Raw genomic sequence first — 72089 nt, forward strand, 5'->3', positions numbered from 1 at the left:
CTGGTCTCCCATAGGGTGCAGGGCCCAAGCACTTGGGCCATCCTCCCCTGCACTCTCGGGCCATAGCAGAGAGCTGGCCTGGAAGAGGGGCAACCGGGACAGAATCCGGTGCCCCGACCAGGACGAAAACGTGGTGTACCGGCACCACAAGGTGGAGGATTAGCCTATTGAGCCGTGGTGCTGGCCTTTATTCTGTTAATTTTTATAATGATCTACTTTCAGTTTACTTTATACTCATAAGGTTGACTCTACACTAAGTAAAGACTTCAACAAATACTAAGAAGAAAAATAAACTGTTACTCAACAGTAGAGACAAGGGCTATAAACAATCACAAGTTCTCAAAATGTTCATTTCACGCATATACCGTACATTTTGGTATTCTGTTAGTTACCACAGACCAATGAAAGCATATGGTATTTGTCTTTGAGACTGGCTTATTTCACCAAGTAGAATGGTATCAAGTTGCATCCATTTTGTTGCAAAACACAGGATGTCACTTTTATTTGAGGCTGAGTAGTATTCCACACAATTTCTTTATCCAGTCATCAGTTAATGAATATCTGGGCTGATTTCATATCTTAGATGTTGTGAATTGAGCTGCTATAAACATGGAAGTGCAGATAACTGTTTCATATGCTGATTTCATTTCGTTAAGGTAAATTCCCAGGAGTGGGATTGCTGGGCCTTTGGTAGATCTAGATTTTTGAGGTATCTCCATACAGTCTTCAAAAATGGCTGTAGCGGTTTATATTCCCACCAACAGTGGATTAGGTTACATTTCCCTCACATCCTCGACAACATTTATTGTTGATTCCTGTATGAGAGATATTCTAACTGGAGTGAGGTGAAACACCATTGTGGTTATTTGCATTTCCCTGATAGCTAGTGATCCTGAGCATCTCATGTGTCTGTTGGCCATTTAAATTGCCTCTCTTGAAAATTGCCTTTCAAGTCCTTTGCCAATTTGTTAACTGTATTGCTTGTTTTATTTCTTCTTTTTATTTTTGACAGGCAGAGTGGACAGTGAGAGAGAGAGAGACAGAGAGAAAGGTTTTCCTTTTGCCGTTGGTTCACCCTCCAATGGCTGCTGTGGCCGGTGCACTGCAGCCGGTGCATCGCACTGATCTGAAGCCAGGAGCCAGGTGATTCTCCTGGTCCCCCATGGGGTACAGGGCCCAAGCACTTGAGCCATCCTCCACTGCACTCCCAGCCACAGCAGAGAGCTGGCCTGGAAGAGGGGCAACCAGGACAGAATCTGCACCCCAACCAGGACTAGAACCCCATGTGCCAGCACCGCAAGGCAGAGGATTAGCCTATTGAGCCACAGCACCGGCGCTTGCTTTATTTCTGTTGAGTTTCTTGAGCTCTTTATATATTCTGGATCTTAATCCTTTATCAGTTGCATAGTTTGCAGTTATTTTCTCCCATTCTGTCAGTTGCCTTTTCAGTTTGCTGAGTATTCCCTTTGTAGCACAGAAGCTACTCAGTTTGAAGTAATCCCATTTGTCAATTTTAGCTTTGGTTGCCTGTGCTTCTGGGGTCTTTTCCAAAAATTCTTTGCTTATGCCAGTGTTTTGCCAAGTTTCTCCCAATGTTCTCTGGTAATTTTATGATATTACATTGTTGTTGTGGGTCCTTGATCCATTTTGAGCAGATTTTTTTCTGAGATGTAAGGTCTAGTTTCACATTTCTACATGAGAATATTCAATTGTACAGCACCATTTGTTGAAGAGACTACTCTTTCTCCTGGGATGGATTTTATCTCCTTTGTGAAAGAACAGTTGGTTGTAGATGTGTGTATTGATTTCTGGAATTTCTATTTTGTTCCATTGGTGTACATGTCTACTGTTGTGGTGGCATCAGGCAGTTAGACAGTGAGAGAGAGAGAGAGAGAGAGAGAGAGAGAGAGTGAGAGAGAGACAGGGAGAATGGTCTTCCTTCCATTGGTTCACCTGCCAAATGGACGCCACGGCCAGTGCTGTGCCGATCCGAAGCCAGGAGCCAGGTGCTTCCTCCTGGTCCCCCATGCAGGTGCAGGGCCCAAGCACTTGGGCCATCCTCCACTGCCTTCCCAAGCCACAGGAGAGAGCTGGACTGGAAGAGGAGCAACCGGGACTAGAACTAGGTGCCCATATGCAATGCTGGCACCACAGGTGGAGGGTGAACCAAGTGAGCCATGGTGCCAGCCCCTTGTAGTATATTTTATGACCTGGTATTGTGACACCTCCAGCTTTGTTTTTGTTGTTTAAGATTACTTTAGCTATTCAGGTTCTCTTGTTTTCATATGAATTTTAGCACTGTTGTTCTGCTAGATCTCAGAAGAATGTCATTGGTATTTTGATTGATAATTCATTTAATTGGTAAATTACTTTTGATAGTATGGACATAATGATATTAATTCTTTCAATCCATGAATGTCATAGATTTTTCCATTTTTTTGGCTTCTATTTCTTTTTTAATGTTTTGTAGTTTTAATCCCAGAGATGTTTCACCTCTTTTGTTAAATTTATTCCAAGCAACTTAATTTTTTGTAGTTCTTGTGAATGGGTTTGATCTTAGTTCTTTCTAGCCATGGCATTATCTGTTGTACAAAGGCTATTGATTTTGCTGCATTAATTTTATATCCTACAAATGACCAGACTCTTTTCTGAGTTCCAATAGCCTCTTAGTGTATTCTTTCAATTTCACTATATATAGAATCATGTCATCTGTAAACAAGGATACTTTGACTTCCTCCTTGCCAATTTGTATCCCTTTAATTTATTTTTCTTGCCTAATGTCTCTGACTAAATCTTCCAGGACTGTACTGAATAGCACTGGTGAAAGTGGGTATCTTTTTCTGATTCTGGATCTTAGTAGAAACGCTTCCAACTTTTCCCCATTCAATAAGATGCTTGTTGTGTTGTTTGTCATAAATTGCCTTTATTGTGTTGAGGAATGTTTTTTTTTTTAAGATTTTTTCATTTATTTGAAAGTCAGAGTTACAGAGTGAGGTAGAGACAGAGAGAGAGCTCTTCCATCTGCTGGTTCACCCCCCAGATGGCCACAATGGCTGAAACTGCACTGATCAGAAGCCAGGAGCCAGGTGCTTCCTCCTGGTCTCCCATGTGGGTGCAGGACCCAAGCACTTGGGCCACTCTCCACTGCCTTCCTGGGCCACAGCAGAGAACTGGACTGGAAGAGGAGCAACCAGGACAGAAACTGGTGCCCCAACTGGGACTAGAACCTGAAGTGCCAGTGCCGCAGGCAGAGGATTGGGCTAGTGAGCCACGGCGCCGGCCTGAGATGAAATTTCTTGATGCAGGCACCAATTTCTATAAACTGCAATTTTAACACTTTCACTGTATCCTGTAAGTTTTAATATTTTGTATTGTCATCTTCATTTGTTTAGGAATATTTTTATTTCCAATTTGATTTCTTCTGCAATCCACTGTTCATTCAGAAGCATGTTGCTTAGTCTGCATGTGTTTGTGTATTTTCTAAATGTTCTTGAGTTGTTTCTCCATTTTCTCCAGCCCCTAGTGTTTCTGGTGAGAAATCAGCTGTGAATGTAATTGAAGGTCCTCTGAAAGTAATCTGGCATGTCTCTTGTATGCATTTTAGAAACTTCTCTTTATATTTTACTGTTAAAAGTTTGACTACAATGTATTGTGATAAGGCGTTTTTCTGGTCATGTCTATTAGGAGCTCTATGTGCCTTGTGTACTTGGATATCTCTTACTTTCTCCAAATTAGTAAAAATTTCTGTAATTGCTTTACTGAATAGGCCTTTTAACCATTCTCTTTCCACACCTTCAGAAACTCTTATGACCCATAATTTGATAGTATCCCATAAATATCTAATATAGCTTTTAATTTTTCTAATTTCATCTTTTTTTGATCTAAGATATTTCCAAAGATTTGCCTTCTAGCTCAGATATTCTTTCTTCTGCATCAACAAATCTGTTGATAAGGCTTTCCACTATATTTTTCATTTGACATATCAAATTCTTCATTTCTAATATCTGCTTCTCAATTGAAATCTCAATCTCATGGGAAATTCTTTCCTCCATATCATATATAGAATCCTATAACTCATGAATTTGCTTCTCATTGCTTCTGAGTAATCCTACGATCATTCTTTTGAATTCCCTTTCAGGCATTTTCATCAATCATTTTCACATTCTTTTTTTTTTTACTTTTATTTAATGAATATAAATTTCCAAAGTACGATTTATGGATTAGAATGGCTTCCCCCACATACCGTCCCTCCCACCCACTACCCTCCCCTTTCCCACTCCCTCTCCCCTTCCATTCACATCAAGATTCATTTTCGATTATCTTAATATACAGAAGATCAGCTTAGTATACCTTAAGTAAGGATTTCAACAGTTTGCTCCCACACAGAAACATAAAGTGAAAAATAATAGATGATTTTTTTTAAATGATGATGAAATCAGATCAGACCTATTGTCATGTTTAATGCCAGTGAGAGTCAAGTTGGGAGTTGATAATTTTTTTTTTTTTTACAGAGGATCAGTTTAGGGGAGTCATGTTGTCTTCTTGTTTCTTGAATTTCTGCATTTATTTTTAAGTATTTGTGGATATATTTGTTACTTTTATATTTTGATGGATTTTATTTCTAAATCATATCCCCTTTGGCTTAGTGGAATGACTGTTCTTTCAGTTGATACAGAGACATGTTCTAGGAGTGTCCAGGAAGCTCTGGACAGTGCTCTAGAGTAGGGCAAATATCCAGAGTAACACCCGACTTTGGCGTGGTAGATCTCATCTATTGTCAGCAGGGGGAAGTGTGTGGTCACCTCTGTTGGTATCTTCACATTGTTACCATCTCTCTTCCAAAGTGATCAAACCCAAGGCTTAGACCACCGTGGGTACAACACTCACTTGTACTACCACATGAACCACACAGCAGATCTGTAAAGTCCTTAATGTGAGCATGGATCCCACTGCTGGGGCCCACTGCAGGTAATTGCAGAGCTCTGAGCTTCTGGTCCCAGACATAGTTATTGCCCAGAGACCCAGCTATACATTGTGCCCTATCTTAGAGTCAGAGAATTCTGAGCCACAGCATGCCATGCTCCCACATGGAGAGTGGGAGTGCAGAGGATCAATTCCACCCCACTACGCTGTTCTGTTGACAGAGAGAGCAAAGACGTTTCCAGAGCCAGCTGCCTGTGGGTGCTCCACTTAGAGTTTGAGCCCTGCAGCCTATATGTTGAGATGATGGGTCACCTCACAGTTCTACATGGGTGCCTAGGCCCTGCCAAACCTCCCAGCCAGAATCAAAGTCAATGAGGAATACACAGTTTTCTCTTTCATAAAATCCCTTGATCATACCCGTGCAGCTGCTACTGGGGTCAAATGGCACCTTCTCCCCACCAGTTGCCAGGTGCCCTTGTGGGGGCACGGGGAGAAAGAATTGCTCTTTTCTTTTGCTGGGTTAGACAGGTACCCTGCCCCCTGTTAGTGCTCCAGGCCAGAATGAAAGACAATGTGATCCTCAAGGTTCTCCCTCTGGCAGTATCACCAGTGGCACAGGCTGCCTCAGTCTCCTGTCACCCCACTCTCCAATGCAGACAAATCCCCCAGCTCTCAACTGCAGGAGTTGTGTGTGGAGTGTGCACTGGTCATTGTGTGTTGGCATCTTCCATGCTGATACATGGTCTCCCTCTTCCTTCTGCAGGATTTCCAGAGCAAATTTCTGACTATCCTCTGCAAATGCACTTCCTCTGCTTTTTATTGTTGCTGCTGCTGTTTTCCTCTCTTCTAAAGCAGTATGTCTTTTCCCTATTCAGTCACTTAAAATCTTCTTTAGTGTATCTATCTTAAACATTTTTTTAAAAGTATGTACTTGCCATGCTGAGAGAGAGAGACAGAGTGCTCTACTCCCCTTATAAATGCCTCAATGTCTGCCGAGGCTGGGGTAGATGACGGTTGAAGCCATGAGCTGGAGACTCAATCCAGGGTGATAGAAACCTAATTACTTGAGTCATCACCTGCTGTGTCCCAGAGTCTACATTGAAAGGAAGGTGGAACTGGGAGCCAGAGCTGAGACTCAAACCCAGTCACACCTATGTGAGACATTGGTCAAATAACTGGTGTCTTAACTTCTAGACTAGATACCTTCCATCTCTATATTTAATGAGTACAATGCACTAAATATACATGTATATATAAAATATACATATACAAATACACATAAATATTGTGAAATGAGGACTGCAATGAAGCTAATTAACCTAACATCTTCCATACTGAAAGATCTACTCCTTCATTTAGCAAATTCTAACACTATGATATTAGTAACTGTAATCAAAATCTAGGTTAAATCTCAGGAACTCATTCATTCTATTTAAATGAAACTTTGCATACTTTGGCCAACATCTCCCAATATCCTTAAACCCAAGCCTCTGGAAGCACCATTCTACTCTAGTTTCTACATGCTTGATATTTGTCATGTCTGATGTGATACATACTTGTTTTTCTGCATCTAGCTTACTTCACTTACTATAATGGGACATCTTTACGGAGTAGAGCATAAGAATTCATTATATGTAGACAATTTGTGATGATCAAATCAGGCTGGTTTACATTTCCAGTTCCCTAAATATATTTTATATTCTTTTGATTGATATTAAATACTTTCACAGGTTTGGAGTATAGTGCGATGTGTCAAATATGTATAGTGTACATATGGTCCAAATGAGGACCATTAACATTCCCCCTTCCTTATTATGATAAGTTTGGAGCCTTTGAGCTACTCCCTTCTATTTATTCTGTTTATTCCTCCTGGATATAATGGGTTATTGTAAACTCCTGGTCTTTCTTTTCCATGTGATGTATGCATATCCCTTGAGTCACTGGCTCCCCAGGTTCATGCTACCCAATGCCAATGGTAGGATCATTGATCAAGAGAGTCAGCGTGTGGTAGGCAATGATGTCTTACTATGATGCATAACGGATTTGTGACAGGGTGACAAGTACTTTTGTGTACAGGGTGTGTGCTGCTGCATTTAAACATACATTTTTAAGGCTCATGTTGATGATCGATTAAATCTAATAAAGGTCTGGTGCTGTGGCTCAACAGGCACCACCTGCAGCACCAGCACCTGGATTCTAGTCCCGGTTGGAGTGCCGGATTCTGTCCTGGTCACTCCTCTTCCTGTCCAGCTCTCTGCTGTGGCCTGGGAGTGCAGTGGAGGATGGCCCAAGTGCTTGGGCCCTGCACCCACATGGGAGACCAGGAGAGGCACCTGGCTCCTGGCTTTGGATCAGTGCAGTGCACCAGCCACAGCAGCCATTGAGGGGTGAGCCAACAGAAAAGGAAGACCTTTCTCTCGTCTCTCTCACTGTCCACTTTGCCTGTCAAAAAAAAAAAAAAAAACCTAATAGTGTCTCCCTTTGTCTTACCTATTTGGGCCAGGTACTGAAAAAGACTGGACTTAACAGAGGTTGATCTTTGCTTTCTGACATGGTGCCACACACCTCTCAGAATTTGTGAGTTGATGAGGATTACTGTTTGTGTGTTACAATGCTCATGATGCTGCCAAAGCCTGCAATTTGGTGTACCTATTGCTACTTGGATTGTGTGATAACAGAGATCAGCTTATAATTATGTACAGCATTTAGGATCTCTGTGGATCTAATAATTCTTGGCACGTAAGTGCTGGGACTCCCTTGCATGGTGGTGCTAGTTATGTCATGGTTCGAAGTTCACTGCAGTCAGAAGGATCAACAGGGGCACTTATTTGCCTCTCTCACTTGGGCCATCAAGGTCTTGGGCAATTTGTGTATGTATCATATCTGTCTGAGCTGTGGAAATGTAACTTATCTGTCAGACATTAGGCGGGGATAGGGTTGAATGAGTCCATTATATAAAGTTAATTACATAAAATGATCAGATTCTTCTCTATTTTGAGAAGTTAATCCTGAGCTGTGCATAGGAATGCATTGCCTGGGGAAAACACACACACACACTCATGCACACTTTTAAAAGCATACATGATCACTCATGAAAACTTCACAACATTGATGCACATAGACCCACACGATCTCTAAATGACACAGCTACTTCCAGGGCCTGCCTTAGATGCCCATAGCTCTGTGCTGGCCTATCTCTTCCTTTCACCACACCCGAGATCTTGTTATCCACCAGGAAGCTGGAATCAGATTGAATCACCAGAAGAGAACAGGCAGGAAGGTCCCACTCTCTCATCCCTTCAGCTTTTCCTCAACAACTGAGGGATTCCAGAACACGTACAGTTTTCACTGGATCTTGAGTCCATCTGTAATCAGAGAAAGAAAGTCAAGTCGCTATAGGACCACATTCTGTTTGCACAGGTCTCTTTTTCCCTTGCTTACTGTGGGAAACCTGATGCATGAGGCAGCTGCCCTCAGATAAAGCATAGATGACACTTGTGTGCAAGACATGACCTTTCACAGGTGACATTGCATGTCCATTTGGCTTGGCAAATACAAGATGCAGTTTTTTAAAAAGATTTTTTATTTTTTTTATTTATTTGAGAGAGCTACAGATGGTGTGAGAGAGAGACAGAGAGAAAGGTCTTCCTTCTGTTGGTTCACTCTCCAAGTGGCCACAATGGACAGAGCCGTGCTGATCTGAAGCCAGGAGCCAGATGCTTCTTCCTGGTCTCCCATGTGCATGTAGGGTCCCAAGCACTTGGTCCATCTTCTACTGCTTTCCCAGCCCACAGCAGAGAGCTGGACTGGAAGAGGAGCAGCCAAAGAATGAAAAACTGCTACTGAACAAATGCCCTGTACCATATAACTTGTAAATGATGCTGTCATTTTTGAAGACCATCTTGAATCGGGTCACAATTAACAACAGGCATGCACTTCATTTATCTCAAGAAAACTGAGGTAGTCATCTCCAATGTATGTAGTCAGATTTTCATATTTGAGAAAAAACTAATTGTAAACAAAAAACATTTCTGTCTCCAAAATAAAGGTACCAATACCTTCGCAAAGCATATGGCTTTCTCCTCCACCCTGTCTTTGGGAAGTTCTTGGAGAACACAGGGTAAATGTCAGTAAATTTGCGTTGTGGATGAGTTAGGAAGGGACACTTGCATGCAGTGGACATAGAACTAGGCTTTGTGGGGTGGTTGGTGAACAGTGAACAACATGAAAAGTTCTGTGCTGCACTCAGTGACAGAGCAAGAAAAAACCCAGCCCTGCACCCACAAATAATTCAGGAAGGTCAACTCATGCAGGCTCTGAACTGTTCTGGACCATCTGAACTTTGGGACCACCCTCATTGATGGATGAAAGAAGACCAAGAAGAGGGCTGGGAAATAAATAAGAAATGGAGTCTTGATTTCTTTCCCAAAGCAACCAAATCACTATGAAATAGTCAGTTTAAGATTTTTTTTTATTTGAAAGGCAGAGATAGGGAGAGAGGGGAAGAGGGAGAGAGAAAATCTTCTACCTGCTGGTTCACTCTCCAAATGGTTACAATGGCCAGGGTTAGGCCAAGTAAAACCAGGAGCCCTCAGCACAATCTGGGTCTCACATGTGAGTGGCAGGGTCCCAGCACTGGGACCATTCTCCACTGCTTTCTCAGGAACAGGAGCAGGGGGCAGGAACAGCAGCAGCTGGGACTCAAACTGGAGCTCTGATAGACAGAGGCTTTCCTCATCACATGAGAAGGCCCAAGCCAGGAACCTGGACTCCACCCACATCTCCCACACGGTGGCAGGGAACTACAGGCCGCTGCTTTCACAGGTGCATTAACAGGGAGCTGGACCAGAATCAAGGCAGTGGAGACTCGACTGGGCACTCTCATAGGAGATGCTGGAGTCACAGGTGTCAGCTTAACCTGCTGCACCACAGCAATGGCCAGAAACTGCCTGCTTCTATCGCTGTGTCTACAGTGAGGTAACAAATTCACTGCCCAAGACATAAAATGTCCATGTCTCATTTCTCTCCTCCCACACCCAGGAAGAGAAAGCAGCTTCTTCTCTTCTTCCTTCTTCTGCCACAGATCCTGCACCCCTGGCCCAGCAGGCAACTCTACTCACAGCTACTCCACTGCCTCTTGGTAACAGCTGATTCAAGAGGCACCACAGGCAAGCCCAGGGCCCTCCCTGCTCCCACCCCCACAACACAATTGCTCCAGAGCTGGCTTCCAAGCACTGAATTCAAGACATGGTCCACAACAAGAACTCAGCGAACACTGGAAATAACATCCAAAAGTGGACTAACATTAAGCCGGGAAAACTCGAAAGTGTCTGCAACCCAAGCAACAGACCCAGGGTGAAGACCCTTGACATGTGAAAAGTCCCTACCAATCAACAAGCAAATCAGAAAGAGAAATAAAATTACTGGGTTCGGAAGTATCAATGAATGCATAAAAATGCATTCTGGGGCCAGCGCTGTGGTGTAGTGGGCTAAGCTTCTGCCTGCAGCACCAGCATCCAATATCGGTGCCAGTTCTAGTCCCAGCTGCTCCTCTTCTGATCCAGCTCCCTGTTATGGTCTGGGAAAGCAGTAGAAGATGGCACCTATGTGGGAGACCCTGGAAGAAGCTCCTGGATCCTGGCTTCAGATTGGCACAGCCCCAGCTGCTACAGCCATTTGTGGAGTGAAAGAGCAGATGGAAGACCTTTCTCTGTCTCTCCCTCTCTGTAACTCCACCTCTCAAAGAAATAAATAAAATACTTTTTTTAAAAAAATGCAGTTGTGTTTCTACGGTCACCTCAGTAACAACACTATAACATTTACACACACCAGAGAGGCAAAAATTCTAAAAATCAATAACATCCAGCAGTGTCAGGATAGAAGAAATTATTTTCTTTTTTTCCTATTTTTTCAAATTAGACAAAGTAATATATGCTCATTTTCACTAGTCAAAAAATGCAAACTGTTAACGTATTTCAAAGAGACACATGCACTGATTTGTTTTCCTGATACCATACCACATAAATGTGTTTGTGATTCTGCAAGTGAACTATTTAAATACCTTGGAGAAATTTCAATGGCAGCAGAGAGATCAATCTCAAGCTTCCTCCAGCTGAATTCCTCCACACAGGTGTGCTCAAATGTATTCCACCAAGACTTGGCCAGAGGAATTTGCTTCCAGACTGCTTTCCCCAGTGTTAATACACAGCTGAGCATTCTGACACGTGGCTCTGTGGGATGGGTCCCTGGGAAGGGACTTGCTGAGGCCAAGGCAGCACAGCCCAGCAGGTTCCCACATCCTCACATTTCCAAGTTCTGCTGTTCTAGCCCTTCTCAGGTGAGGACTTGGAGGTTAGCGCTTGCCCTGGGGTCAGGTGATGGCTGAGCCCAATCCTCAGCTCTTCCCCCATGCTCGCCAGTGGGTGGACACTCTTGCCTTAGTGACTTCTGCCGAAGTGGTCATCAGGGAAAAGCAGCGAGTGGGGGGAAGGCTGAGACAAGGACATGAAGCCACCCCCTCCCCATTCACGATGTCATAAAAGTCCCTGTGTAGAACCAGGCAACTGAGCTTCCATGGTCACGGGGGTGCGGGGTGCAGCCCTCACAGGAGAGGCCACGTGCAGGAAATCTGATGTGTAATGTGCAGGCCTGGACCTGCCCCCAGCATCACACAAGAGAGGAGACGAGCGGGCCATGCAGACAAGCCCTGCCCTCCATTCGAGAAGAAACACCAGAAATGGCGAGAGGGGAGGGGATTGGCACTGTTGGCCCGAGACCATGCCCCCAGTGACCACCTGAGTCCTTGGGGACACCCTGGGGACAGCAGGCGTGGGGCCCACCTGGGGCGCCCCACTGAGCAGCAGCCTGGGGGGCAGGTTGTCCATGCAACCCTCGCCCGGTTGCTGTAATCCATGTGGCTGGGCTGTGGCACCATCCACTGCTGGTAGTACAGGGACTGCTCTGTGGACATCATGGTCTTGCTCAGTAGCGGGCAGAAGAAGCTGGCCCACATGACCAAGGGGGTGGGCAGCAGCGAGGCAGCCTTGGGCAGGCTGCTGCTGTCAGTGGCCAGGACCATGTCTGCAGGAGCTTGGGCAGGAAGACGATGGGCGGCGGCCGGCAAGCCTTGGCCAGGGAGCACTGTGGGGCCTGCAGGATGAGGGCGCTGCTGGTGGTGGCCATGTACAAGGAGTACGAGCCTGAGGAGGACGGCTGGCCAGATGAGGTGACCACCACGTGCAGGCTGCTCCACCCAGGGCTGTGTGTGCTGGCTGCGGGTGGGGGATCCTGGCTTACCTGGCTCCCCTGCTTCTCCCTGGGGACCCTGCCCTCCTCAGAAGGGCAGCTGGGCAGGGGTGAGCTGGCCTGCTCTCTCTGCAGGGGCCCCACAGGCAGAGCCCCAGGCTTGCCAATGAGCGTGGAAGCTGAGGAGAGAACACCGGTCAGGCGCGTCCCATGGGAACCTGTGCAGAGCCTATGCAAAGCCTGCCAGCTGCTCCCATGTCTACCCAACTCCCTGAGCTGTTTCTGGTGGCAGGAAGTGGCCCACTGGTCGGGGGCTTGGAGCCTGCTGGTCATGGCACCGGGACGGCCACCCAGCTCACGGCTACCCATGGGTCAAGTTAGCCAAGAAGAAGAAAGGCAGCCAAAGGCCCCCCCTGGGCCCTGCCTCAGGTCATGCAACAGGGTTTCCCAGCAGCCCCCAGCCAGCCCCTTGCACCCCAGGCTGGAGCTGCTGGAACTCCCAGAGCCCAGGCCCTGCACCCCTGCCCTTCAGCAGCTCCTCTGCCCAGGAAGCTCTCCTACTTGGGCCACTTCCTCCAGGGCCGGGCCAGGGGACACTTAGCGCAAGGGCCAGGGGAGGAGTTTTTGTTCACAGCCCTTCTCCTCTCTGCCAAATGCGGTTTTCGGCCTGAGGCCACAAGTCCTAGCAGCGAAGCCTCCCATGTCTATTCACCTGGACAGGGGACACCTCATCCTCACCCCTACTCCCAGCATAGGTGCTTCCCAAATCAGTAGCTTCACTGAGGACATGGCCACCACTCCCAAGATGGCCCTGGCCAGGGGCAGACCCCATGGTCCTCTCTGGGCCCACCCCCTCCCCAAAGCATCCAAGCCCTTGGCTCCCAAGTTCACTCCCGGTCTGCTCCCTGGAGGACCCATGTCTTCAGAGTCTCCCTCCTTTTTCAGGACCCCATGGAGCTACACCAGTGCCAGCGAAAAGCACCTCCCTGTGTCTTCATTCTTGGAAACCTCAGCCCTCACCCAGCTCGGACCCCTGCACGGGAACTCACAGGATGCTGTGGAGGACAGGGTGAGGACGCTGAGTCCTGGGAGCAGGGCCTTTCCATTGTCACCGTGCTTACTCACTCCCAGGTAGAGCCTGCTTCAAAGCATACAGGCACTGGAAAGGCGTGGGCAGCTGTGACCCTGCTGCACGCCCAGCCCTTCACACATCATCTCCTCTCCCCCTACCCACTGCTGGAGCATGGAGGTGGCAGAATGAGAGATGTGGAGGTGGCCATGGGTGCTTCCAGACCATAGGCTCCCACCCAGGCGGTGCAGCTCAGAGGAGGACCACGTGGTCAGCAGGTGGCGCTGCAGCCATCTCATCCCACTCCACAAAGGCCTTGCATTTTTCATGTGCTTGGCCTTCTTCTCATCCCCCTTGGCCACAGCCAAACACCTTCTGCCACTCTCATTTGTGTGGTCTATGGGAGACCCAGTGTTGGGCTGCAAGGGGCTGCAAAGGAGACCAGCCAGCCCGCACAAACTGCGGTCATGGACAGCACAATGGTGGCTCTGTTGGTGTAGGGGCAGAGAAAAGGGAGCCCCACACGGGAAGGAATGCAGCTAACAATAGTCTCAGCCTAGCCCTAGGAAACCTCAACGTCCTTCTCAGCCTCCAAGAGTTCTAGGGCGAGAAAGAACCCACGGGGACTTCCTACTCACCCCACCAAAACATGGGAGCAAAATGTGAATTGAGCGAGCGCTGCTCTGGAGGCTCCCAGCCCCACGACCACGTGGCAGGGACCCCAGGGGGACAGGTGGGCCTCACCTTCAGTCCCTGGCTCCTCCTCCTTGTTGTCTGTGCTGCTCAGCTTCTCCGTGTCACTCTCCAAGTCCTCACTCCTGGGCCCCTTGTCCAAGGGCAGCTCGCTGCTCACAAACTGGGCGGCCAGGCCCAGCTCCTGCTCCAAAGCCATTCTTGCCAAGCATGAGGAGTTGATCTGGTGCAGAGACCAAGGAGGCAGGCACAGCCTTAGGGAGTGCCCTGTGCAGAGCAGGCACCCAGTGGCTGGGGACCGCTGACCTCCTCCTTGTGATGGCAGGACCAGTGCCCATGGGAAGACAACCATGCTTCTGTGAGCCTTCACAGCAATGCCAGCTTGCCGGCAAGGCTCTGGGGTGCCTGCTGCATTTCCAACTTGGCTGCATGTGATTGAAAGAGCAATGATTTTACGGTCAGGCAACACAGGGCTGGAATCCAGCTCGGCCACATCCACATGACAGAACCTTCTATAACTATGCAAGTTCTTTGAGGCTTTGATTTTAAAAGATCTGCTTATTTACTTGAAAGGCAGAGTTTCAGAGAGAGAGGGAGAGAGATATCTTCCATCTTCTGGCTCATTCCCCAGAATGGCCACAGTGGCCAGAGTTGGGCCAGTCCAAAGCCAAGAGCCTGGAACTCCATCCAGGTCTCCAACGTGGGTGCAGGGAGTTCAGCAGCAGCCCCACCCCTAACCCACAGGTGCCTTTCTGAGAAGTGGGAAAAAGCTGCTTGTGCTTCTGATGAATATCACTGCCATCTGCTGGAAGCTCCTAAGAATTACACCACCTACCATGACCATAGCTGACAGTGAAGGGCGCCACCTGGAGCCAGGCCGTGGTAACACAAGGACTCCCTGAGCTGGTCCACCCCACTGAGGAAGAGGATGCAAGGCAGGCCCTCCAATTCCAGGTAGGTCTGGGCTCTCCATGCTGCATCCTCGATGTTCTGCCACATCTGCAGATAGTTAGAAAGAGATGAGGTCCAGAGGCTCCTTCCTCCCCCCAGACCCAGCTACCCAGGACCCGCATGTTCTCTGAATGATTTAAAGCCCTCACCATGCAGCACTCTGCACTGCAGACAAGCACGCCGTCCACTTTGTTTCCCATTAGGTGTGAGCGTCCTATCCCTTTCTGTACTTTATTCATTAATTTTAGAGGCAGGGAGGCAGAAGAGGGGGTTAGGATGGGGGAAGATAAAGAGTGTGCTCCCCCACCCACCAGTTCCCTCACCAAACACCTACAATGGTGGGGGCTGGGCTGGGCCAGGCAGAAGCTCAATTGAGGTCTCCCACGTGGGTGGCAGAAACCCAGTCAGTTGAGCTCTCACCACGGCCAGGTACTCCAATGTGGGATACAAGCACCAACCACTAGGTTAGACGCCCAGTCATGCCCTATTCTTGAACATGCTAACTGGGCAGTCTGAGAGTGTCCATTCACAGTTCTCTGGGAGGGAGGACCTGTGGGTTCTGTCCTATGGCTCACTGTTCTGTCATGTGCTACTCACTTGTTCATTCAACACCTGCTCCCTAACCTCTACATTCTCTCCAGGCCTAGTGACAACTCTGATGGGTAAGGAATTGTGCTAGGCTTCCAGGCAAGCCATGAGGGCTAGTCTTTGTCCCCAGTGCCTGGAGGAGGGGTGGGGACTGCAGGGACCTGGGCCCAGCCCCAGCAGTGGGGGAGGGTGTCCTTGTGAAAGGGGAAATGACATTGAGCTGGGTCCCGCAGCAGAAGGAGAAATGCACCCCAGGATGCAGGAAAAGCTGGGACAACCCTAGGGGTGTGAGAAAGGTGGCCCCGAGTCCAGGGAAGCAGCATGAAGAGCTGCACAGTGGAGAAGTGGCCCTGGGCCGGAGAGGTGGTGGGGTCCCAGGAGACCAGCAGGCATCCGTGGCGCCCACCACTAGCTGCTTTACAAAGTGCTTGCTCACCATGATGCCCTTGCTGGGGGTGCCCTGGATGATCCGGAAGTACTCCTGCAGTGCCAGGCACGCACACACATGGGCCAGGGACTCCTAGGCCATGGTGGCCAGCAGCGCACAGGGCACGTGCATCAGCACCATGAGCCCGTGTCCACAGGGGAATTGTGCAGAAGCACGCAGCAGGTGCTGTGTGATCTCCAGCTTCTCCACTGACACATGGTTCCTCCTCTGCGGCAGGCCGCTCCCGGCCATCAGCACAGCTGCCTAGTGCTGCAGAACAAAGGTCTGGATCACCACACTGTGCAGCTGGGGAATCAGACACATGGATGTGGTGTCCCTTTGTGCTTCCCAGCCCCTGGTGCCCCGAAGCGGCATACTCAGAACGTGCAGTGAGCAAATGGATGGAGGAAGGAAGGGCCTGTGCAGCTCTCAATGGCTTCCGGAAGGCTCCCCAAGGAGGCAGGTGAAGCTCCCAGGGCTCCCCCTAGCATCAGGAGAGCCTGCAGCCACCAACAGGCAGAGGCAGCCCCTGCCCCTCAGACCCAGGGCCCATCTTCCACACACTGCTTTGTTTCCATTACAGGAGTCACGTTTAACAGATGAGTCTTAGAACACATGAAGTCAAGCTGACAGTTACCATGCATCCCCACAGAGCTGGTGGTTCCAGGAACAGCTATGACCCACACATCAGGAACAGGCCCCAGGTCCCGCTGGAAAAACCCAGGTCCTCCTGGGTCACTGTGTGCCTCCAAGGAGCATACAAATATATGTGCTCCATTTTTTTTTGAAAAGATTTATTATTTATCTGGAAGGCAGAATTACAAATAGAGGGATAAGGAGACACACACACACACACACGCACACACACAGATCTTCTATCCACTGGTTTACTCCCCAAATGGCTGCAATGGCCAGGGCTGGGCCAGACCAAAGCCAGGAGCCAGGAGCCAGGAGCTTCTTCCGGGCCTCCCACGTGGGTGCAGGGGCCCAAGCACTTCTGCCATCTTCCACTGCCTTCCCAGGCCATTATCATGGAGCTGGACCAAAAGTGGAGCAGCCAGGTCTGGAACCCATGCCTATATGGGATGCTGGCATCACAGATGGTGGCTTAACTTGCTATGCCACAGTGGCGGACCCAGACATCCAGTTTCCAAACAGTGCCCTTGTGAGTTCCTGTAGCTGGAGTGAGTCCCCCTGAACCTGTAAAGCTAGGAATCATGCAGTAGCCAGGCACTTGTATGTGCTCTTGCGGCAGCCAGCTGACGCCTGGATGACACTTCTGCTCCCTCCTCTTCTTCATTCTTCCCTGAGCAGGGCAGCTGCTTTGGGGTTTTTTTTTGGGGGGGGGGTTGTAAACTGGAAGCCTGGCCTAGTGGACTTGCCAGGACTTAGCACGGTTCCAGGAGGGCATAAGTGGTTCATGGGGTCTGGCACAAAGGGGACTCAGTGGCCCAGGGACTTCTTACCCTGCCCCTGGTGCCCAGGCAGATGGCATGGAGGGAGGGAAGGACAGAGGGGGTGGGTTAACTCTCTTCTGCTCAAGGGCAAGCTGAGACTTCCACTTCTGGCCATAACAGAGTTGCAGGGATCAGGTTTATCCTCCCAGGGGGTGGAACAATGGTGTGGCAAGACCTTGGTTATCCAAGCCTCCAGCCCCTGCCTGCTCAGGAAGGGAGAACCAAGGCAGAGCCCAGGGGTCTCCCCGAGTTGAGCTGAGATGTCAGATTCCAGGGAAACCAAGGCAGCTGCGTGGCACAGCCAGAGTGCCAAGGAGGAGAGAGCTGCGTAGACAAGGAGAGCTCCAGAGATCTGCAGCGCCCACCTCCTCGAGTCTTCAGCTGAGCTGTGGTTAGCACTGGTAGGTGAGGAGGCTGCCCAAGGCAAGGAAAGGATGTGCTGCTGTGAGCCCCTGGGATTGGAGGCAGTCCCTCTTCCCTCCTGAGATGTGGAAGACCTCAGAGGCAGGGGACACTGCCTGCTGCTCTGCTCCTGCCTGGCAATGTTCAGCAGCAAGGATTGAACTGTTCCAAGCATCTTCACTGTATTCCAGGAAGAAAAACCAAAACTCACTATTTCTAAGAATACCAACATATGTAACACCCAATAAGGTAAACTTCACAATGACTAGCACCCTCTCAAAAATGATCAGATAAAAAAAGCAACAGAAAAAACAAGCCTAAGGAAGAGGAGGCAAGCCAGTCAACAGAAACCAACCCAGAAATGCTACAGGTGAATCAGCAGACAGGAAACCTAACACAAGCACCCTGCCTGCATTCTGTATTCAAATAACTAGAGGAAAAATGGAACGTGCTAAGTGGAGATGTCTTTAAAAAAACAAATTACAGAGGTGAAAGCTATTTCTAAATAGGACCCTGAGTTCTCCCCAGGAGCCTTTGTCTCTGTCCATGGTCTCACCCTGCCAGCCACAATAAGCTGGCTCAGGAATGGGAACCTGACCCAACAAGGGCCAACAACATGTTTCCAGGATTATTCCCCCTGAAGAAGTCAAAGACTGTGAGGTCCACTGACAACCACAGGCAATGCTTTTCAGCCCCTGGACGATGCCCATGGGTAGCTATGTATAGTAAAGCCAGCCCAGAGACAGCCAAGGCAGGATGGCACTGTTGTGACAATGGGTGAACACCTAACACAACTACTCTCAGAACCATCAGTGGCTCTGCTTAGCCTTTTACTTCATGAGCCAATACATCCCTGTTCTTCCTAAAGAGTTCAAGCTTGGTGGTAGGGTGGGGGCAGCACTGCAGCATAGCAGGTTAAGCCTCCACCTGCAGGGCCAGCATCCCATATGGATGCCAGTTCCAGTCCCAACTGCTCCACTTCTGATCCAGCTCCCTGCTAATGCACCTGGGAAAGCAGCAGAAGATGGCCCAGGTGCTTGGGCCTCTGTACCTGCATGGGAGACCTGGAAGAAGCTCCTGGCTCCTGGCTTGAACCTGGTCCAGCCCTGGTTGTTTCAGCGATTTGGAGAGTGAAACATTGGATGGAAGCTCTCTCTCTGTAATTCTGCCTTTCAAATAAATAACTAAATATTTTTTAAAAATTAATATACTTGAAAACAGCAGCAGAAACCAAACTGACTGAGGAAAAAAATGAAATGGAGGCAGGGATCCAGCTTCAAGCAGCCTGATCCTTGTGTGATTGTTTTCCTCTCTGATAGAGGTGGGTGGGAGACAGAAAGGCTGAACTTTTGAAGAAAGGCTGAACTTGCTCAGATGTGATGAAAACTCAAGCACAAGAAAGATGAAGAGAATTATGCCCAACCATGCTGAGCTTGTATGGCTTTAAATGAGTGAGTGTTTTAAAAGCTTCCAAGCCACCAGCAGGGACAGGGGAGACAGCAGAGAGACAGCAGGGATGATGTTTCTGGACTGAAATGACGCAAGACAGAAGACAGCAAAATAGCATCTCTAACGTACTAACAGAAAAAGTCGGTCCAGCACTTAAGAGGCCATCCAGGGAAAATCGCTCTTGAGGATGAGGCAAAGACAGACTTTTTCTGACATACAAAAGCTGAACAAATTCATCACTAGCTGATCTGCTCTATAAGGAATGTTAAATGAAGTCCTTAAAACAAGGAGGAGACTGAGCTGTGGTGTAGCGTCAAGTCTCTGCCGGTGACACTGACATCCAGTGACACCAGAAGATAGCCCAGGTGTTTGGGCCCCTGCTACCCAAGTGGAAGACCTGGAAGAAGCTCCTCGCAGCCATCTGGAGATTTAACCAGTGATGTAAGTCCTCTCTGACTTTCAAATAAATTAAATCATTTTTTACAAATGTGCAAAATGGAATTAAAAGACCAGGTTTTTTGGTGCAAAAAAGAAAATGAAATCCACTCACACTTTCTTCCCACTACCTATTCTTTTTAAACGTTTCAAAGTCTCCTCAAATGCATGGACTCTAGAGTTTACTTTGGTACAAAAAGAATTTATCTTTTAATTCCATTTTCCACAAAATTTTGAACACTCTCATAAGCTGCTGAAAGAATCTTAAACATGACCTGAGGGCACAGTGTGGTTAGATGTAAACCATACATGTAAGGCAGCCATGAGAGAGTGCAGCAGTTTGTATCAGGTAGTATAAATAATCTAGAGATAATTTAAAGTATACTTGAGAATGTGCATAGGTTTTATGCAAATACTGTACAATTTTCCATAAGGACTTGAGCATACATGGATTTTGATAATTGCTGAGGTTCTGGAAACACCCCCTCATGGACATGGTTGGATGACTGTATTTATCTTACAAAAATAGTATCATATTATCTCCAAAATTTTGTGTCTGTGAGTGTGCATGCCTAAATAATATCATGGTGTTCTTTGCACATTTTTTAAGAAAACTTTTATTTAATAAATATAAATTTTGAGGGGCGGTTCCAAGATGGCACACTATGGAGGGAGCTTACTGATCTAGTCCAGGAGAAGATACTTTAATAAAAGTGGAGATAGTGTAGTTTCAGGGAAGAGTTAGGGTAAAAATGGCAGAGGAAACTCCTCCATAATTGGAGGGACAGAGTGTACCTATGTGGAAAGTGTGAGCGTCCACAGCTCAGGACTCCAGCAGCTGAGAGCCTCCGCACCAGTGCTGAAAAGTGAGGTGAGACAAGACCACAGTAGTCCAAGACAATGGCAGAAAAGTGGCAGGAAGTGCCTAGAGGGAACGAAGCTTGAAGCCCCGTGGGAGAAAGTACACCAGCCTAACTATAAAAGGGAAGGTACAAACACAATTCTCTCTCTCCTGTCACCTTACAAAGGCCCAATCACCTTACAAATGCATATGGGCCAATAGAGCAGGCATCATTTTGGACATATACAGCAGCTGTGCCAGCTTGTTGTCTGAGCCCAGCAATCAGCCAAGCAGAGAAACCTGACTCTGGTGGGGAGTAATAGCAGGCAAATATGACCTGGGGATTGTGTGGAGCTTCTGAACTGGGACTGTGAAAAAAAAAATTGAGAGTGTGTGGGAGAACTCACAGTGTGGCTGAGACTTTGAGTAGTCTCAGTGGGAGATGCCACAAGCTTGGGTAGTCCTGGCTACCTGGTGAGAGACAGTGCTGGGGAATCTGATCTTACACTGAGGACTACACAGACCCTTTGTATGGTCCTTGGGACAGAGAAGATGGATATTAGATCCACTGGGGCTAGCCCTCACGTACTGGTCACCATCAAGAAGAAGAGCTCAGCTGAGAAGAATTACTTCCCTTGTAATTCAAAATAAAAGAGAGAGAGAGAGAGAGAGAGAGAGAGAGAGGGATGGAGGGATTTACAGTGACAAACCTGGATGTGTCACATTAGGCATGCCCTTAACCCTGAAGAACTGAACAAGCTCTATGGCCAGACCCACCACAAGCCTTTAGAGATTACTGAAAGCAGACAGTACACTTATCTACAGAGTCACAGTACAATGAAAAAAGCAGCCACAGCAGAAAAAAAAGGAGAAGAAACCAATGATTATCTCCACAAATGCCGAACAACGAACACAACAACCCAACAAACAAGAATAAGGAAGACAACATGACACTCCCAAAAGAATGTAGCAATTCAATACAAGATTATGAAGATGATGAGATAGAAGAAATGCAAGAAATGAAACTCAAAAATTTATGATAAGAATACTTAAAAGTAATCAAAAACAAATCCACAAACTACTGAAATTCATGCAGGACAGGAAAGAAAATCTCTCTCATGAAAATGACATCTTAAAGAGGAATCGAAATGAAGAATTCAATAGCACATGAGATTGAAATATTGAAGATAAATCAATGTGAAATGAAAATTCAATAGAACAAATAAAAAAAGCAGTTGAGAGCCCTAAAAACAGAATCAGAGAGGCAGAATAGACAATATCGAACTTAGAAGACAGGGTACAGGAAAGTATACAGCCAAATCAAAGAAAAGAAGAGGAAATTAGAAATCTAAAAACTATTGTGAGGAATCTACAGAATACTATTAAAAAAGCCAACATTCGAGTTCTAGAAGTTCCCTGAAGTCATGGAGTGAGAGATAGGATTAGAAGGCCTTTTTAGTGAGATACTAGCAGAAAACTTCTGGGCTTGGAGAAAGAAAGAGATGTCCAAGTACAAGAAGAATACAGAACTCCTAATAGGCATGACCAGAAAAGATCCTTGTCACTACACATGGTAATCAAACTCACCACAGTGAAACACAAAGAGCGCAAGAGAGTAATGCAAGATTACTCTCAGAGGATCTCCAATTAGACTCACAGCAGACTTATCAGAAACCCTACAGGCTAGGTGGGACTGCAAGATATAGTCCAAGTACTAAGAGAAAAAAACTGACATTCCAGAATATTATATCCTGCAAAGCTCTCATTTGTGAATGAAGATGAAATAAAGACCTTTCACAGCAAACAGAAATTGAAAGAATTTGTCACTACTTGTCCAGCCCTGCAAAAGATGCTTACAGATGTGTTACATACAGAAATACAGAAAGACAGCCATCAAAGTAAAGGAAGAAAATCTCTCAGTAAAACATCACAGGAAGTCAAAGTATATATTAGAAATATTGTTGGGAATTTGGCAGGGCAAAGTGACTACTTATCAATAGTCACACTGAATGTAAATAGCCTCAACTCTCCAGTTAAAAGACACAGACTGGCTGAATGGAATAAAAAACAAAACCCATCTATTTGCTACTTGCAAGAAACACATCTTTCCACAAAGGTGCACGCAGACTGAAAGTGAAAGGTTAGAAGAAGATATTCCATGCCAACAAAAACCAAAAAAAAAAAAAAAATAGCTGGCATAGCCATCTTAATATCAGACAAAATAGACTTAAAAACAAAAACTGTTAAAAGACACAAGGAGGGGCACTATATAACTTAAGTATGGAGGCCTTTATTAATCCAGGCTGATAAAACAATTTTTTTTTATATTCTCTTTACTCATTTACTTCAAGGCAAATTATTAAGAATATCAATTTTTACCACACCCCCAAAGTGTATTTCATGTGCCTGGCCAGTAGGAAAAGAACAGTTTTTTTAAAAAAAATATTTATTTATTTATTTCAAAGTCAAAGGAGAGAGAGGAGGTAAGGGAGAGAGAGACTGATTTCCATCCATTGGTTACTTCCCAAATTACTGCAACAGCTAGCACTGGGCCAGGCTGAAGCCAGAAAGTTTTTCCAGATCTCCCACATTAGTGGCAGGAGCCAAATACTTGCACCATTTTCTGATGCTTTTCCCGGGCTATTAGCATGGAGCTGGGTAGTAAATGGAGCAGTTAGAAATTAAACCAGTGTCCACAGGGGATACTGGCATAATGAGTGGTGGTTTAACCCGCTATACCACAAAACCAGCTCCAGAAAACAACAATTTAATATTCTTCCATGAGATCCTTAACCTCATTTTTCATTGAAGTTGAAGGAAATTTACCATTTTTCACCAGAGCTTGAAGAGCTCTGTATGGTATTTCTGAGCCACAGTTTTTATCAAAAGAAAACTAGATCTCTGTGGATTTGGAATCTACAACTTGCACCTTTGGTTTTCTATAAAAAAAAGTATTAAACAGTACCTACACACAAAACTTTAGGCTCAAAAATGCCTAAATCTCTGGTGATTGAGTCTTTCATCTATCCAGGAACTTCCCCAGACCATTGTAGTTAGAAGAAGAGAACAGGGGAGATGCAAGCTGGCTGACTAGAGAAAAGCTGTGCTGATTCAGACCACAGGAAAGTAACAGAATAAAAAGGGAACTGCATTCCCAGGGCACAGTTAGAGAGAAGTTTGCTGTGGAAATTCTACAGAAAGAAGAGACATACCATAGAGCAGCAGAGATGGCACAATCACATAATAGGGAGCAGAACACTGCCAGTGACTCCTGCAGCCAGTGGGGGTCAGGAAAACCACTTTCCAGAAGCAAGGTGAGAGGAACTGTGGCAACCCATGTCACTGGTGATACTGCCTTTGGGAGAGATTCAGAGACCCCACTGACTTTGAGTTTGGACTGGAGCATGAATGGGGGAAGGGAGTGTGCCTGCAAAACCCCATGAAGGGAGAGCACATTGCTTTCCTCACATTGCCCCACAAGGATGCTCAGTAACTAGCGAGGATGTAGTACCATCTTCATAAGGTGAGTAGACTGTTGCAGCCCACATGCACTTGCAGGATTTTATAGGAAGGATAAATCTGTGGCCCCCACTGAATGTCATTGTGTTCTGAATGGATGCTGTGGGTGGAGCACCCACTTAGGACTGTAAATTGCCCCCCTCTCCTCGCTCAGTCAAGGTGCCTAGACTCAACGTGGCAAGGCATAGCACCAACCACCTTCTATTAGGCATTCAGATGGATTTAGAAAAACTGTGGCTCTCTCCATGCATGGGATAGACTCGAGCTGAGAGTGGTTCACCTACTCTCTGTTACTGCAGGAACACACTCTTTTTGACTGTGAGAATTCTGTGACTGTGCAAAAGGGTGTGGAGTGTGGAAAGATCTTAATACAATCACCGTATCTGGCTTCAGAGGCCCAGAGTTCCCTGAGTGCCTGGAGTGGGTCATGACAGAGGTCCTGCACTCACACTGGGGAGACCACAGATCCTTATGTAGTTCAAGCACCTGCTTGGGTGGGTACAAAGACACTGAGGACTCATCCTGGAGAGTTTGTTAATATTGACAAATAGGGGCTGAGATTGTGTGCACACCAGGCAACGTGATCATAACCCTACCCCTCCTTACAGTACAAGAGATCCACCATTCCTAATTTGAGAGACACACTGGGCAGTTGCTCCAACCTCAAGCACTGCCTGGAGTTCCCTGGCCATTCCCAGCTCACACCACTGGATATGTGAAGGAGCAGACATTCCACTAAATCATAGAGGCATATGTCAAAGATAAAAGCCCTCAGAGGAGAAATCCAAGTGTTTCCACAAATGCCTAAAAATGAATGTAGAAACATAAAAATGATGAACAAGGAAGAAAACATGACTCACATAATATTTCACTATTAGAATGTGAAGAGGAAGAGGTTAATGAAATGCCAGAAAGGGAGTTCAAAACAATAGTCACAAATTACTCAAAACACAGAGAAACAAATATATTAGTTGAAGAAATCCATACCTGACATCAGTTAGAAACTAGGGTAGCATAGAGAGATACTGAAGAGAAATCAAACTGAAATATTAGAAACAAAGAATTCAATATGTTAACCAAAAAATTCAGTGGAAAGCACTAACAACAGACTTGTTGAGCCAGAAGATTGAAAAGCTGAGCTAGAACACAAATCCTTAGAAATAGCTCAGAGAAAACAAACAGAAAAGATTACAAAAACTGAAGATAATGTTTTAGACTTACGGGATACTATCAATCAAACATACATATTTGGCTGAAGAGTTCCTGAAGGTATGCCCTTGATTAGAAGGCCTATTCAATACAATAACAGCACAACAATTCCCTCATTTGGAGAAAGACAGGGGCATCCAAGTACAGGCAGCACACAGAATTCCTGAAAACAATTATCAGAAAATATTTTAACACAGCACATTGTAGTCAGATTTGCAAAAGTAAAACATAAGAAAAAGGTTCTAAAAGGTGCAGAAGAAAAACACTACATTACATTGAAAGAATCTCCAATTAGCCTGACAGCTAATTTTTCCTCAGAAAAGTAAAGCAACCACATGCAGTGCCAGCATCACGTATGGGCACCAGTTTGAGTCCCGGCTGCTCCACTTCTGATCCACCTCTCTGCTATGGCCTAGGAAAGCAGTGGAAGATGGCCCAAGTCCTTGGGGCCCTACATCCAAATAGAATTTGAGAACCAGAAGAAGTTCCTGGCTCCTGGCTATAGATCGGTGCTGCTCCAGCCACTGCAGCCATCTGGGAAGTGAACCAGCAGATGGAAGACCTCTCTCTCTCTCTGCCTTTCCTTCTCTTTCTGTGTAACTCTGACTTTCCAATAAATAAATAAATCTTAAAAAAAAAAAAACCACACACAGCGAGGTTTCACTTCACACCACTAGGAATAGCTTTCATCCAAAATCAAGGAATAACAAATGTTACCTAGAATGTGGTAAATAGGGTACCCTAATACACTGTGACTGGAAATGCAAATTATTAGAACATAGGATGCTTGGGGCTGACACTGTGTCATCATAGGTAAAGCTTCCACCTGCAGTGTCAGCATCTCATATGGGTGCCAGTTTGAGTCAAGGTTGCTCCACTTCTTTTTTTATTTACAGGCAGAGTGGACACAGAGAGAGAGACAGAGAGAAAGGTCTTCCTTTTGCCATTGGTTCACCCTCCAATGGCCGCCGTGGCTGGCATGCTGTGGCCTGTGCACCACCCTGATCCAAAGGCAGGAGCCAGGTGCTTATCCTGGTCTCCCATGAGGTGCAGGACTCAAGGACTTGGGCCATCCTCCACTGCACTCCCGGGCCACAGCAGAGAGCTGGCCTGGAAGAGGGGCAACCGGGACAGAATCTGGCACCCCAACTGGGACTAGAACCCGGTGTGCCAGTGCCGTAAGGTGGAGGATTAGCCTAGTGAGCCACGGCACTGGTGCTCCACTTCTGATCGAACTCTGCTATGACCTGGGAAATCAGTGGAGGATGGCCCAGATTCTTGGGCCCCTGCACCCACATGGGGGGCCTGGAAAGATGCCCCTGGCTCCTTGCTTCAGCCATTATGGCCATTTGCAGAGTGGACCAGCAGATGGAAGACTTCTCTGTTTCTGTCTTTCTGTGGCTCTGCCTTTCAAGGAAATAAATCAGTAATTTAACTTTGTGTATCTGTGTGGGTACAAACTGTTGACATCTTTACTTAGTATATACTAAGTTGATCTTCTGTATATAAAGATAATTGAAAATGAATCTTGATGAAGAATGGGATGGGAGAGGGAGTTGGAGATGAGATGGCTGTGGGTGGGAGGGAGGTTATGGAGCGAAAAGCCGCTATAATTCAGAAGTTGTACTTTGGAAATTTATATTTAGTAAATAAAAGTTGAAAAAAATAATTTAAAAAAATACAGTATGGCAATTCCTCAGAAATCTGAAAACAGATTTACCATCTGACCCAGCCATTCCACTCCTGAGAATTTACCCAAAGGAAGTGATATCCACATAAGAAAGTATTATCTGTATCTCCATGTCTCTAGCAGATCAACTAAAAATAGCCAAGATAAAGAATCAACTACATATCCATCACATGAAGACTGGATAAAGAAATTTTGGGTATATATACATGATGGACTACTACTTAACCATAAAAAATAGGATGAAATCCTGTTTTTCACAACAAAATGTATGCAGAGACTATTAGGCTCAGTGAAATAACCCAGTCCCAAAATGATAAATATGTTTTCTTGATTGGTGGGAATGGGTATGATGGAAACTGACATTTTAATAATTGATTATTGCTTATAGATTGGCCTTGAGGAACAGTGCTTTTTTCTACTTACTACTTGTTGATTTCTGTATTTAACAGAGAATTAAGTTTGTGTTTATAAAAAAAATTAAAAGTGTATCATTGTAAAAATTAAAAGAAAAAATGGGAACTGAGGGAGGATGGGTGTGAGGGAGAGAGGAAAGGTAGAATGGCAATTATCACTATGGTCTTGAAACTGAATATATGAAAGACATGATATATGTGCCTTTTTAATAGTTTTTTAAAAAGTAACAAAGGAGAATAAATAAATAAACCTCAATAATCAGGCCCCAGTACAAACAATTGGACAAGTGAATTTAATTATCATAACTCATAGACTCTCACTAAAGCTTTGTTTATTCTTTCTAGTTGAGACTGCCAGGGGGCAAATTGCTGAAATAATCAAATTAGGATACCTGAAATGTTTGTGTCTCTAGAACAGCAATGCAAAATAAAAGTCATGTTAACATTTAACCTTGGATGGAATTACAGTCAAATCACATGCTTTTCTTGCCTGTGAACAGAAACAAGCAAGAGGTTTTGCTGATCATTTATTATTCATTGTGGACACAATTTTAAGACTGATAATGTGGGACCAGCATTGTAGTGCAGTGGGTAAAGCCACCACCTGCAATGCCAGCACCCCATATGAGCACCAGTTTAAGTACTGTATGCTTCACTTCTGATCCAGCTCCCTGCTAATGCACCCAGGAAAGCAGTAGAAGATGGGCACCTGCAACCATGTGGGAGAGTCAGAAGGAGTGCCTGGGGCTTGTGGCCTTGGTCTGGCCCAGCCCTGGCTGTTACAGCCATTTGGGGAGTGAACCAGTAGATGGAAGGTATTTCCCTCTCTCTAACATTAATTGGGAGAAAGTAAGCAAAAACACACCAAAGTGGCTCCCAATTTGTAATTATAAAATAGATTCATAAAAATATCATATGAAGGTACCCCCAAGAATTTGTTGAAAATGGAATTCAAAGATAACTTTATTTTGGGACAGATATTTTCAAATCCATACATAATTTTTTTTAATAATATGCACTTCCATAAACTTTTTACAGATATGTATGAAGAATAGTCGGCCTAAACCAACTTGATTATAGAGCTGAGGTTTCAACTTCTTAAGAGAGGTTTTCAACACTGACAGGAGAATCCAAAATGGACAATTTTCCTTATAATCTCCTTCCAGTATCAGGATAGATTTACTCATACACACTTTCCCTGAGGATGTAGCCATTTAACGGTCCTGGCTTATGCAGCTGTCTCATTTCCCATTAAAGCCCAGGAGCCAAAGGCATGTATTTTACCTCCATACAGCTGGTAAAATCCAGTCCTCTGAGCAATGGAAGAGTATAAAGAAAAATAAGACTGTTTCTTCCTGTTCTTGTTTTTTTTTTTTTAAATTTTTATTTATTTATTTTCATTGTGCTTGAAAAGCAGCATGACTGAGAGACGAGGGAGGGAGACTCTTCATATGCTGGTTCACTTCTCGGGTGCCTGCAACAGCTGGGACTTGACCAGGCTAAAGCCAGGAGCTCAGAACTCAACCCAAGTCACCAAATGAGAGACAGGGACCCAGGCACTTGAGCTATCACCTGTTGCCTCCCAGGGTGCACATTAGCAAAGGTAGGACTCAAAGTCAGGCACTTGGATATGGGATGCAAGTGCCCCAAGTGGCAGCTTAGCTGCTGCTCCAAATGCCCTCACTCCTCTACTCTGACTCCAGAGAAACCATTTAAACTCAGCAATGCCTTTAAAGGGATTTTTAATATACTTAACTCCAATGTGCTAAATGAATTGTAATTGAAACTTTTTCAGATTATCTAATTTATTAAATTGCTGGAAATGTAAGTACTCAGTAAAGAGTGTTGAATATAAAATTACTTAGTAAATACATGTGTTAGCTCTTCATTTAAAATCACAGAAATGAATCTGTATAGTCTCATTTGTGTATGTGGTGAATATAAATGTCTGCATGTATGTCTATGTCTTTGTATATGTTTGTGTATGTGTCTATGCATGTGAGTGTAAGAGTGTGCATATGTGTTTGTGTGTATATGATTATTACATATCCACATATATTTATTGCAATAAAATTTACTTACTTCATAATTCAAAAAATAAAATAGTGGGAAAGGGAAGCATTTCTGATTACAGCTTTTCAGTCTTCTAAGTATGCAAGACAATACCCTTTTCTAATAATTCATGCATATATAGACCTGTTCCAAATTAAGAAAATTATATGGTTATACTTGACATTTCAACTAAAAGCGCTATACGTTATTTTTCTCTTTGAATTAATTATTATTGTAGAAAATGACATTTAAGGGTTTGGTACAAATAAGGGATCCACAGATGGCATTTAAAAACCAGCATTAAACTTACTTGTTCACTAACTACTGCTTGACACCAGTGCAGATCAGATAGCACCGGGTAAACAGTAAATATTTGATACTAAGAATGGTGCTGGTCATGAGTGAGGAGTAAGACTGCCATTGTTATGCCTTTCAGATGGGTAATCAATAAGCACATGATGGTGTGAACGTAAGTGATGCTTGGTTGGAAAGGCAGAGTTCATGTGCAAGGGGACTGAATAATGAGAGAATCTGTCCTGTAACAAGGGTAAAAAAATACTCCAGAAAACAGACAGTTATGCTCGACTTCAAAATGAGTAAGAGTTATCACAGGAAGAGAGGGATGTAAGTGTGTTCTTCTAAAGGAAACAGCATGGGCAAAAGCTCTGAGTTGGAAGAATGCATGACATATCCATGGTATCATCCTACCAGATATTGCCAGCCAGACTCCAGAGGTTGTTAGGATTCAAATTCTACCTCGACCAATCACAATTTTTGTTATCTTAAGCAAAATATAAAACCATGATTAGTACCCTTCATCTGTAAAATTAAGACAATTATTGTACTTACTTCAATAGGCAGATTGGATCAAACAAATTAACATATAGACAGTACATATCTAGTAATGTTAGTTATTATTGTTAGATATTATTGTTACAAATATTATATGATTTGACATTTTCTACTTGTCTAGGTAAAATTGAAACATGATCATTCTCTCTTCTGTTAAAGGTAAAAAGACCGTGCATACACTTTAATTTTTAGAAAGATAAAGCAGTTTCTGTATATCCTATACATAAATAACCATGCACTCTAACAGTGCTGTCCAGTGACTTTTAGTAAATGTATGCAGGGGGAAACCAGCACAGTCCAGCTTTAGGAAATTCCCATCACTCCAAGGTTCCTACAGCATTTCTGAGTCTTTCTCCAGTTTTACCCCCAAACACATGTAAGTCATGATCTGCTTTCTCTCCATATATATTTGCCTTTTCAAGATAAATGGGATCATAGAACACTTAAAAAAAAAGACTTTGGTAGAATGAGGTGTGCGGTTGAAGAAGGCTTGGGGGACAGTGGTTTTATGCTGTGCAATGCTCCTATGAAAAGAAACATCAGTAGAGTTCCAGCTTATTCTTTCCTCCCTTTTGGAATCTCCCAAGCCCATATCAATAAAACCATGAAATTGCAATCATTCTATTATTTTTACAGCAACATGTTGTAACCAATGACCAGAATCACAAAACCATCTTTGAGAATTGTGAAATTTACTTTGAAACATGAAAGGAAAATATTCCATAATGCAGTTCCAAGGGTACAAAGTAAGAACTAATGTCAATTAACTGACATGAAAGACCTAGAACATATTTTCAGTACAAAAGCCATCATACATTTTATGTAGAAATTTAGTATGCCCCTTACTTCATTCAATAAGCCTATAAACTCCTAAAGCACAGGACTGAATTCATAGACTAAACTTGTTACACTACAGCCATGGGCAGACACACATATTTTCAATAAATTCTTTCTGAGTTTATGAGTGAACTTTACCAAGAAGCTAAGCAAACACAGTTTTCTGATTAGATCAAGCATTGAAAAATAGGATTGGGATGAATTGAGTGATGCACCTGGCCTTACATATCAGTGTGACTCTTTCTTGAGAGGTATAGAAATCTTTCATATCAACTCTAATGAAAATTGCAAGTGAGGTGGAATTCAGTGTTAAGTCTAAGAAACAGCAAAACAGCTTTGTAGGATCAACATTAAAATGGAGTCCTATTGCCACAACACCTATGTCACATTATATTGTGGTTACCAAGAGAAAAATACAGAGTATACTCATCCTAAAACTAGTGAGAAAACATGTAAATGAGCTATTTAGCCAGAACACTTTCCAATGATTCATTTTGCAAAAGTTTCTCCGTTCCTCCTGGTTCCCCTCTGCCTCTGGGTTTATGTTGCCCCATATTCAGTCCATCCCAATCTTGCTTTACATGTGAAAATAGAATGACGATCTTTCTAATGTGACTGGAACTAGATATTTACATATTAAAATATATTCATTCATTCAACATTTACTGTTTACCTATTTTAAAGCACCATTTGAGATGTGTAGGATAGATGAATAAAACTGATACAAATCAGTGGCTTTCTGAACCTTACATTGTATGAGAATCACAGTTTGTCAGACACTGAATCATTTGTTTTTATTTATTTAATAGGCAAAGTAAGAGATGAGGAGGTAAAGAGAAATGGGGGAGAGTGTGAGGAGGAGGAATAGAGGGAGAGACCATCCAATCACTGGCTCAATCCTCAAATGCCCACCTTTAAGACTGAATCAGGCCAAATTCAAGAGCCGGAAGTCCATCCAAGCCTGCCACAGGTGTGGCAGGACTCAAGCCCTTGGGCCATACTCTAGTGCTTTCCCAAGTACACCAGTGGCTAGCTGGATGGTGGTTGCTGGCACTCAAAGCAGCACTCCAATATGGGATGTGAGCATCCCAATCTTCAGCTTAACCTGATGAGAGGCAATGCTTACTACACACTGAATTATTTTACACAAGTTACATATCCCTCACAACAAGGAGGTAGGTGCCTTTATCATCCACACTTGATAAGAAATTGTAATAAATGCTTAAATGCATGGCTACATGTCCAGGTTTACACACAGCAATGAGTCCAATCCAGGCATCTAACTCCAGAGCATACAGACAACCATGACAAAACTGCACACTTTATGAAATGCTGGTAGCAAACAAATATGTCGCAAATGAAGCATACTATACAATTAGCCCCTAACATGCTAACTTGTAATTGTCCTAATTAAGTTTACTTCCCACAAAAAAGCACACTTTGTGAGCCAACCAGACTTTATAGTACAATTCAAAATGAATTGAAGGCTTACATAAAAGGTCTGAGAATATAAACCCCTTTACAAATGGAAGCAAATTCATTGATATTAGTCTCAACAATGATTGTTTACGTATGACACTAAAAGCACAAGTGAAAAAGCAAAGACTGAAAAAATCTAAGAAATCTTCTTCATACGATAGGAAAAACAGAACAGATAAAGCAAGGAGGGGAAGGAAGTATTGGAAAGCCTGAGTTTGAACACAGACAACTCAAAAGAAAATATTGTAATAAAAATCACACAAAGGATTGATCAGTTTTCTATTGAATATATACAAGTAGCCAACAGGTAACTGAAAGGGGACTCCAAAACTGCTAACAAAGACCACAATGCTAATCAAGACCACAATGATTATCATCTCATATATGTTAAAATGATTCTTATCCAAAAGCAAAAAGATAACATTGGACCAGGTAGGAAAAAATATAAAAATTGTTGGTGAGAAAGTAAATTGGTATATCCAATATAGAAAACACTATGTAGGTCTTCAAACAAAATTAAATATAGAACATATGACAAAGCAATCCCACTACTGCATATGTATACAAAGGAAATCAAATCAGTATTTCAAATAGACACATATCTCCACATTAATGGCAGTATTATCTACAAGAAAAAGATACGGAAACCCCATTGTTAACAGATGAATAAAGAAAATGTGATACACACATACACACACACACACACACACACGGAAATCACAGCCAACCTTAAAAAGGAAATTCTTCCATTTTGTCAGAACGAGGATCCAAAAATATGAATGTGGACATTAGGCTATTTGAAATAATGCACAAAAAAATGCCACACAACCTCACTCATATGTGTCACCTAAAAAAATCACACTTAATCACAGAACAGAATGATGGTTATCATGGGCTGAGAATGAGGACATGGGAAAATGTTAGCTGAACACACATTTGCAGCTATGAGGTAAATTAACACCTCAAGACCTTAATATTCAACACAGTAAGTAGATGAGTATGATATCACATACTCACAACTTGCTAATATCTTACATATTCTTTAATAACATAGGGGTGTAAGGTGATGGATATGTTAGATTGTCCTAATAATTTCATAATATATACATACAAGAGGATTCCAGAAAGTTTATGAAAAAATGTAATCAAAAGATAATGTGAATTGTCCATCACTTTTTAAAGGCCCCTCATATAGCAAAGCATCGTGTTACATACCTTGAATATACACAAATTGTGTCAATCATACTCTGACAATCTTGAAAATTAAAACAAGCAAAAAAACTCCTGTATTAAAATATAAATTCAAAATAACTTAGTAAACTCGACATATCTTCGGGATTGAGAAGGCTTTCATGGAACAGAAATCATTTTTAAAACACACACAAATTTGAGCAGCCACAATTTCTACTTTGAAAGTGCAAATACAGATGGCATCTGTTAGGAGGAACTGTAAGGGCTACGATGATACCTAAGTACCGAATTACAGGGGTCTCCTGCCCCTCTAAAACCTGGGTAAAAACTCTGAGCCAAATAAGACTTCTGTTTCCACCTTACTCAGTCTATGTTACTGTGTTACTGCAAACAGAAAACGGACTGAGACGTCCCAGAAACAGCTATGTGAAGAGGTCAGAGCCCTGGAAAAGACCCTGCAGCCACATATTTAGAAATCTCGGGGAGAACCGGGTCCGTGTGGGGAAGGGAGGAGGAACCCACAGCACCTGCTCCGCATGAACCGCATAACCGCACTGCACACAGAGCCGCCTTCTCCCTAGTGACCACCCCGTGACCCCTGCACAACCGGGGAGAGCGGAGCTGCAGCCACACAGCTGCCCGCTATGGCTCCGGGGTCGAGAAGTCTCTGCTGGCAGAGAAGGGGCAGGACCTCGGGGGTCCTGGGTGCCTGCAGAGCCCCCACCCCACGGGTCTGGGGGGCCGAGGGAAGCCCTGAGCCAGCGCCAACACGGAGTCCATGGCGCTGGGCCCGCGTCCTCCGGCCTGCGGCTCCGGGTTCCCCTCTCGGACCCCCAGGGCCACACACTCACCATGTCGCGGTGCCCGGCTCCCCAGGTGCCCACGTCCCCGGGGAGCGAAGGTCGACAGAGGCAGAGCCCGACTTCACCTGGGAGCCTCGCGGCGGCCAAGCTGCCTCCCCGGACCTCACTCCGCAGGAACGCTAAGACGACTGTGACGTCAAGGCCGCGTGCTGACGCAGCGTGGACGGCCCCGTGTCTGACTGGGCAGTCTGCCGGCCGGGCGTGCACGCAACGTCACAGAGGACGGAGCCAATCAGCACCCCCACAGCAGGCCCCCTGCCGTCAGGTGTCCTGGACGGGAACAGGAGCGCAGGCCTGGGCAGGTCTGCAGTGGCCGCCCCAGGGCGCGCACTCCCAGCTCCTGCCGCCCGCTGGCCTCGCCCTGGGTCCAGTCCTTCTCCCTGCGGAGCCTGCCTGGCGCTGGCCGGCCTGCCTCAGTGAGCGCAGTTCTGTGCATCCGCTGCCGGAGCCTTTGCTTTCCTCGTATTCTGCTCATTTTCCTGTTGGGCCATTGTATTACTATGTGATATTGACTCAAATAGTACTTAAAGAAATAGCGTACTTTAATCAGTCTGTCTCTTGTGTCTGTGAATATTCGTTGTCCACTCTGCCTGCTGACCTCTGATAGCGTCTATTGCTTTCTTTCTGGTACTTGGTAGTCTAATGGATTTGTAAAACACTGATCTTTCCCGCAACCTCATTACATTCATTTATCAGTTGTGTTTGTTTCCAGATCTTATGGATTCTCTCTAAATAAATATCTCCACTATACTGACAGTTTATTGTTTAGAAATTACACATTATTTTTCTCTTTGCTCTCCCACCCCCACTACTGCCCCAGGAAGAAGTTGGAGGTAGTGGAGACTTCCTGGTCTAGGTTTCCTTCCAAGGAAAAAGCTGTCAATTATTCTGTATTAGTTGTGCTGTTCGTTGTAGGAGCCTTTTAAACAATCTTGATCAGAATAAGAAAGCCACTGCTTTTTTACTATACTGCTAGCAAGTTTTTAATTACGTGCAGATTTTAAAATGTTTTTCAGCATTAAATTGTCATGTGATTTTCCCCTGAATTTTTCACCTACCTGGAAAATTTACATGGCTTGGTTAGAAATGTTAACCACTTCTTGTATTTTTTATTGTATGTCACTTATTATTCATATTTTATATGTGGTTTAATTTCTTATAAAATACTAAAGATTTATACCTCTGTATGTGAAAGAGAAGTTCCTACTTAATTCATATTTCAAGTTCTGGTCAACTTGCATCATAATCAATGTAATGCTGGCTTTCTAAAAGAAATCTGAAAATATTCTATGCTTATTTATATTTGGTACATCTGGGAAACATAGGTGTGTTTTTTATTTCTTAAATGTTTGGATATTTTGAGTTTTTATAATTGAAATTTTGACTCTGTAACTGTTTTAGTGGTTAGTGGTCTTCAAATTGGGATTCAACTTGCTTGGTTTAATGTGGAGTTTTCCTATTTTACATTTGTTATATTGGATTTTAGGAATTTATATTTGTGCTTGTGAATTTGATTTTCAAAGTATAGTGGATTTTTATCTCAAGTCAAATTTTTACCCCTAAGAATTTTTTTTTCAGATCTTGACAAGGCTATTTTGTCCATAAACAATTGTTTTAATAAATGAAAATGAACACTAGTGTTACTTTTCCCTGTGTTTCCTCAATTACTTTGACTCATAGTTTATTAATTTTGTTAACATTAAAAAGTATATCCAGCTGGCGCTATGGCTCACTAGGCTAATCCTCTGCCTGCTGTGCCATCACCCCAGGTTCTAGTCCCGGTAGGGGCGCCGGATTCTGTCCCGGTTGCTTCTCTTCCAGTCCAGCTCTATGCTGTGGTCTGGGAGTGCCGTGGAGGATGGCCCAAGTGCTTGGGCCCCTGCACCCCATGGGAGACCAGAAGGAAGCACCTAGCTCCTGCCTTCAGATCGGCGCAGCATGCAGGCCGTAGCAGCCACTTGGGGGGTGAACCAATGGAAACAGGAAGACCTTTCTCTCTGTCTCTCTCTCACTCACTGTCTAACTATGCCTGTCAAAAAAAAATGTATATCCTGGGGCCAGTGCTATGGAATAGTGAGTAAAGCCCCACCTACAGTGCTGGCATGCCATATGGGCAGCAGTTGTTGAGCTTTACCCGGTGGTTTGATCCTAACTTCCCCGTAGGATGTCTTGAAATCTGGTATTGTGCTTCCACTAGCTTTGATTTCCTTGTTCACAACTGCTGTAGATATTCAGGGTTTCTTGTAATTCCACATGAATTTTAGCATTACTCATTTTCCCTTTTTTGGTTAGTTGGGCCAATGGCCTATCTTTTTTATTTTTTCCAAAAAGAGCTCTTCATTTCAAGAAATTTATATATCTTTTTTGACCTTTATTTTGTTTATTTCTTCTCTAATTTCAATTTTTCTTTCTTCCAAGTTTGGTTTTGGTCTTTCCCTCTTTTTCTAGGTCCTTGAGATGTATTCTTATATCATTTATTTGATATCTTTCAAGTTTCTTGATGTAGGCACTGGTTGCTCTTGACTTCCCTCTTAACACTGCTTTTGATGTTCAATTTCTGGCTCTGCAATCTACTATGAGAAACTCCTTGCAGGGAATGGTTTAAGGGAGTGGAAGCCTGTATTAGGTGTTAGTAGAGGTCAGGGAAGCAGTAGCATGGTCCAGGGGACCAAAGAACACAGCCAGGTGTGGAGCTAGGGCAGTGATAGCAAAGCCAGAGGAAGGCTGTTTTGGAATGAAAGTGGGTGGGGCAGAGTGAAGGTGGCTAGGATTCAAGGCCACAGATTTGGACTTCATCTGGTTTACCATGTGCAGAGGGACATCATGAAACATGTTTTCAGGTTTTCAGGAAACGTGGCCCATGGACAATGGGAGAAAAGTTTAGAATCTGAGGTCTAGGAACTTGGTGTTAGGAGACAGCCCCTTGGCCTGATATGGTGAGAAGAAGAAACAGCAGCAGTGAAAGTCAGGGTGGAAAGAGCCTGAATAGGCAGGAGGGTGAGGTTTGATGCTGCAGGCAGCAGGGGAACTGGCACTTAGGTGGTACTCTATTGGATAGGCAGTGGGTCCTGGGAGATTGTTGGTCCAGAGGTTTCCAGAGTGAGGAGAGGCAGTAATCAAACTGCAGTGAACTAAACAAGTAACTGATGAGTAAATGTGTCAATTTGTTTCCCATTTTGACAAATATTTGTCAGTGATGTGTGGTGACATAGGCAGCAGAGGGAGTTCTTTCCTCAGGATTCTGTGGATCAGTGTTGGCAGATGCAGGTGAATGGAGCAAGGACCACTTGATATGTCACTTAGTATGTGAGTATGGGTGGAGTAGTCTACACTGGGGATCAAGTGTTTGGGCTTAACTGCTTAGACAGCTAAGGCTTGGGTTGCTCACTGCAGCTGAGGGATCTTAGTCAAGACTGCTTACTCTCTCATTTTCCTCATCTAGAAAATGGGCAAATACTAGCAAGACCCTCAGAGGGAGGCTGCTGCATGTGAAGACACTTGCTACACATAGGGGTTCACATAAGCACCACCTGTATGCACAGAAGTGTTCAGACAAGTGCATTTGCAATTGTGGATATGAGCCTAGTACACGATGGTGCTCATACACACATGTGCATGTACATACATGTGCTTTGTATACAAATGTATTAGTACACAGACATGCACATGCACATACATGTGCCTAGTACACACATGTGCTTACCTCTGCATGTAAACACACAAAAGCATGCCTCACACACAAAGGTGTTCATACAAGCACATGTAAATGCATGGATGTGCCTGGTACACAACTGTGTTCACACATAGACAAGTGCATAGACAAATGTGTGACTAATACACAAAGGTGCTCACACATGTCCATGTGCATCCATGGCCATTTGCTTACTACATACAAGCTGTTCATCTTGCCATGTACTCATATGTTCCCAAAGATGGAAGTAGACATAAGGTGTGTTGGATAACCAGGTACCCCCCCCAAAAAAAAGGAGAGCCCAGAACTCCAGCTTAGGCTAATTAGGTAGAGTGGCAGGCAAGAGATTTCAGAACTCTTTGGCACACAGAAGGTACCAAATACAAGTTAGCCCTTTCAGCCTGCAGAAAATATGTGACCCTCAGATCATGCAGGCCACACTTGCTTCCCATAGGATCTGCTGGAGCAAACAACCTGCAGAGGGAACACTTTACAGGCTCCTCAGGTAGTGGGCTCACTTTTCCTTTGATTTCATCTGTTCTGTTGCAGAGGATGGTGCTTTCCTCAATCCATTAGCAGGGATCTATCTGAAGTGGAGCAGCCATGACACAATCAGCACCCATACCGGATGCCAGCATTGCAGGCAGCAACTTTACGTGCTATGTCACAATACAGCCCACAATGACAGGCTTTTTGTCTGCTTGCTTGATGCACTCTTGTTTAATCACAATGAAATTCTTTCTTTCATTCTAGCCTGATTCATTAAATTAAAAAATACAGGATATACTGGTAAGTTTAGTTTCTTCAAAGCAATGAATACTTTTTAATATAAGTTTGGCTCATGCAATACGTGCGAAAAAAGATTGTTGTTTCTTTGAAATTCAAAATCAACTGGGAATTCTGTATTTTATCAGCAATCATATGTTGCTTCCTGCAATCAATGAAGCAAAAGTGGGGCTAACTACTCACATTCTGGTTAGTGACTTCCCTTGGAAGTAAAGATTTTGTTTAATACCAGGTACTAGGAATAAACACTCCTTCTCAAGTTTTATTAACAAAGAATGAAGAAGTGACATAACTCACCAGCAGATTTTATTTCCCAGATTATTGCAAATAAATTATTTAAATACATAATTAATTCCATTACCTTGAAGCCTTTCTTGAACTCTTACTCATTTGGGGATGCCAGGAACACAGTTAGAGGAACTATTGCAAGCAGGCACCTTGTACCCCTTTCCCTATTGTAGCCACTAAAAGTGAGCATGTCAACCATAACTGCTCAGTCATCTTCCTAGAGAACAACATCAATGCCTTTTGTTATAATTCAGAATCCAGAGATTTCATATTCACATTCCATAATGTGTTTTCCCGTTTGATAGTTCCTTGCTACTTTAGTTTTTAAAAAATAACCCAAACAAAGGTTTATGGAAACAGATCTTACCCCTAAACTCATTACATTGGTAAAACTGATTTCTCTGCCTAAGAATAGTGAAACAAGGCATGAATTGTCCAGTTGGAGGAGGGTCTTTCATGAGTCCTTTACTAGATGAAAGCACATTATTCATCTCAGAGAAGCACTCCCCTAAGAGGGGAATTTGAATAAAGCATCACCTGTAACTAGACAACCCACAGCAGCTGGCTCAGCAGGTACACAGCACATTGATGCAATAAAATTTGTCCATTCTGTGAAGAAGAAGAAGGCCCACATCAGGCAGTATGGATGCTTTGATGAGCAGGATACAGGCAGTATTTCAGCCTCTACTTTCCCATTTTATGTAGTACAAAAATTAAACCATAGGATCAGTGCCCATGATCATATTAAATAAGATGATGATGTTACAGAGTGGTGGCATGTTTCTGCTGAGTAGCCTAGGGGGTGATGGAAGTGTAGCTGATTGCAGCAATATAAAGGGGCTGAGCTAAATAAGAAGAGATAGAAAACATATCACCATAAAAATGGTAATTGTGGGAGCACCGTGTTTTAAAATATTTCTTTTTGTTTTCTAAACTATTTGCAATATTTTGAATGCTAAAACATAATTTAAAAAGAACAATTTCTTCAATGGATTAAATTAAAGATATTTTGGAACTTTTATGGAAACAGCATTAAGTCTCAAGAAACACAAAGCCTAAAAAAGCAAACAAGAACCAACCTTAACAAACACTGGGGCACAACCAGCATTCTAAGTTTTATCAATAAACTGGCAAATGAGTTGCTTACATGAGTTCCTCTGTTGACCATAGCTGATAAACTGGGCTGGGCAACTTCATCTGTGACAAGGGATGTGGCTGCATCATGGGTGAGGGCAGGATAGATGGGAAGGCCATTCACGCTGAGGACGAATGATAATATAAAGGAACAGAAGCAGGAAACCATGTTTGTGTAATTAGAGGAAGGCTATTTAGGAACTAGCCTCAAAGTACATGCATGGGGGAGCTGGAGCAGTGGGGTTAGACCAAGCCTCTGCCTATGGTGCTGCCATCCCATATGGGCACCGGTTTGTGTCTTGCTCCATTTCCTATCCAGGTCTCTACTTTGGCCTGGGAAAGCAGTAGTTATGGCTCAAGTGCTTGGGCCCTTGCACCCATGTGGGAGATCCAAAAGAAGATCCTAGGCCCTGGCTTTGGATCAGCCCAGCTGAGGTCGTTGCTGCCATTTCAGGAGTGAACCAGCTGATGGAAGACCTTTCTCCCTGTCTCTCCCTTTGTCTGTGACTCTGCCTCTCAAATAAATAAAATCTTGACAAAAAGTACATGCAGGTATCCCAAAGTGATGCACAACAACCCATTAGGTTGTGGAGAGAATTAAATAGAATTTGTGATTTTTTTTTCCCTTTAGAAGTACAAGTATAACCTGCTGTACATGCTTCTAAGTTAAATATGTCTGTCTTTCATGGAAGTATGAGAATACTATACACATCTATAGAGCTCTGCATGGCAGACCAAGGCCTTATTGAAAAGGCTGTTGAATCTTCACCTGGTGTTGGGGCAACATCTTCAACCCTGATAATATCTTGGCCTATTTAGCCCTAACATGGTTTGCCTTTATCAATTTTTAAAAATGTTTTTATTAATTTGTTGGAGCAGGAGAGAGAAAAGAAGAAAGGAAGCCAGCAGGGGAATGGGAGACAAAAGAGAGAAAAGACAGAGAGTGCTCCCACCCATTGGTTCACTTTCAAAATGCCTGCAACAGCCAGCAATGGACCAGGACAAAGCTAGGAGCCAGGAATTCCTTCTGGTTCTCCAATGTGAGTGACAGGGACCTTAGTACTTGACCCATCAGCCACTCCTTCCCAGGCCATGCATTGGCAGAAAGCTGGAGTCAGGAGTTTGAGCTGGGAATCAAATCAAGGCACTCTGATACAGGGCACAGGTTTCTTAACAGGCATCTTAAATACTAGGCTAGATGGCTGTCCATGTTTTTTTTTTTAAAGTAACATTCTGGAAAATTAGAGTTTATACCTATTTGTGGAATCTACATGTTTTCAATTCAGCTTACTCAGGGCAGTCCTAGACATGGTCTATTCTGTTTCATTCATAGTACCATATGGAGATGCTATTCTTCCTCCATCTCCACCTTTTCTAGCTTGTGTGCAGCACGAAAGAACAGAGAGGGTACCATAATTTCCAAGGCTTGTGTACCCTCACCCTGCCATTCCTGTGTTGAAATCATGACCCACAATATTTCAAACTGTGCCCTTATTTAAAGAGTATTATTATCTTCTTAGTTAGGATGAGGTCATACTAGAGCATGGTGGGCCAACATCCAATATGGGTGATGTCTTTATTAAAAGGGGATATTTGGAGACAGACAGACAGGCAGAACACCATGTGAACATGAAGGCAGAGGTCAAGGTGTTGAGTGCATAAGCTAGGACATCACAGACTGCCAGGAACTCACCAGAAACCAGAATGAGGCCTGGAATTGACAGCGCCCCTCAGCCCTCAGTCGGAGCCAGCCCTGCTGAGCCTGAGCACAGACCTGCAGCCTCCAGGATTACAGGACAGTGCACTTGTTGTGGTCCAATTCACAACACTGGCTCTAGATCAAGTAACATGGTATTTAATGTCTCTTCAAATAGAGAACACAAGGGAACAAACCAAGGCAACTCCTTAGTGGTATCTTAGTGGGAATGCTTCTGAAATTACTCCATTCAATAAGATGCTGGCTGTGGTTCGTCATAAATTGCCATTCGTATGTTGAGAAATGTTTCTTCTATACTCAAGTTGCTTAAAGTGTTTTTCATAAAAGCATGTTCTATTTTATCAAACACTTTCTCTGCATCTATTGAATAATCATATTGTGTTTGTCCTAAAGTTCTTTGATGAAATGTATAATAATTACTGATTTTTGAATGTTGACACATCCCTGCATACCAGGGATAAACCTCACTTGGTATGAGTGGATGATCTTGCTGGTGTGTTTTTGCAGTTGATTATCTAGTATTTTGTTGAGGATTTTTACATTTATGTTCACCAGGGATATTGGTCTATAATTCTCTTTCTCAGTGTATCCTTTTCTGGTTTAAGAATTAAGGTGATGCTTGGTTTATAGAAGGAGTTTGAAATGATTCTCTCACTGTCAGTGGTTTTAATAACTTGAGAAGAATTGGAATTAGTTCTTTTTTCAATGTGTGATTGAATTCACCAGTGAAACCATCTGGTTCTGCACTTAACTTGGGAGATATTTATTACGGATTCAATCTCTGTTCTTTATTTGTCTGCTCTAATTTTCTGCGTCTTCATGACTCAATTTTTGTAAATTATATACGTCTATGAAACTATTTTTTCTTGGTTGACATACAGTTATTTGTGTAATTCCTGGTTATTTTATTCCTGATGTATCATGTTACCTTTCATTTTCATCTCTTACTTTGTTGATTAGAATCTTCTCCCTCTTTTTTGGTTAGTTTTTCCAATGGTTTATCAGTGTTTTTTATTTCTTCTCTAATCTTAATTATTTCTTTCGTGCTACCAATTTCGGGTTTGTTTTGTTGTTTTTCTAGGTCCCTTAGATATACTGAATGCTTATTTATTTGGTTTATTTCAATTTTTTGATATGGGCAGCAATTATTTTAAACTTGCCTCTTAGCACTGCTTTTGCTGTGTCCCATAAGTGTTAATGTGTTGTATAATCATCATCCTCTCTTTTTATCTCATTTTATTGATTATATTACTCTTTTCAATGATTCTATTACCTGTATGGAAGACCTAGAAGAAGCTCCTGACTCCTGGCTTTGGAGTGGTCCAAATCCAGCCATTGTGGCCATTTGGGGAATGAACTAGCAGATGGAAGAACTTTCTCTCTATCTATGTCGGTAATTCTACCTCTCAAATAAATAAATACATCTTATACATCTTAAAAAAATTTAAAAATGGAGCAGATGGCCACAGCAGAATTTTCTAGGCCAAGCCAAAGCCAGGGGCTCCATCCAGGTAGCTCACATATGTGGCACAGGTCCACCACGTGGGCCATTTTCCAAACTTGGACCAGAATTACAGAGGGGACATAATCAGCACTTAAGTATGGGATGCCCGCACTGCAAGCAGTAGCTGAACCACTGGGCCTCAAAGCGAGCCTCAGAACAATTCAATTTAAAATGGAATGTTCAACATCATAGCATAACTATACAGATGTGGTTGAAATTTAGACAATTCTTGTACAGAATAACTATCCTGGACTTAACACAAATTTATCACCCTGGAAGTAATTAGGAACAGTTTCCTCAGATTGTGCCCCCTCACTTTTCTGTTCATATATCTAGGTTGTCCTGTAACAGACAGCTCTCCTCCAAAGTTACCCTTATTTCCTGAACCTGTGAATGTGTTAGCCTACATGGCAAAACAGACTGCAAGTGCGGTTGTGTCTAAGTTCTTAGGATAAGGAATTTAACCTGGATAAAGTAGGTGAGACCATTCTCACTAAATGAAGTCTTTAAAAGTGAAGAAGCCTTGCCAGCTGTGATCAGAGGAACACTGGACTGCAGAAGGAAAATGAGAGATGGGAAGAGCGTCTAGTCAAGGAATGCAGGCAGCTTCTAGGAGCTGGCAAAAGCAAGGGAACAAGCTGGCGCCATGGCTCAACAGGCTAATCCTCCACCTGCAGCGCCAGCACCCCAGGTTCTAGTCCCGGTTGGGGCGATGGATTCTGTCCCGGTTGCTCCTCTTCCAGTCCAGCTCTCTGCTGTGGCACGGGAGTGCATTGGAGGATGGCCCAAGTCCACAGCAGCCATTGGAGGGTGAACCAATGGCAAAGGAAGATCTTTCTCTTTGTCTCTCTCTCTCACTGTCCACTCTGCCTGTCAAAAAAAAAAAAAAAAGGCGGGGGGCAAGGGAACAGATTCTCCATGAAATCTGTGAAGAACTATAGGCAGCAAAAGGAAACAGGCTGTCTGATAAAGAGCATCTGGTACCAGGAGCACTCCCCAGACTCTGCCACAACTAAAAAGGCCCTCCCAGACTTTCAATGCCCCTGAGGTAGCGTTAGCACCATTCTCAGCTGAGAATCACTGCATTTATAAACAGCAACTTGTCAGAAACATGGAGAGTGACATAATCAGATTCCAAGACAAAAATATAATATTCTGATTGACATTAACAATTACCTTTAATATACTCATATGTCTTATTTTATATTATAAACAAAATAGTAAAACTTAACACAGAACATATTATTTATGTCTTTCACTGAAATCTCCATAGCAAACAATTTTATCCCTAACTTTCTAATCAATTTCCTTATCAGGTCAGCAATTCATAGCCCATCACCACAATGGAATTTACACTTGATCTTAGCCAAAAGGCTGAGAAGTGAATAGAATGGAATCTAACAGAAGCCAAAGGGAGATATATTTTTGACTTTAAAAGAATATATGGAGGAAAATGTGGCACAGCAGGTAAAGCCCCCATTTGGGACACCTAGCTTTTCATATATGTTCCTTCTGAGAATAATTTTGGGAAGATTTTTATAATAAAGGGGTTTCAAATTTTTAAGGCTTATTTTTTATTTATTTTAAAAATTTAGAGAAAGAGAGAGGGAGAGACAGAGAGATGTAGAAGTGTCTTCCATCTCTTGGTTCACTTCCCAAATGGTTACAAAGGTGAGGCCTTTCTTGAGCAAAAGGGGAAGGCCCAGGAGAAGAGGAGGACCACAACACAAGGAAGATTGTGACAAAGACTCATCCTGGAGAGGATATGTGTAGGTTTTGGAGAGGAGGCTGCTAAACACTGAGATTCTTCCTTCTAGAGACACGATACTGGGATGTTGATCCCTGTATTCAGTGTCAGGGAGTGACTGGAATAGCATGGATGCCAGAAGACCAGGGTCACCATGTGTGTCCTAGTCCTGTACCATGCACTGTATCTGAGCTCTCCAAAGGGAAGCTGCCATCTTTGGCCATTAAGTGTATCCTTATGAAACTTCCTCAAACTGCTGGTGTACTTTCAACACCTTTTGCAAACCTTCCATCTACCCCTTTTCTATTGTGCTTCCTACCTCCCCACCCTGCCCCAGACAAGCCTCCTTAGGAAGAGACTTCCCTGAAGAAGGAGGAATCCCTCAGAAGCTCAGGCCTCTAATATTGCCCCACCTCCTTAAGCCCTGGGATGAATTCAGCATGAAGAAACCAGTGCAAGATACCTTGTCTGGCAGAATTTCAGAAAGGAAGTAAGTTTCAGCATATTCAGTAGACAAAAGGCACAGCACCATCCCTGCATTTTGCTATAAAAATATTATAACAAAATGTTATTTTTTCATTCCTTTAGAAATAAAAATAGAATATAAGGAGAAAAATAATGAAGAAATACAATACAGAAGAAAAAAGGGAGATAAGTATACTGTGAAATAATGCTCACATTGGATAAATTAAAATATCTATATACATATGTAATTAGATTACCATGAGTGCTCTTTAATTATATAAATAACAAGTTACTAAATTTCTAGTGATTCCTTCTAAATCCTCAAAGTCTTTCAAACGCATCAGAAATCATGCATCACACACATTATGGAAGTGGACTCCTCTAGCACAAAGACAAAGGGAAAAGGTGAGGACAGATCTGTGCTATATGTGGACGAAAGAGATAGAGCTGCTCAGTTTTCTCCTGTAGAGTGCTGTGCCCTGTCTGCTCACCCACCGACCATCTTCTCCCAGGGGCTCAACCCGATCCTGAACTTGGACCAGGTACTAGTGCTACAAGTAGCAGGAAGGGTGTGGTGACAGACTTCATACTGCCCTGCACAACCACTCCCATTTGCTGTCCCAGCAGCAGATAAAAAGAAGCCAGTAGGGATCCCACCAGTCTCTGAGCCCCATCCCCCATGCTATGGGGTTCTCCCCTCCATCTGTCCACAGCGGGGCCAGCACAGAGGTGCTGACTGCAGATTCACATTCTCCTCTGTGGCTCCAGCTCTCCTCATTTCCCCAGAGAGGAAAGTGGCATCCTGGTTTCCTCTTGGGAAGCCACTCCTCAGTGGGCAGAACCCAGAGGCTTTCCCAGAACCAAGCCTTTGCTCTGCCCTTTTGGCAGCTGAAAATCAAGGTGGGGTTTCTGGAATAGGGGCCCACCTGCATTTTCATGTTTTGGATAAAATCCCCATCTTACATTTTGTGTATTGAAAACATAATACTTCTGATGAGAGATGAAGTCACCTTAGGATGTGTGCCAGAGCTGGGGGCTCATGAGAAGGGACCCTTCCAACCTCAGGGTAGAGGAGGTGAGAAAGTGGGCCAGCAAGCTCCCCTCTATCACAGTGCTTTGGTCTTTCCAGGCTCAATGGCAGGACAGGAGGCAGGGAGAGTATTGCTGCCAGCTGCCAACCTGCCATTCCTGGGCATGGCATGCTGGGACACAGTGTGGGCCAGGAGAGGCTCAGGGTCTGTGGCTATGACACTGTGATGTTAGACCCTCAGGGTCAGCAACATAGTAGCCAGGACCAGGGCAGCAGTGAGGGATCCAAACACCATCAAGGCCACCAGATTAGACTCCCCCAGCCCAGACTCTTGCCTTAACACCAACTCCTTCACTGATGCCATGGTAGTCCCTATACTGTGGGGGAGAGGGGCTAGTCCTGTGGCAGGTGCTAAGGTGATCTTTAGAGGGGTGTCCACTGTGGTGAGGGATTTGGGGCAGGTAATACAAGCTCATAAGTCTTGCCCCCATAGACATGGGGCAGAGGGAGTGAAAGTCTAGCACTTGGTTCCCACAGCAGGCTCTTCTAAGGCATCGGCAGAAGTGTGCTGCAGAGGCAGGTGAAGCAGTTTATGCCATCAAGGCAGGTGGCACCATTAACACAAGAACACATCAAATAGTCATCAACATATGTCTAACCCACAAAACCTGAGGGCAAACTCATGGACATCCTGGCACCACCTGCCATTCTGTCATGGGGGGCCAGGTTTGGGGTAGAAGAGGGCATTGATGCCAAGTAACTGACACTGGGCAGTGCCCTGACCTCAGTACCCTGCTAGAATTTCTAGCTGTATCACATAAAGTCACTCTCTTTGAGCTTCAAATACCTTATTTTAAAACAATACCTAACTTCCAAATATTGGGAGTTAAATGAGATCATCCAACATCAGGCAGTCATCAAAAGATCTGATCCAAAGGCAGGGCTGCTATTAATATCACAGGTCCCAGAGCTCGAAGAGTAAATGAGGACAGCCTGAGGCATGCTCCTCAGATAAGGGGCATCAGGCTGGCATGTGGAACAGTCTTCATGTCACTGGCTAGCTTTCTGGGAGGATGAAAGGAAATCTAGGCTCCCTACACAAGAAGTCCCACATGTGTCTGTCCAACCTCCAGCTCTCTCAGAATATTTATGGAGAAATGGTTCAGAAGGTGCCAAGAAAACTTAGAATGCAGGAGCTAGGGACACTGGCATGCATTCTGGGATTTTATCTTAGGGTACCCGCAGTTGGGCCTCCCCTCAGTCTCCACCCTCTCAACAGCCCTGCCTCTTTCCTCAGTCCATCACCAGATTCTGGTCTAACTACCCCACACAGCCCATTGGCCCTGCACTCACTCTGCCTGACCCCAGAGTCCAGCCTTGGGCTCAGTCAGCACTATGTATGCCTGGTGGGCAGTAACCGTGGCATGAACCACATTCGTCACACTTACACAGGCTTCCCTTCTGGTAGAGACTGGATGGTACAGATGTACTCAACAGCGGAGGACATGGGGAGTGGGGGATCCTGGTACAGGCCTTTGTCTTTTAATTAAACTTGTTTCTGACTAAAATGATTAATGTTGTGGGAGAGGACTTCCCAAGGTCAGAAGAAGAAAAAGGGAGGGGCCTGTCCTGTGAATGAAACGTAGTTATTATCTTCTTGCCTGTGAGTTTACTGTCTGCTGGGGTTCCTGCTTATTAGCACTAAAGGATGATGTTAACCCTTGATAGACAGTGTAACAATCAGTATTTTTGGAAAAGATAACATTATCAACAACTATGCATGAGCAGTATTATGTCATCTCCTGCAGCCACCATGAAGCATGCTGCATGCATGTAGCCATATAGGGAGAAAAGGAATCTAAAACCATACATAGAAAAATATCCCTCTTTGTTTAGGGCTCAGGCTTTTGGGTTAAAATACACCTAGGCCTTATGCCGGCATAAATAATAATAAATAGTTCCTCTAAAAGGCCTTAGCATCTCATCTCTACACACAAATCCTGCTATAGGATGGACGCTCACATCTGGTTCAAAGACCTGTTCCAGGCCCTCTGGACCCAAGGCTCTGTGTGTGTGGCTCATTCTAGAAGCCTGCTCCAGGGTGGTATGGAGCTCCAGGGCCAGGGGAAGGGATGACACTGACTTTGGAGACATGAGACTACCAGCCCTGTCTGTGTCACTCTGTCTCAATCAAACTGCCTTTGTGTAAGTGATAAATCTCCTGTGGGCCTCAGTTTCTTTATCTGTAAAATAGCATAATGTTTAGCAGCTGCCTTTCCTACCAATAGGGCTTTGTGGAAGACTAATTTAGACAACAGAGATACAAAATGTTAAAAGTGGTTAAGTGTCTTGTGTGTGAGGGGTGGATCAGAGCAAAATAGGTGCTCAATCGATATAGATATATTTGGAACTATAATTGTTTATCTTATCAATTATCATTGTACTAAGGAAGGAAGAGTCGGCATCTTCAAACACTCTCTGGAGGGTCTGGAAGTTATACACAAGCAACACAAACTTCTGACTTAAAGGAGGTTATAACAAACAGTTCAGATATTTTTGTCATGTTTTCTTTGATGTTCCTAAACACCACTTTTATTTGTGAATAAACGCAGGATATATATGCATTGAAGATGGTCAAAGAAGAACTACAGAAAGACACGTGCCCCAAGGGCCCAGTTTCCACCACTCAAGCCCACTTAGCTTGGCCTGGTTATTCACATACTCGGGAGCTTTTAGCTTCCATTACAGAACTTACTCCTGAGAAAATAGTCACCACATCCCAATGTGCCAGTCACCTACAGACTGCACATACAACGGTGGTCCCATCAGAGGATAACGGCTGAAAAATGTGTATCATCCAGTGACACTACAGTGCACGCCATGTCCAGGAGCATGGAGGGGTTCGAAACCATGGCCACCAGACTGGACATGTTATAGAGGAATTAAAGGGCCAAAGCCCAATACTCCAGTGTCCAAACCATGATCAGCTGTTCCTTTTACAGGACACATGAAGACTGGCAGATGCCCTTGAGACTGTTGTCTGATCTGTTCCTAGCTTATTCCTACCCAGGTGGCCTCTCTCCAGGAGAAAGTTAGATTCACTGAGTTGATTCAGTGGGAGTCGAGGCAACTGAACCACATCTATGCAGTAACAGAAGTTTACTGCTCACAGATGTCAGAAGAGGGACCAGGGTCCGTGGGAGTGAAAAAGCTCTCTGGGATGCACACGTCCATGGAGTTCATGGGAAGCTGAAAGTCAAGGTAGGAGGGAGACCAGGAGGAAGAGGCGGGGCCGAGCATGCAGCCCCGCGCAGTAGGTGCTGCACCAGAGCAAGCGGAAGAAACCGCAGCACAGAAATGAGGACGAGGCAGTGGCCGAGGCCATGAAGAGTGGGGCACTGCGATGGTGGCAGCCTGAATCCCGGCAGCGCTGCGGCTTTGGAACCGAAGAAGTGTGGGGAGAAGGCACCGCTGAGCATGGGAAGATGGCGGCAGTGGGGCGATGGCCAAGCAGCTGGCACTGAGCGTGGGCCACGGTGGTGGTGGGGACGAAGCTGGGCCTCAGGTGTCTCCTTGGAGGCCCTGGGGCTGCCGTGGGGGAGCCGGGAATGCAGCAGAATGCCAGCCACGGCGCGGCATGAGGTGCATACGACTGACTGCTGAGTTTCTCTCTATGGAGTGATAGATCAGAGGCCTACCTCAGTGGAGTGCAGTCGCTGTGTCTGCGGGCAGCGGCCCCCTGGGCTCCCAGCGGAGTTGTGAGGAGGAGGGAAGCCGGAGTCCGCCACGCTCTGGAGGACTTGAGGCAGGAGCTGGACATGGACCTGACGCTGAAGTTCAGCTGCTTGACGGCCACCGGCAAGGACGAGCTCATCTCCGAGTCTCAGAGGCTGCTGAGCGTGACTCAACCTGTGCGTTCTTCCTGGACAGGAGTGACAGGTGAGCCAGTCCGGCCGCACTGGGGTTGGCAGCAGCCTGGGGGCCCCGAGGTGAGGGGGAGGGACTCCCGAGCCCTGCAGGCAGTGAGGTGGGCCTCCCTCCTGCAGCAGAGTGGTCACACGCTTGGGGAGAAATCTGAGGTCCGAGGGTGGCTAGAGGAGAGTTAGGGGCCACAGAGACAGGAGGGGCAGACAGGATATTGGGGACTGAGTTCCCCGGGGTGCTGCAGGGAATTAGGGGCTGAGAAGACTTGGGCATGGCAGCATGGGAGCTAGACCTGTGAGGGAAGGTGTGTGCTGTTGGCTAAGATTAAAAGCTGAACACGTCTGGATTTGAAGAGACTGAGAAAAAGTCAGGTAAGCTCGGGACTAAGGATGACAGCATTAGAGGGAAATTCTGGGGAGGGTTAGGTACCTTGGAAGACATGGGAGATGGAAAAACAGGTCATCTGTGGATGTCACCATTCGAGGTTGGATAAGAACAAGGGAAGAGTATTACTGCTGATGGCAGATGACTTTTGCAAGAGCTATAGCAGGGATGCACGGGATCCGTGAGTTGGACTAGTGGAGGGTCAGGAGAGTTGGACCTGGGACAGACCCTAGGGAAAACCCTTAGGCAAAGTGGGAGGAAGGAGAATTTGGGAGGAGGGATCTTTCTGAAAGGACTGGAGTACTCGTGCAGCACTAATTAAGAAACTTTAATAAAGATCTCTAGAAAACTGGGAATAGAGAGGAAGCTTTTCTGAAAGAAAACTGAGTTGAAACAGCACTTTAGGAAATGGAGAATTTGACTCAGGTTGAGACTGAAATAGTTTTTGGCTGTGGTCACTTTGTAGGACTGAATTGGGGCAGAACACTCTTGGTCATTAAAGGAATGTGTCTTGTAAGTGTTATCTGTACTTTACCAGCTTTTTTTCTAATTACTCCAGATAATGCCGGGAGCAACATAATTGTTTTTGAAAAAGTTTCTGAGAAGAAAAATTGTTCATTTGTTTGGGTATAAAATTGTTTGATAATCCATGCACAGCTTTCTCATAATACATATTTTTTGTATAACCTCTTTGACAGCTCCATGTGAAAGGTGCATTCATGGGGGAGAGGGCCCAAATATAAAACAAATCAGTTCATTTATTTAATTCCTGGTGAAAAATTCTCTATCAAGAAGGTAAACTAGGAAAGAGTGAGGAAGAAATTCCTTCCATTTGAAGGGTGTTGTTGAAAGGCTGGATGACAGAGAAGGGGAGAGACCCACCATCGACTGCTTCTCTCCCCAAATGGTCCCAATGACCCAGGCCTGGGCCAGGTCAGAGTCAGGATCCAGGAATTTTTTCAGAGTATCTCATCTGGGTGGAAGGGCCCAAGTACAGGGACCAGCTTCCTCTGACTTCTCAGGCACATGGAGGGGGAGCTGGCTGGGAAGCAGAGAAGCTGACACTCAAACGTTTGATTCACCAGTGTGGGCTGCCAGCATCGCAAGCACTGGTTTCAGCTGACACCATGCTGGTCCAAGGTTACAGTTTTAAATAGGCAGTTATAGACATTCTCATTGAGAAATTGATATTTTACAAACAAATGAAGAATAGTAGACCAAACCAAGTCATGGTATATTTGATGGAAAATAAAATTTAAAGTCACCAGTAATTAAAATACAATCCTGGGGTTGGCATTGTTGCGTTGCAGGTAAAGCCATAGCCTCTGGTGCTGACATCGCATAGGGGCACTGATTTGAGTCCTGGATGCTTCATTCTGATCCAACTCCCTGATAATGTACCAGAAAATCAGCAGAAGATGACCCTGCCATCCATGTGGGAGACCTGGAAGAAGCTCCTGGCTCCTGGCTTCAGACTGGCCCAGCTCTGGCCATTGTGGCCATTTGAGGAGTTAATCAGAAGATGGAAACTCTCTTTCTCTCTCTCTTTTTCTCCCTCTCTCTCTCTGTATCTCTGCCTTTCAAAAATAAACATTAATCTTTAAAAACATTAAAATATAATCCGTTTTTATGTTATCCTATGTCACTGATTTTTTTTGTTGTTTCTATAGATGAATAAAAATTTCACTACTTTGTCGGGATTCTTCAGGAAAATTTTTTCACTTGTTTACATTCTGACTGCCCTGTCTCATTTGGTAGAGCAGAATTCTTAATTTTCAAGTTAATAGATTCATTTTGTTGAAACAGATGGCTGATTTGATGCAACATTTTACTCATGGACAGTTCATATTATCTAATATTCTGGGGTATTCATTTCACTGCTCCATTTGAAACTTTTTATCATGTTAGAATTTATGCTCAATTGTGGCAAAAAGCTTTTAGCAGGGCAGAGTGCCCAACAGGAAGGCCATGGTACCCTCATGAGCATGATTCTGGGTACTGAAAACACCGACCAGAGATAACGCAATGAAGGTTCAAGAAAATCTCACTGATGTCTTCAATTTGTAATGTTTTATGACTTTTAATCACTAAGAGTTTAAGTTGTCACATTGGCTAGTGGAAAAATTTCTCTTTATTATTTGATGTGAAGAACATGTATGTGTGTGTCTATATATGTATGCATATATATGTGTACATATAGCAGGCTGAGGAATATGTATATGTACGTGTGTATATATACATACATATATGTAGCAGACTGCCTGGGTGTCTTTCTGACTCTGTCACCCATATCCCATGTAACTAAGGTAAAGTTACTCATGGCATGTCTGTCATGTGTTAACTGAGAAGTAGAGATAACCATGGTTGCAACCTCAGAAACCTGTGATGAGGAACAAAAGGGTTAAGGTGTCTAGATCCTTCAGCCAAGCACTTGGCACAAGCCTTCAAGAAGTGGCAGTAAGGATCATCTCTTTTACTATAGTGGTACATTATCAAATTAACCCTTGAAAATATAAAATTAGGTGGAGTCCTTGTTTAAGAGAGACTGTGTTAACATGGTGGGGAGGTATAAGTTAGGTTTGGGAAGCAGAGGTTCAGATATTGTAGCTCAGAGTCTTATTAGCTATCTTTCATCATATTATTTAATCTTTCTGGTCTTAAGTTTCTTCATTTGTGAGTGGAATTATATAATAGGGTTGTTGTGGGCATTAACTGGATTACATTTATCATCCATATCGCAAGTTGGTTCATTTTTGTGTTTATTAAATTATAGCTGCCCTTGATATTATTTGCAAATTCTAGCCTTTCTAGATACAACAACTTTAATGAAAGAGAAAGAAAGGAAGAAGAAACTGGGAAGGAGCAAGGGAATTGTCATTATATTATTAGAACTGTATCTATGAACTACATGGAATATGTTCTCATTTTTGCATTAATATTGCATTAACATGAGAATTGTGTTATGAAAATCTAATAGAAGCACAGAAAGATTACAATGCTTTGGTATAGCTGTATAAACAAAGAATACAAAACTACTTTTTTCTCACTTAATGCGTCCAAAATTGAAAGGCTTTTATGAGTGTTCTAAGTTTTGTGGCAATGTGATTGCATGAGTTCAGTAAGAATGTGTTTTCTTCATAACAGGATATCATTGTAAACATTACCATATTTAAAAATTATCCACAGAATGCCTGGCTTTAAGGCTTCCCAGGCTTGCAGTAAGTAAATGAAGTAGCAAACACACAGACGGTGGGAGGATGGTTCCTCGTTGTGTCCCATGTCAGGTGGGATACCCTGAAGTAGACATTCACTTCATGGTAGGGTGGCCCATGAAGGTTTTCCTTGACAACAGTCATTTTCACCTGGGCTACCACAGGCCAGTGTCACTGGGTATGTGGATCAGCACACAGGTTCCTCTCAGTAGAGGGGGGATTTCCTACTTGCTGCAAGAAAGCAGAGCAGGGTCCCATTATGTATTTTTTAAATATTAATTATATGTATTTAAAAGGTAGAGGGAGAGAGAGAAAGAGAGAGAGAGAGAGATATCTTCCATCCTTGGTTCATCTCCCAAAGGGCTGAAACAACTAGAGCTGGGCCAGGCCAAAGCCAGGAGCCAGGAGCTAAGAGCTTGTTCCAGTTTTCCCAGGTGGGTTCAGGAGCCCAAACCTTTGGATCATCTTCATCTGTTGTCCCTGGCACATGACTAGGTAGCTGCATCAGAAATAGAGCAACCAGGTTTTGAACTGGTGCCCAAATGGGATGCTGATAAGGCAGGAGATGACTTTATCATTATACCACAGCTCTAGCCCCAGGACCCCTTTTCTGAAAAAAAAAATACTTTATTTGAGAGGCAGAGTGACAAGAGAGGGAGAGATCCTCCATCTACTGGCTCACTCCCCAAATGGCCACAACCACAATGGTCCATGCCGGGCCAGGCTTAAAGCCTTGGAGCCTTAAAGGGTAAGGTTGGTAGCACAAACCACAGACTATTCTAGAGCTCAGATGTTCTAATCATCACCTATGTTCTTATTCAGGTTCTTGATGGTTCTCAAAATTGGAGCTGCTTTTGTCTTCCAGGCAGGCCGCTCACTCTGTATTCCTCCTGTCTTCCCAATCTCCTGCTTTGATATGTGGGTGCTGCTCAGGCAGCCGGGGTCTCATTGACTGCAAGTTTCCACAGTGTCCTCACAGGATCCATGATTTCTCCTTGTTCTACCAGATGCCCCAGTCCCCCTGCACTACCCTGGAGTGAGGCTGCTTTGACCCAACTGATCCACACACTGAATTGCAGTGGTATTCTTGGTGCTTGCAGGTAAAAATGCATGAATAGAATTCAGCAGTTGTTTGGACTCCAGATTGGTACACCTTACTATTCAATATTAACGAATCTTTCCCAGAATGCCATCAATATCTTTATTTGGGTGAATCACATTCTGACGTGAAGGAAAATAGATATGACTTTTAGAAGAGTTCTAGGTTGACAGCTAATGTGAGTAATGGTGTGGAGAATTCTCCCTGCTCTCCACTGTCCAACACACACATATTTTGTCTTATTATTGGTATCTTTGCTTAATTATGGTTCAGAGTTCGTGACTACATTCTGGACACATTACTATTAATTATTCCACAGTTTATATTAAAGTTCTTGTGTGGGGCCGGTGCCGTGGCTCACTAGGCTAATCCACCACCTTGCGGTGCCGGCACACCGGGTTCTAGTCCCGGTCGGGGTGCCGGATTCTGTCCCTGTTGCCCCTCTTCCAGGCCAGCTCTCTGTTGTGGCCAGGGAGTGCAGTGGAGGATGGCCCAAGTACGTGGGCCCTGCACCCCATGGGAGACCAGGAGAAGCACCTGGCTCCTGCCATCGGATCAGCGCGGTGCACTGGCCACGGCGGCCATTGGAGGGTGAACCAAGCGACAAGGGAAGACCTTTCTCTCTGTCTCTCTCTCACTGTCCACTCTACCTGTCAAAAAAAAGTTCTTGTGTGGTATACTTCTATTAGTTTTGACAAATAAATGTCAAGAATCCCCTTTACAGTCTACAGATGATGGCATAATTTAAAGAATCCCTATGTCGTCCCTTCTGCCTCCCTTCACCTTAGGCAAACACTGATCTTTTGCTATCTTGATAGTTTGGATTTTTCTATAATTTCCTATAAGTGGAATCACCCAGTATGTCAATTTCTAGACTTTCTAGAGTTATGTATTTAGTCCCCTCATGTCCTTTCCCTATTGAATAGCTCATTTCTTTTCATCTTTGAATGTTATATACACATTGGTGTAGGGGCCCATGCACTAGGGCCATCTTTCACTGCTTTTCCCAGTCCATTAGCAGAGAGCTGGACTGGAAGTGGAGCAGCTAGAACGCAAACTGGTGCCACATGGGATGCCAGCTTCACAGGCAGTGGCTTTACCACTGTACCACAACACTGGGCCCTGTGACTTGACTTTTCTTTCTCTTAATAGTGTCTTTCATAGGGAGGAAGTTTCTAATTTTAATGAAGTTCATCTTATTACATTCTTCTTTCATTTTGCACTATTGGTGGTGTTTCTAAGTAGCCATCACCAAGTCTAAGGTTGCCCAATTTTCTCATATGTTATCTTGAGGAGGCTTCAACCAGTTTTGTGAAAAGTGTAAGAAGATCTGGGTCTCGATTGACATTTTGGAACATAGGGATGATCAGTTGTACTGGCACCTTTTTTGAAAAGACTATCACTCTGTCACTGCTGCCCAATTGTCTGTACACCTTTGTGCGAAATCAGTTGACACACTCATGGATGTCCACTTCTGAAGTCTGCATCATTTTCCATTGATTTATACATCAGTTTTCTTTTTCTTTTTTTCATCAATCCCACCGCATTTCATTACTGTAGCTTTATAGGAAGTCCTGAATCAATAGTGTCTATATACTGGAGATTTTTCTTTCATTAAAATTATTTATTTATTTTTATTTATGTAGGGCCTGCAACACAAACATTTAACAAAAGAGCAACAGATTAAAAAGAGAGTCCAGTGTTCAAGTTCCCACAATGCCTGGGCTGGGCCAGAACTGAAGCCAACAACTAGCAGCTCAGTCCAGGTCATCCATGTAGGTGACGGGAATCCAATTATTTGAACTATCACCAGATGCTCCACATGAACAAGAACCTGGAGTCAGGAGCAGATCTGAGAGCTGAACACAGGTACTCTTAGGGGCTTCTGAACTATTGTCTTAACCACTAGACTAAATGCCTACCTCTGTTATTTTTTCCTTGCATTTTCAAAAATAGCTTCATTTTATGTTATCTTTGAATTAACATGTAGTAAGTGTACATTTGAAAAGATACAGTGCAATACTTAAACACACAAGCATAATGCAAACCAGTCATAATAGGAAATTAGCCTTTTCATTTTCTGACTTTTTCTTTGTTTGGAATCTACAGGCTCCTTTCTTCCAAGTGAATTATAGTCGCCGCACTGTGTTGCAAAACCAGAATCTCCTACCTTCACTTAAGTGTCATGAAATATCCATTTTTCTTTCTTTTTAAAAAAGATTTATTTATTTATTTGAAAGTCAGTTACAGAGAGAGGAGCGGCAGAGAGAAAAAGAGATCTTTCATTCCCTGGTTCACTTCCCAATTGGCCACAATGGCTGGAGCTGCTGCTGATCTGAAGCCAAGAGCCAGGAGCTTCCTCCAATTCTCACCTCATGGGTGCAGGGGCCCAAGGACTTGAGCCATCTTCTGCTTCCCCAGGCCATAGCAGAGAGCTGGATTGGAAGTAGAGCAGCCGGGACTCAAACCAGCGCCCATATGAGATCCTAGCACTGCAGGCGGCTGCTACTCCACAGCACCAGCCCCAAGATACCCATTTCTCAAACCTCCCCTACCCCCTGATTTCCAAAGCTCTAATAATTACTATTTTTTATGTTTTTTTTTATTTTTATTTTTATTTGACAGGCAGAGTTAGACAGTGAGAGAGAGACAAAGAGGTCTTCCTTCCATTGCTTCACCCCACAAATGGCTGCAATGGCCAGCATGCTGTGCCAATCAGAAGCCAGGTGCTTCCTCATGGTCTCCCATGTGGGTGCAGGGCCCAAGTACTTGGGCCATCCTCCACTGCCTTCCCGGGCCACAGCAGAGAGTTGGACTGGAAGAGGAGCAGCCAGGACTAGAACCCAGTGCCCCAACCGGGACTAGAACCCGGGGTGCCGGCACCACAGGTGGAGGATTAGCCTAGTGAGCCATGGCGCCAGCCAGTAGTTACTATTTAACGTTCAAATCAACTATAGATGAACTTCCTTATATGAGAAATATCTGGCTGATTTGCTTATCATAGCAATCTCCAATTCTACTCATGTTTTCTGCAAATGTCAAGATTTCTCTTTCCAAGGCTGAATAACACTACACTGTTTATGCATACCATATTTCTTTATCCATTCATTCATTCATTGATGAATACCTAGATTCATATTGTATCTTGGCTGTTGTGAGTGGAGCTACAATGAACCTGGTAGTACAGGTTGATGTTTAGTGGGCTTATTTCAGTTCCTTCAAATATATCCCCAGAGTTGTGATAACTAGGACCTATGGCAGATCTATTTTTCATTTTTGAGGGACCTCCAGAGTGTTCTCCATAAGGTCTATATGCAAATTTGTATGCCAGCCAACAATGTGTTAGGATTCCCTTTTCTCCATATCATCACCATCACTGTTTTTTTTTTTTATTTTTGGTAAAGGGTAATCTGATTGGAGTAGGATGGGATCTCCTTATGGCTTAAATTTGTATTTCCCTAATTTTTGTGCTATTGGGCAATTTTTCATGTATTTTTGGTCATTTGTATTTCTTCTTTTGAGACATAGCTATTGAGATATTTTGCCCACTTACTAATTGGATTATTTGTTTTGGTTATTGAGTTTTTAAGCACCTTACATGTTCCAGATATTAATCCATTCAGAAGAATGATTTGCCAATATTGTGCCCCATGCTTTTGTTGCCTTTTCACTGTTGATTGTTTCCTTTGCTATATATAAGCTGCTCAGTTTCACATAATCTCGTGTGTCTACTTTTGCTTTTATCCTCTGTGCTTTAGGGATCTTAGCAAAAAAATTGTTGTAATGCCAGTGTCTTTGTGTGTTTCCCCTTACTTTTCTTTTAGTGATTTCATAGTTCCATGAAGAAACATCTAGATCTTTACTTCACTTTGACTTTATTTTTGTCTCGGATGAGAAATAATGGACAAGTTTCAGCCATCCACATGTGCATATCCAGTTTACCCAGCACCATGTATTGAAAAGATTGTCCTTTCTCCAAGATAGGCTTCTGGTACCTTTGTCAAAGGTAAGTCAGCTATAGCTATGTGGATTTATTCCTGGGATTTCTATTCTCTTCTGTTAGTATGTGTTTAATAGCCCTGTGCTGTTTTGGTTCTATGGTACATCTTGAAATTTGGTATTGTGACGTCTTCATCTTTGGTATTGTTCAGGATTGCCATGTCCATGCAGTCTTTTGTGCTTCCACATGAATTTTAGTGTTGTATTACCAGTTATGTGAAGAATGTCATTGGTATTTGGTAGGGGGTTGCATTGAATCTGTACATCCCTTTGGCAATATTCTTGCTTTAATAATGTTAATCGTTCCTGTCCATGAACGTGGGAGGTATTACATTTTTTGGTGTCTTCACATTATTTTGATTTTTTTGGTAGTTTTCAATGTATAAGTCTTTCACATCCCTAATTAACAGAAATCCAAGGAGTTTTATTCTTTTTACAGCTATTGTGAATGGGATTGCCTTTACAAGTTCTATTTTAGAGACTTTATTGTTGGTGCATAAAAATAGTATTGTTTTTGTCTGCTGTTTTTGTATCCTGCAACTGTACTGAACTGGTCTATCAATTCTGATGGCGCTTTTGTGGAATCTAGTCTCCACTAGTCACCACCTGATGGGGGGGCTGGGGCTGCTGTAGTGGATCTGATTTTGGTGGAGTTCGGTGTTCCAGGTTGCATCTCAATGCTTGTACTAAATGTTACCCTTACCCTTACCCTGCTCCCTGTATTTTTAATCACACACATCACACACTACATTTTCAGTAAACAGTGAGTGGCCAGAATATGGCACTGAATGCTTGTTGTGACAAAACACATCAGGCCTGTGCCACAGCTCACTAGGCTAATCTTCTGCCTGTGGCACTAGCACCCCAGGTTCTAGTCCGGTTGGGGCACTGGATTCTGTCCTGGTTGCTCCTCTTCCAGTCCAGCTCTCTGCTGTGGCCTGGGAAGGCACAGCACCCTTGGGACCTGCACCCCCATGGGAGACCAGGAGAAGCACCTGGCTGCTGGCTTTGGATCAGCACAGCACGCTGGCCACAGCGTGCTGGCCATAGCAGCCATTTAGGTGGTGAACCAAGGGAAAAAGGAAAACCTTTCTCTCTGTCTCTGTCTCTCTCTCACTGTCTTACTCTTCCTGTCCAAAAAAAAAAAAATCCAATAAAACCACTGGATTTCCAAATGGTTTCAGGCAGAAATGAGTTATTGGTAAGTGATACATCTATGTGGAAAGGCTTATGTCAACTCAATTGGAAAGTGTGGCAAGGGTTGAGGGTAGAGAGGTCTGTACCTGGTATCTGGCTCCAGCAGTCACAGCAAGGGGATCTTGGGCAAGTTACAGACTCCTGGAAAGAAATGAGCCTGTAAATCATGTCCCTCAGCAGCAAAGCATGGGAATGTAATGCTTTCTTCACAAGCTGAGCGTGTGTGAAATAATCATCCCATAAAGTTTTAGGTCAGTGACATCAGTGGGTTCCAAACTGATAACTCCTTTGCTCATAGAGCTAACAACAAGCATTATTTTTATACTTATTTAGTCTTTGTAGAAATCAGAATATTCTTTTTTAAAAAAGATTTGTTTTATTTATTTGAAAAACAGTTACAGAGAGATTAAGCCAGAGAGAGAGAGAGAGAGAGAGAGAGAGAGAGAGAGAGAGATCTTCTGTCTTCTGGTTCACACCCAAAATGACCACAATGCCCAGAGCTGTGCTGAGCTGAAGCCCAGAGCCAGGAGCTCAGAGCCAGGAGCTTCTTCCAGGTCTCCCACAGAGGCTCAGGGGCCCAAGAACTTAGACCATCTTCCACTGTCTTCCCAGGGCATAGAAGAGAGCTGGATCAGAACTGGAGCAGCCAGGACTCAAATTGCTGCCCATATGGGATGCCAGCTCTGAAGGCCAGGACTTTAACCCACTGTGCCACAGTGCTGGCACTAAAATCAGAATAATTCTAAATCTAAGGAAGAAAACCAAAGCCACTATTTCCATTTCATCTTTCTAAGAGTAAAATATTCCCCATTATGCATTTATTGTGGTTCTAAAAAGGCAAAAGTCTTCATGAGAAGCCCAATATTAAATAGAGGGTTCAATTACAGCCAGTTAAATGAAGACTCAAATCTGGTGTTTCTCTTGATATCCCCAAGGACTGGTGAATGTCTAGGTCGTAGGGGTCGTTTCACATAGTGTGAAAGAATGCTTGCAGGTGTCTGTGCACATTGGTCCTGCTGGTCCAAGCGGGCACTCATCTGTCCTCGAAAGTGATGCTGTAATGTGTATTTCTTTGATTCACTTTGATTGCAAAAACCAATGGAACATAAAAATGTAAATATGGCTAAATAAGTTACTCACTGTCCCTATTCTTTAGGTTTTATTCCTTCTACTTAATACTGTTATCTCAAGGATTTGGTGAAAATGAAATGCCCTCATGTATACAGCACTTAGCCAAGTGTGTGGTGTAATCCATGCAAGTAGTGGCCACTCTTATTACAGTTTTTTTTTTATTAACACTGCCCAAACTCATCCCTGTGTGAGGTAAATTAAGACATGTAAAACTTTGTGCTATTTAAGTTTGTCATTTTTACAGTGAAGGATTTGACAATTCTTTTGCCAGTGAATGTCAAGTCCACGAACACCAGACAAAAAAAAAAATTTTTAGAAAACTCTTTCATTCAACTCACAAACTGACACCATCAAGCAGTATCTTTGGAAGATGGTGTGAGTGGGGTGAGGTAGAGAATCTTTCCAATACAGCTGATTGATTAAACTTACTTTACTTTTTGAGGAATATCCATTGCCCCATGGTCAAAACCCTTGCCTTCTCAACTTAGGCAAGTCCAACAACTGAAGTGTTTCAGAGCCCAGGAGAGTCCTCAAAGTCTCAGGTCCACAAAAACTAAGTGAAGATGGAAGCTAAGAAAGGGAGGAGGTGGCTGCTCTTGCTTCAGCATCAGCTTGTACTGCACATATGCACTGTGGATCACCAGGCACCATACAGTCATTTTCTCAGTCCTGATCATGTTAGTGGAATTCAGCCATCATTCAATGGGGTTTGGCCACAAAAGAAATCCATCAGGCAACATCCCGTAAGAACTGCCAGTGGTTCCTGTTCTGTTCACCATGTGGATGTACAGAAGGAAAACATTTAAATAGTAGCATAGGTTTCTAAGTCTTCCAGAAATAGATGGCCACTCCGTATTAGTAGGAGATTGTACATAAAGGATTTCAATCCTATGATATCTCAAAAAAGAGCTCTTGTGGAGCTAGTACAAAAACTGTGACAAGCATGAAATGTCCTGTTCAGTGAAGTTGGAAGCAAAACAAAACCACTCAAGTCACAGGAAGGACTTACAATGTAGGGAGGGATGTCTAAGTGGCTTTTGGTGGAATGAAATGGCAACATGCAACCTGTGTGAGGGAAAGGAAGTCAATACAGCACTTGAGTACAGCCAAAGGTATTTTGAGACAGGACACAAAATAGTTTGAAAATGAATTATTCATTCACTTAGTGTTGTATTCTGTTTTTTAGTCCTATGCTATTTAACTGTACAGAAAAGTGTGCAGAAACCGGAGAAGAAACTCATGGCAGTTTATAATGTGACCTGTCTCCCTGGAGGAAAAACCTGGAGATCCATTTGAACCTGACAGCCCTTGAGAAACGAAAACTTGTTTAGAAACTAATTCTGCCTTAGTGTTTTCAACCACAGAGAGGGACAGACAGGGGAAATGTGCTTAAATTGTTTTAGGGGAAAAGGCAGGTCGTTGGTATCAGCACAAGGGTACACTACTCTTGAGTCTGAAGGATGAGTGGGGGGGTCCTTTCAGTGGTACCTTTAAGAAGATACCAGGTGGCCTTGTGTATCAGCCAGGCTTAGGCAAATGGGAGGCAGGAGCTCCTAACATTCCATGACACCCCCCACCTTCTAATGCTGTTACTGTTACTCCCAACGGTTACTTGGCAGGCAGGGCCCTTAGTGGCCTTACTTGTGTTAGTGACCAAGTTATGAGAAGTCACTTAAAAGCTGAGTTCTGACTACCTAACGTTGATAGGATTGTGATTGAAGACTTTCAAGTTCTGTGGGGTGTTTCCCAACATTAAGTTTAGAAATAGAGTTCTTGTCATTGAATTTTATTTGTTGTAACTAATTCTGTGCTTGGGTTCCTTCACCCTAGCCTCCAGATCTACCTCTTCTGCCAGAAACATCAGGATGACAGTACCACCTATTCCTCCATCTTACCTAACCGATACAAAGAACATGGTTGTGAACAACCTCGCACTGCACTACGAACTGGAGCAGAAACAACGAGAATTGCAAGACCTCAAAGATATTCTTCGGCATCTCTATCGAGTCATCCAACAAGATAACCCTGGTGAGTTCAATAGGTCCTCTCACTAGAATGATTTATTATCTTTTGTTCCTCTGAGAAATGAAATGCTTTCTAGATTTGATTCTTCTCTTCATTAAAAGAAATGTTATCACGATCGTACTCTGAGAAAGGTAGACATTAGTATTTGGTGTTCACTTGCTGAATGTGTAGTAACTGAGGCACAAATTCAACAACTTTTCCAAGTTTTCATCGAAGTGTAGGATGGGTTGTCAGTGATTAGCTGCCTCTGTATCCAGTACCAGATGGTGTGGTTTTCATGTCTGGGATTAACGAACTTTCACTCAATTGAGGCTACTTTGGAGTTTCAATCAGCAAATCTTTGTGCTAGTCACATATGGAAATATGGTAAAGAGTACACAGAATCTCCCTTCTAGGTGCTAAAGGGGTCCACTCTGCACTGAAACTGTGGTGTCTGTGAGTGACACTGTCAGGACCAGAGACTGCCCGGGTGAGGTTGAAGATCTGCTCCAGGAGCACAAGCTCTTCCTGCGAGGAAGAAAGCTCTTGAGTGGCACAGAGCAGAGTGTAGAGCAGGGACTTTGGGCCCCTCCCCAGGGCTCTGCTCCAGGTAGCCTGACCTTCCTCATCTGCTCCCACAGTGCTGTTGTAATTCCTATCTCTGTAAATTGTTGCTATGAAATAAAAGACATATTTCTTGTGAAATTCCTAGTATGGTTGCTGGCATGGAGCAGATTTATTCACTATCTTTTGTTAGGTCTCATTTAACAGGAACTTCATTAGTATAAGCGTGTATGTCTTTCAAGGCCTTCAGGTGTTAAGCATTCTGTTTTACACAGTTCTCTCTAGCTGGGAATTTTTGTCTTTGGAAACTCCCCAAACATGAAAGCTTGGAATTCTCAGCACAAGGGAACTGTTAGTTCCTAGTACTAGGGCACCTTTCCAACCATCCAGGGAATCTGCTTCTTACCCCAACTCAGTGTTTGACTTAACAAGCTGCACAGTGTGTAATGACCTTGCCCCATGACTCAGTCACAGCTCAGGGGAAGGGAATTGTGGTTCTGTAGGATACCAGTTGAATCACCTGGTCAGGTCACTCTGTCCCTTGGCACTCTGCTCATCTTTAACCTGGGAATTATCAGACGTCCCTTTGTTTGGTGGTGGAGAAATCAAGATGAGGAAATCCTAAATTAGATCTGGGTTGTAGAGTTTCTCCTCCCTGGAGACAGTGGCCTCAGCAGTATGTCCAGCTGTCCAGAAAGGCAGGCATGTCTGTCATTGTCTGTCTCAGATTGTGAAGAGTGCCTAAATATGATTGCATCCATACTGGGGGAGAAGCCTTGAGATGCTGGTGTCTACTGACTTCAAGTATGGTAAGTCGCATGCAGGGTAAGTGGGTGAGAAGGTGTGTGTGTCTGGAACTGGGGCAGCTCAGCTGGGAAAACTGAGACTTGGGTCAGGAGTAGGGCAGGAATTGACATGTTGGGGATGCATCTTGTGTTTGTAAAACATGTGGATATCAATGAAAATACCAAATGATGGGCTGTGGTGGTTATTCGGAGCCTCTCGAGTTCAAATTCATATAATAAACTGAACAAGGGATAGTGAGTAACGTGGTATACACATGGTGTGTCCTCACCATTTCACTCACTTTGCTCACCATCACCTCCCAATTGAGTATGTTGACTTTGATCAGCCTTGCCAACCTCTTTCTCATGAACCTGAGTCACACATGGCATCTGTGTGTGCCTTTGTGTTCCATCAGTGCACAACATGCTCTGTGTTTTTACATGGAAATTCCTGTGGTTGAAGTGAGCAACTGGAGGAGCAGCTCTCTGAGCGGGATGAAGGAAGAGTCCTGGTACAGTGGACAGAACATGAGTTGAGGGGATGTCAAGGAATGGTACAGCGTCCCCCTCTCTAATACAGAGGAGGCTCTTACTTTATCCTCACCACAGGCAGTCACACCCGTCAGTGTTGCTGTTTGCAGGGATCTGTAAGACTTTCTCAGTGAAACCTCTGTGGAAACACAGAGATGATATCATGACTCCCTTCCTACCCTGACATTTTTTCTCCTATCTCACCTAGGAAATGTCATGTCATATATGAAGTGCATATGTGGGAACTGAGCCAATTAGATCAGGAGTCAAAAGAAGCCATCCAAATTTGTCACCTACTCAACCAACATCCCCAAGACCTCCACCCTCAGTTTGAGCCTGACAGCAGCTACAGACAGGGCTGCCTAGAGCCACTGATGGTGAGGGAAGAGCATCTTGTCTGCATGCCTAGCACAAGTAAGGGGCCACACTTTTTTTATTTGACAGATAGAGTTAGACAGTGAGAGAGAGAGAGAGACAGAGAGAAAGGTCTTCCTTCCATTGGTTCACTCCCCAAATGGCCACCATGGCCAGTGCTGTGCCGATCCGAAGCCAGGAGCCAGGTGCTTCCTCCTGGTCTCCCATGCGAGTGCAGAGCCCAAATACTTGGGCCATCCTCCTCTGCCTTCCCGGGCCACAGCAGAGAGCTGCACTGGAAGAGGAGCCACCGGGACTAGAACAGGCACCCATATGGGATGCTGGTGCCGCAGGCAAAGGATTAGCCAAGTGAGCCACGACGCTGGCCCCAAAGAGCCACACTTTTTTAGAAAGTCTCACATTGACAGGAGAATCCACTTCCCTCAGGCAACATATTTTCCAGCAGCCCTTGTAGCCATGACGTGATCAGGATTGCCTGGATAGCAGCAAATAGCAAGAAACGCAAAGGTTTGAAGATCCCAGTACACTACAGACTACTGCTGGGCTGCACTGGCAGCCCATGAGGACATCATCCTAGGAGTGTCCTGGGCCTGTGGCTGGGTCCCAGACCCGGGCTTCGAGAGGCTCTTACATTGGGTAAAGGAGGTTGAGGGTGACTTCTGCATGGGAAGCTCCTGCCAGCTCTTCCTGGCCTCGAGCATTCAGCTGAACATGCTGCTCCACATGGCACCTTAGCACCCTCCTAAGTGGGTGTGTGGGGCTCTCCCAGGGGAGGCCAACAGTGCCCTATTTGAGGCCTAGAGAGATCAGGGTTCTCTGAGCTGCCTCCTCCTGGTAGCCACTGATCACAGTTGCCCCTTGGTGCCCAGACACCCTGCCTCTCAGAGTGGTGACACCCATGTGGCACCAACACCAATGCCCCAGGCCACAATAAAATGTGAATGTCACATGGTACCAGATGTCCACTGGTTGGATGCATGGGGCATATGGTGACCAGTTTCCTCCTCCCTCAACTGATGGAACTGTGCTGTGACACCTAGTGCCTGTGTGTGGGGAGGGAGTCTGCTTGTGTCCTCCTGCCCAACATGTTGGTGACCATCTTAGACAGAATCCTCCTCAGCATGGATTCCATGCCAGATCCATGTGGCTCCCTGATCACCTGATCCCTGTATCACTTGAGCCTGGTGTGGACCCTGCTGGCTGGGCCCAGCCCTTATGGCTGTGAGACATCCTAGGGTACGGCAAATGGCTGCAATCATGGCAGAGTGTTGGAGGGTTTGCCATTGTTTCCCATGGACTGATGCTCAACCCAGGAACCACTGAAAGGCTGGGCAGTGGATTAGTAAACCAGAAGCACACTCTGCTCCATCCAGTAACCCTGTTTGGTTGATGTGGCTCTGGCTTATCTGTAGCTCTATGATGGTACTTGGGCCTAGTCCAGGCACTGGTAACTGGCAGTTGTGTCATCTCCCTGCCCCCGACATTGAAAGGAAACCCTGGGTGGCCAGTGGATGGAGGAAGCCTCGCTGCCTGGGAAAACTCATCTCTCTACCCAGCTGTGCCTTGGGTGGTGGGCCCTTGGGCTGAAAATTGGCCTCCTGCCTGCTTACACAGGCTTAAAAAGTCTAGTGTGCTTCGGGGTGCTGGGATCCCCAACAGGGAGAAATGGCTCCAGACAGCTGGCTGGACTGCAGAGCTTGCTCAGAAGACATGACTGTCTATAAGCCTCCTTTGGAAAAAAAGTCAGAATGGCATTTTCTCCCAGTTTTATCAAGCTACAACAAAATTCTCATAATGGATGCATTAAGTATTAAGCAAAATGAAAATATTAAGTGAAATGAAAACCATTAAAATTTTGCCAAAAGAAACATTAAAAAGTATGAGGATGGGGTTGGCGCCATGGCACAGGAGGCTAATCCTCCGCCTGAGGTCCCAGCGTCCCATATGGGTACCAGTTCTAGTCCCTGCTGCTCCTCTTCCAATCTAGCTCTCTGCTGTGGCCTGAGAAAGCAATAGAAAATGGCCCAAGTCCTTGGGCCCCTTCACCCATGTGGGAGACCTGGAAGAAGCACATGGCTCCTAGCTTCAGATGGGTGCAGTTCTGGCCATTGCAGCCATTTAGGGATTGAACTAACAGAAGGAAGACCTCTCTCTCCCCCCCGCTCTCTCTTTCTCTCTCTCTCCCTCTCACTTTCTGCAACTCTCTCAAATAAAAGAAAATCTTTTTTAAAAAAAGTAAGAGGAGTTGTTAGATGAGCATGATGTAGGTCCCAAAGTTTACACTGTGAATCTGAACCAACTTTCCAAAACAAAAGGTGTCTACATGCAATTTCTGTGAATATTTCTTGTATTAGAAAGATCCAAAGCAAATATAGTGAGTTCAGCCCTCCCTTGTCACAGGTAAATATTCAGATAAACTGGAAGTCCTATTTACTAAAGTGCATCTGCTGTCCATGCCTGCTGTAGCCCTGCAACTTGGAGCTGTCAGGAAAGTGGCAGTCACACGTGCTTATTCCACTCATTCACTCAGTCACTGTGTTGCTATGAGTCACACACAATTCTGGAGCTCTTAAACCAAATACTTTCTACAGTGAACTATATTAAAAATAATGCTTAATAGACCTTGAAAATCTTGAGTCTCAAGATGACTTCATTAACTTTAAATACTGAAAATGCAAATGGCCCATGCAAACTAAGAGTTATATTAAGTGTATACTTTCTAGTATTCACTTGTTGTGCTCTTAAAAATCTCTATGAGAGAAGCAGATATCCCCACCCACCCCTACCCAGGTCTTGTGGCATCAGTTTCAATAGCAAAAGTTGCAGGGATGTATAATTTCATGAAATTTGTGATTTTTAAAAGCTAAATTACTTGATACATTGCATTATTAGTGTATACATATATAGCTTGGAATAATCTGCAACAACTCAGAAATAGTGATTGTAATAAAAGTAAGGCAAACCGGTCTACAAAGCATTTGATTTCCTCATAAGAAAGTTTTTGTAGAGGAAATAAAATAACTCCTATTCAAATCAGATTTATATGCTTAACAATGATTTAGACCTTGCATAAAATTACATCTAAGCTTCACTATTATAAATCCGTAGGGAGTCAAAAAGGGATTTATAGGTCACAAGGTCTTGACTATGGTGGCATTCCACTTTCAAATCAGTCAGATAAAATGGCATTTTTGCAAGATTTAAAAAAATAGATTTTATAAAAGAGATTCTTTTTAATGACTGACTACATCATTTTTGTTACTGAGAGGAACAAGTTATACTTTTTACCCTACTATAATTCACTCTGGTGAAAGAAATAATTCTTTTAACTCCTAACAAACTCTACAGGTTCAAGGCTACAGGAATTATCAGTAGTCATTCTTTCTCATCACTCTGTAATTTGTTCCTAAAATATGTCAAGTGAGCTTTTACAGACTCAGCGAGGGGCAGCGTCATGATTCTCCCTCAGTGGATTCTGAGGAGGCTCTTCTGGCTCCATGTCTTCACTCTGGTCTGTCTCCTCTTTGTGATCTTGCATTTTCTCATCCTCCTCACTGTCTAGAAGTTGAGGAATAAGCCGATTACCTACAAGGATGTGCCTATTAATTCTGTTTCACTCTCTTTTCCTTTTGGGTGGAGCCTTTTGGGAAATCCCTTGGGCCTGCATCTCATCATTTATGCAAGTTCTAAGTGTGCAGCGAATGTAAATACAGGACAAGTCTGCAGGCTCCTGACAGGTCAGGGAGGCAGTCCCACAGAGGCAAGCGTGCCATAATCATTCTCACTTGGGTGCACCAGTGGAGCAAATGAAACAGCAAGGCTATTTTTACTTTCCCACTGACTTTTCCAGTTAGCATAATCTGTGTTAACTGATTTTCTATAAGCATGACTGGTATGCTCCCATGTTCAGTAAAACGTTCATGTAGTTTTCACGGTCTTTCTGGACTCCAGCACCACAATAAATTTGATCATAAGGATGACTTTCAGACGATCTCTGGAGTCAGTTAGCAACCACAAATGCAGGTTCACAGAACTCAAATTTATCAAAGCTACTACTATTTTTGATGAAGTTCTCCAGCTTTTCCTTGGCATAGTCTACCACATCAGAATGAAGCTGCATCCCATGATTTATCCCAAAAGACCTGTGGCATGGTGGTTGGTCCAGCCCACAGCAGCAACGTGCAGCGCCAGACTCCCAAGACCCCAGCAGCTGGCTGCCACCACCACCACTACACTGCCGCCTTATAAAAATGTATTCTTTTAAAAATGTATTCACTGGGGCCTGCTCTGTGGCATAGTGGGTGTCCTGCAATGCCCACATCCCACATGGGCCCCGATTCTAGTCCTGGCTGCTCCACTTCCAATCCAGCTCTCTGCTATGGCCTGGGAAAGCAGTGGAAGATTGTCCAAGTCTTTGGGCCCCTGCACCCACATGGGAGACCTGGAAGAAACTCCTTGCTGCTGGCTTCAGATCAGACTAGCTCCAGCCTTTGAAGCCATTTGAGGAGTGAATCAGCAGATGGAGGACTTTTTCTCTCTCTGCCTCTGCCTCTCTGTAACTCCACCTTCAAATAAAATAAATTTAAAAAATGTATTTATTTTTTAGAAGGGCAGAATGGTAGATACGGGGGAGAGAAAGAGAGAGAGAGAGAGAGAGAGAGAGAGAGAGAGAGAGAGAGAAGTGAATGAGAATGAGAACGAGAATGAGCATGAAACTTGTTTCCAGTTCCACTCCCCAAGTGCCCTCAGTAGCTTCAGCTGGGACAGGTCAAAGCCAGGAAGTAGAAACTCCACCCAGGTTTCCTATGTCTGTGTCAGGAACCCATGGAGCTGAGCCTATTATCTGCTTCTTCACAAGTGCGTCATCAGGAAGGTGGATTGATGGGTGCATCTAAGGGTCAGCTTAACCTGATGTGCTACAGCAGTTACCCTAAGATAACAATTATTTTGTGGGTAAAATAAGTGATGACAAAATGAGCCAAGCCTTACTAGCAGGAATTGAACATGTGCAATTAACAGGCAAGTGTTAGCATGCCCCTTCATAGGTGTTAATTGAAATTATAATACCTTTTCTTAATTTCTCCTGCTTTCTGACTGCCATCTGTTTATTAATCTAAAGGGAAAATTGTAAGCAATGTGTTCAAAATTGCTTTCTCTATACTTTTGTTTATTGTAGAAAAAGAAAAAAACACAATGAATTCATACTGAAGTAAAAATAATACTGTTGTTTTTGGTTTAGATTAATTATAATCAATAGTGGCTTTTAATAGAACAGATAAGAGGAACAACAAGCACCATTTTAGATTTTAAAAATGTATTATAGTCTGCAAAATATCTATATAACTTGTTAAATCTTTCTCAAAGTTATACTCCTGAAGTAATGTTAGGATTGTGTTGAAGCTGAGAAGGGACAGCCACTGGGAAATCTTTTCCTTAACACCAGAGGGACTTAATGCATCATTTCTTGGAGACTAAATTACCATAAGGGACAATCTGCGTAAGAGATAAGGAGGGTGATTTAGAATAATTATAATTAAATAACTAAATATAATAAAAAGTACTCTTTCCATTCAGTTAAGAATAAACTTGAGTATAATAGATAATTGAAGTCATAGGCTTATCTAAGTCATTTTATTTTTCTATGTAACAAGCCCCCTAAATTATATGATCTGGGACTAATATAGTAGTCTGAGAGTATAACATTGACATGATCCTGACAATGTGGCTTATAGTCTCCATATTCTTACCTCATGGTAACATAGTAGCTGCTGTATGACTAATATACTATCTGTGTTTCAGGCAGGAATAAGGAAAATCATTTTGCAGCTGAAGCTTTCTCATTTATAATGAGCATTCCAACAAAACCATCTCAATGATTTCATCTTATTTTTCAAGAGAATACATCACAACAGATATTTTTGATATGAATTGTGAACT

At 44.0% G+C, this 72089-nt stretch overlaps 1 protein-coding gene and 1 pseudogene across 1 annotated transcript; both read right to left on the reverse strand.

Moving 5' to 3' along the window:
• Positions 1-7900: 7900 nt before the first annotated feature.
• On the reverse strand, positions 7901-50181 carry LOC149124798 (uncharacterized). The gene is made up of 5 exons (XM_089303080.1): positions 50118-50181; positions 34574-34773; positions 14766-14929; positions 13982-14355; positions 7901-8288 (listed from the first exon to the last, which is right to left on the reverse strand). The coding sequence occupies exons 1-5, from the start codon at positions 50179-50181 to the stop codon at positions 8269-8271; spliced, it is 822 nt and encodes a 273-aa protein (XP_089159206.1). The 3' UTR covers positions 7901-8268.
• A 19346-nt stretch (positions 50182-69527) lies between these two features.
• On the reverse strand, positions 69528-71904 carry LOC127487124 (protein-L-isoaspartate O-methyltransferase domain-containing protein 1 pseudogene; annotated as a pseudogene).
• Between the last annotated feature and the right edge of the window lie 185 nt (positions 71905-72089).

The sequence above is a fragment of the Oryctolagus cuniculus genome, chromosome 8, assembly GCF_051225735.1.
Source record: "Oryctolagus cuniculus isolate XC-2025 breed Fujian yellow rabbit chromosome 8, ASM5122573v1, whole genome shotgun sequence".
Lineage (NCBI taxonomy): Eukaryota > Metazoa > Chordata > Mammalia > Lagomorpha > Leporidae > Oryctolagus > Oryctolagus cuniculus.

Coding starts and splice junctions, on each gene's coding strand:
- LOC149124798 (XM_089303080.1), bottom strand. CDS start 50,181: ATGGACGTGTGCATCCCAGAGAGCTTTTTCACTCCCACGGACCCTGGT. Junction 34,774..50,117: donor TGGTCCCTCTTCTGACATCT/GTGAGCAGTAAA, acceptor CCCGGCCGGCAG/ACTGCCCAGTCAGACACGGG. Junction 14,930..34,573: donor GAGCCGGGCACCGCGACATG/GTGAGTGTGTGG, acceptor AACTATCTGCAG/ATGTGGCAGAACATCGAGGA.